Source organism: Adiantum capillus-veneris, chromosome 10 (genome assembly GCF_014529385.1).
Source record: "Adiantum capillus-veneris isolate H3 chromosome 10, ASM1452938v2, whole genome shotgun sequence".
NCBI classification, from domain to species: domain Eukaryota; kingdom Viridiplantae; phylum Streptophyta; class Polypodiopsida; order Polypodiales; family Pteridaceae; genus Adiantum; species Adiantum capillus-veneris.
In genome coordinates this window covers 151,236,220-151,308,308 of record NC_140940.1, presented here as the reverse complement: position 1 = coordinate 151,308,308, position 72,089 = coordinate 151,236,220, and positions in this window count along the sequence as shown.

The following is a 72,089-nucleotide window of genomic DNA, read 5'->3' as shown; positions in this document are numbered from 1 at the left end:
GCTTTACTATCAATGGATCAGTCTCGATACCTGAAAAAGAAAACAAAACAACTGGCAAGTCTTGATCAATCTAAGAACTAATGCATGAGTCTTGAAAATTTGAAAATTTCGTGGGGAAACAATCAAAAGAGATATTACAGTCACAGTCCTAGGTCAACCTTGAGCAAGCATGCCACGCACAATCATAGCCATTAAACTCTGCACAATAACACAACATACAAAGGCGTGGAGCTAGCAGTAACGAAATTGACACATGCCACAATGGCATGGCCAAGTGTAGTTGTCAATTTTGACATCAACAAAGTTGTCATTAATCGCAATCGATGAGCGACCGATACACTAGAAACCCCTGTTGTACGTTAGCACCCAAAGATGATGTAGTGCTTGACTATTGTGTAGTTTCACAGTCGTAGCAACAACTGCTATTTACTCTCGTCCAATGAGTAGCAGAGCCTAACATCGGATTGCAAATTGGGAAACATGTTTGCAACCAACATGCATGACAACATGTGCCCCCATTTTGAGTGGCCATCATTCCTACAATCCACCAGATCCCACAAACCTCCCATCCCCATGCAATGGTGCGCATAGCTTTATCTGCACGTAGCCAACCCCATGCAGCAAGCACAACCACAACTTTAGGATTGCCTTTATCTTTTTTTAGCATTGAAAAACAACCGCCTTGTTTTAGGCCTCGTTCTCTCTCTCTCTCTCTCTCTCTCTCTCTCTCTCTCTCTCTCTCTCTCTCTCTCTCTCTCTCTCTCTGCGTACATGCAGCAGATAGGTCATCCAACCCATCAACCGCCTGCATCCAAACTCACTCTCTTCTCTCTCCCTCTCTCTCTCTCTCTCTCTCTCTCTCTCTCTCTCCTCTCTCTCTCTCTCTCTCTCTCTCTCTCTCTCTCTCTCTCTCTCTCTCTGCCCCTCGTTTGCTACACAAGTGCACACCCCTCAGGACTAAGTGACACGAGCATGGAGGCGTGGGATCTACGGTGAGACCATCGAGCACCATAGATCTTGTCGGCGCCGCCAAAAGTAATCTCAGGGTACCGAGATTACTTTTGGTCACATTTGGTATAAGAGTAATCTCAGTCCCATACCATCACAAAAAACACAAGGGTACTCGTGGATAGGACATGGGAGTCACAAAGGTGAGATCAAGGGTTTGAGGCTTGGGTGCAAAGTAATCTCGGGTACCTGAGATTACTTTTTGTAATCTACAGTACCTGAGATTAATTTTCCACGCCCGAGATTACTTTGCCACGATCTACGACTCTCCTTCATCCCATCTAGATCCCACCCCCTCAATGCTCGTGTCACTTAGTCCCCAGGGTGCACACTTACCCACCTACATTCTTCTACCCACAACATACATGCGTAGCGTCGAGAAGAGCCCTTTATTCCCATCGCTTTGTCATTGCCTTTTTCAGATCCACTTGCGCTTCTATGCTTCTCGACCATGCAGTTTGATGCAAAGAAAGTTGTTGCAGGCGCTCTGATAGCGGGCATGTTTGTCATGCTTGTTGATGTGGTAGGAAATTGACCACTGAAATAATCCTCGTTGAGGTGACTGCATTGATGGCAACGGGCAACACAAAACTCATGGGTGATTCAATGGAGATACTTGTAGAAAGTTCTCATCGCAATGACACACCCAAAGAGCTGTGGGGCAAACATACCTTCCTTTAACCATCCTGGAACAAGCACATAACTTGTGAGCAAGGTAGGACATGGGGATATGTCATGATGAAATTATCAGACGGTCCTCAATACCAAGCTTTGCAGAAGACTTGTATTGTCCTGGTAATTCGCTTCCAAGAAGTCTTGGTTAAGCTACATAGATAGCCTTGCTTAGCCTTGTACCTATTTTCATTTTCAGCTCTTTTGATGGCCTTCAAGTGTTGGTAGTGAGCCCCTTGTCATCATCCTCATCAACACCTTTGCCTCTAAATTAGGGTTTTATAGATTTGTTGCATGCATACAAATAGTGGTATGCACGATTAGGTTGTGAGGAATATCAACAGAAGTGGCAGAAGGAGAGCCCAATTACTAGCTTGCAGAATCCTAGCATTGTGTCATGCTCTTCTTTGAAGCTACTATTTTGTTTTGTTTTTTTGACTGAGTGGACCTATATCCACTCAGTTGCCACTTGCTATGTGGCTACTGGTAACCACTGGCACTTGAGTATTTGATAGGTAATAGTGGAATGCTTGCAGCTTATGGCTTTTGGATCACCCTACCTCAGAATTCCTTAGTAATTTCTTGGGGTCATTCCCACTCAGTGGTGAGCTCGTGGGCATATAACTCAGTGACCCTCAGGTTTTAGAGCTCCAGGCGTGTCAATTCAATCCTTGAGGTCTCTTTGGACTGTTATGGGGCATCTGTCTCCATCAAAAGTTGTTAATTGTACTGCAATACCCATTTGACATCGACCCCCACACAAGCAAAAGTGGTACGTTTATTTATTTCCAGCTTCGCTTGAGTGATTGTGATGATTAACAAAGTTTGTCATCGACCGTGACAAATACGTTGGCAAAGTCCCTTGTGCATGAAGCTATCATAATAGCAAAAGAACACGCAATAATGTCACGATGGAAGAAATCGCACAACAGATGGTGGTGGAGATCATAGTAGACATATCAACATGAGAGAAGCTACCAAAGACAAAGACACCATGACCGAGGCAATGAATTGTTGCATAGAGTTATTGAGCAACTGTATTCCATTGTAATCAACCTTGAAACTCTTGTTCTAGGAGTGTTTACATTTTATTTCAATGATCATGCTCGTTGTTGTTAAGGAGCCAAGCCATCATTGTTGACATTTTAGAGCATAAACTCTTCATTCTCTCTCTCTCTCTCTCTCTCTCTCTCTCTCTCTCTCCAAATGTGAAAAGGTTGCAATGATTTGCAATAGTTGGCAACATGATTTTTATGGTCCTTTTTCAGCAAATATGCAACATGACATTCCCAAATCCTTCACTCATTTTACCAATCTTGTCAATAATATATTTTGCATTATATTTGAAGTTGGTTAATGATTGTATCTGATCATATTCGCAAACACTTCTACTTTAAGCTTGGTTTATGATCACTTTTTTTGCAATTCGTATAATTACTACTACGCTATAGTACATGGTCTTTATGTGATTCCTTTCATCAACTAAGGTAGTAAAATGTCATGAACTCATCTATAGGGCCTAAAATTTATTGCACTTGAAAATCTATAAATATTTCCTTGATTTTGTTGTGTTTAAATGACTCATTCTTAGATTTTCTAGTTGTTGATTACATTAAAAGTGGTTTAGCATTCGGACTTTTGTTCAGCCTACAAACTATTTTATGATAATACACGTCTATCATGAATGACATTACCCAAATGGTTGTACTATTGACCTTTATTTTTAATAACCGGTTTAATTTCTAGTGAGTCAAAAAGAGCTATGTAGAACATAACGTGGCCTACCTACATTTCTAAGTTTAACGCGTACATACCATCAAGAACAAGCACAATTGGAGAGAAATGGACTGTTTGACTACTAGCCATTTCTTCGAAGCATCTCTAGGTACGTAATCTCTCAATGTTTTCTAAAGCATTTTTCTTTTAAAAAGCCATTCAAAGCTTTGATTTGACTAGTTTTACGAGATTGCACCCACTCACCCACACCTGCATGTCTCAGGGGTTGAACCATAGTGGGTGCGCTTAGTGGTAAAGGTGAGGGGCTCGAAATGTTTTCTAAGTCATTTTAATTTCCTTTGATGAGTCAATTCCTAAATGTATTTATTGCTATCATTTGCCTTAAGATCACTTCATTATGAACCATCTTTCATAGGCATATACTGCAATTTACTCGCTTAATATGCTACTATGATAATACTCATCTTCTCAACTTCCTTGTAAGTTGTTTTTTTGGTACATATATTTAAGGAGACAAACTCAAAAGGTTTGCGACAAGGATAATACAATTGGACAATTTGAAAGGAAAGAGACCCTTTAACACTAAGTAAAATTTCTGTTGAGATGATTTGTCATAAAAGTATGCATCTACTCATGTAAGCTCAGGTGCTTTGGGTTAGTGAACAACAGTTTGTAAGTACTCTGCTACTCGACCATACTTCAATGTGGTGTCAAACAGGTAGTAAAAGTTTTTTTATTTTTTATGCCTTGTTCACTTGGTCACTTGCACACAAATTCGTCAATTTAGGAAGTGTGTATACGTGTTAGGTGCAGTGTAGGCTAGGGAGGATGATGCCTTGGAGAAGAAGCCATGGTGTGGAGAAGTGTAGAGAACAAGAGTGAGCAGAGAGGGAGAGAGCAGAACGACACACTTTTCTATTTGCTTGTATTAACTAAAACAAAAGGCCTTACACATATAAATGAAATAGAATTTCCATGCACACTCCACATAGACTGGACTTTCCTCTGCATGCTATAAGGGGAGTTTCCCACAGGCTTAGACCACAAGGCTTGAACCCAACAATCCCCCCCTCAAGCCCGAACTAGACAGACCACTCTCATGATACCTCGAGTTTTTGGTGTACTCATCAAGCGTGAGTTTTAGGTTCTCTCACAACCAAGGATTTTTGGTGTATCCATAACCTGGTGCTATGATAGTAAACCCCCCTTGAACAGATAGGGTGTAGGTAAAAAATTAGCTACCAATAAATGGAGTTTTTGGTTCACTACCAAATCTTGGGTTTAAGGTGTACGCAATAACCTCATGAGAAGTGGGGAAAAAAAGGACTTGAACAAAAAAATGATATTTAGGGAGGTCTTACCACTCATGTGTGGTAGTGTCTATAGCCCGTACAATTTATTTTGACTAGGAAAAAACATGAAAAGAGTTGATCTAAAAAGATTCATTGTCAACAGAAAATGTTGGAGATTCGGTGTCTCCCTCAATCACATGAATTGGATTTTTACCCTTTTGAAAGCATCTATTTGAAGGATGATTTGTTTTACCACAATGAACACAAGGATTCTTCTTGAAATAGTCCTTTGTCCAATGATTGTTGCACCCACAAATGGCACAGGATCTGGTACGAATGGATGATCGAGATGAAGTTGAGGTAGAAGCACAATTAGTGACTGCATAGGCACTGGAAGTATTAGAAAAACTGATGGGAGATATTGCATGGGAGACAATATATGCACTAGGAATAATGGGAGAATTGGTACACGATACCTTTCTTTCTTCTTCCTACAATGAATTTATGATACCATCCAAGGAGGGCAACAGATCTTTCTCCTTTAAAATGATAACAATCTGATGGAATTTGTCAGGCAAACTTTTTAACAAAACAACTATGAGATCTTCTTCTGGCATTGGGGCTTCGACATAAACAAGTTGAGTTTTAATACTCTTCAGTCGGTTAACTAAAGATGTAAATATTTTCATTAGCATGCATAGCAAGAGAGTACAGCTCCATCTTTAGACTCATCATTGAATACTTAGCTTTAGCACCAAAAACCTTCTCTAGCTGTATCCAGGCAACATTGGCAGATTGCATGTCATCCAGATAATGAATAAATTCATCTTCAAGAGATGTCAAAATAATAGCTAATGCTTGCTCGTCCTTGTGTTGTTGCTTGGTAGATGGTGCTCTGGTAACTCTAGCGGATGTGCCTGTTTCGTCGGTTGATAAAGGCTTGATGACGCTCCACATATTCTTTCGCATCAGATATCTCTTCACTTTGATTTGCCAGGTGTGGAAACCGAATCGTTGAATTTATCGACTTTGGATGCCATGCTTTTTTTTTTTTTTTGGCTATAATCAATGTTGTTGAAGTCGAAAAATGATGTCAAATTCTTGTTGCTCGCGCTACTATTGTTGATATGTTGCAAACTTGATGTGTCCTTGAAGAGCCACTAATACTTAAAAACAATCAACAAATGTAGTTGAATATCCCTTTTGCAGTAGGTTAATCTCTGCACTAGCCGCCTTCAACTCTTTGCAACTACAGCGTTTTAAAACGCTTAACAAAATTGCACCAGCGCTCCTAGCCGACAGTGCCTAGAAAACCAATAACTTGCACGACGTTTTGATATGCCTCTGTAGGGGCACCGCTTAGGAAGGTGGCGACGACTACAAGCATTCCAAGGACACTTTGCCTGGGCTCTACGAGGATCACCAACGATGAGCGTCTTGAGAAGCTGACTGAGCGTCTTGAGATGCCTGCCTGTAGTGCCTACTCCCCACGTGCAATGTCAATTGTGGCCTTGACGAGCTCTTCGACCTCCTGCAACGTGTTGAACGACAGTGTTTTGAGAGGGGAGTTCTTCCCTTGCGAGCACCAAGCTCTAATACGAGATGTTAGGTGTAGTGTAGGCTAGGGAGGATGATGCCTTGGAGAAGAAGCCATGGCATGTAGAAGTGTAGAGAAGGAGAGCAGAGAGGGACATAGCAGAACGACACGATTTCTACTTTCTTGTATTAACTAGAAAAGGCCTTACATATATAAATAAAAGAGACTTTCCATGCACATTCCACATAGACTAGACTCTGCATGCTATAAGGGGAGTTTCCTACGGGCTTAGACCACAAGGCTTGAACCCAACAATAGGATCATATCGGTGTAGACTTGTCGATTTAGGCAACACCATTAACTGTGCAAATTCGTCAAGTTAGGCAACACAAGTGCAGATTTGCCGATTTAGGCAACACACAAACAAATATCAGATTCACTAGTTTAAACAATAGTAAGTGCAAGTGCAGGTTTGATTTAGGTAGCACGTCTTATTAGTGTCAATTTGCTGATTTAGGCAACACCGATCACAAACTCATGCTGCGGTGGTGGCTGGCCACCATTGTCTCACTAGTATGATTTTGTTACTCGAGTATATAATGGAAGAAATCTGGGCTTGCATTTGGATTTGGTATATCTAACACTGCCTTGTCGGATGAAAACTAACATCCTACACATCTACCAATACTCACAAGGCAGGGCATAATAATGAACAAAACACATTTTGCAATACAAGGCTACATCACCTTATGGATATAATACAAGACACAACCACGCATGAATTTTTGAACAAGTATGTGCCTATGATTTAAATAAAAATAGAAGTTCAATATATCTATGAAGATACGGTGCTTTAATGTGAATTTAGCCTCGTCTCTCTCTCTCTCTCTCTCTCTCTCTCTCTCTCTCTCTCTCTCTCCCTTCAAACATGTGATAGTGTTCCCTCCAGACATCTTTTTCTCTCTATGTGGAAAGGCCATCTAGCCGCTCACATGCATGCTTCTCTCTCTCTCTCTCTCTCTCTCTCTCTCTCTCTCTCTTTATCTCTCTCTCTCTCTCTCTCTCTCTCTCTCTCTCTCTCTCTCTCTCTCTTCCCCCCCTCCCAGGGCAAACGCTATGCCACCCGATCATTTTAGAGAGGCTGAGTAGGATTGGGGCAGGGCTCAAGAACCTATGAAGGCCAGGGTTTCAAATAGACTGTCGTGCACAAGAAGCCATGGAGTTTAGATAGAGGTTGCTTAGGTCTTAGTAAGGAGAGCAGGCAAGGTGCAAAGAGAAGGAGGCATGCACATACGGAGACGAGGCATGCATGCATTGGGGGGGATTGAGGGAATATGAAGGGAATCTTACGGGTAATGAATTTTATTTTATAAGAGCGAGTATGGTATGTAAAGCGTGAAAAATTAATCTGATTGTAATTCACATAGAAAAAACTAATTTTTATTACCTCTATTACATGCTCCATGCCCATTACACATCCATGTCTTCCCACCCCTCTTCATGAAAATCATTTTCTTGCAATTCCCCCACCCCCCCCCCCCCTCAAAAAGACTATATTTCCCCATGTATAATGGAATCTTAAGAATGCGATCCTAAGAGTGGTCGTCTCTCTCGCATCTTCCTGGAGAGGAAAATTGATGGCCGGTTTGTGGTGCTTCTCCCCTCAAGGGCTTACTGCAAGCAGATGTGTGCTCGTGGTCGTGAGTAGAGCCAATTGAAGCGACATGGCTCCCCTTGATAGGCTGTAGTTGGTGCTCATGCTTAACCCAATGGTTGCTTGTGTCGGGTGGTTGGTTGGTCTTGGGTGGTAGGGTCAGCTTTGTGACAGGTGATGGAGACTCAAGGTTCCCCCTTGATGTAGCAATATGGTTTCGTTCTCTTCTATCTGGTCCTTTTTGTTCTTATTCTTGATAGGGTGGCCCCCTTGTTAGCTTGACTTGATGCCAAACCTTGTAATTCTTTTTGTGGTATGACAAGTGCTCCTCCAATGGTTATGGTGAGCCTCTAATGCCTCTTTTGTTTAAAATAATATACGTTCCCCACTCACAATTGCGAGTATGGCAAAAAAGAAAACGAGGGCTCTGCCTTTGATTACAATAAGTAAGCGAAAATGTATTGAGACGAAAAAAGTTACAATTGTTGCCTAACAAATTGGGTCTGGTTAGCAGAGCTAGCAGGAACTTAAGGTTACAAAATTGGCTATGATAGGTATTGCATGATGAGCTATGGCAAGCTAGCCAAAATAGAGCTTCAAACAGAACTTCCCTCAACTCTCTCTCTCTCTCTCTCTCTCTCTCTCTCTCTCTCTTTCACAGACACACAGGCACACACACACACACACACCCACCCACCTACACTCCCCCTATTCATGGCCTCGTGGGGTGCCTCTAGTTTGCATGGCCCCGTTTTGAAGCAGTCCGACACCTGACTTCATGCTAGCGATCCCTTTGATTATTCTCTAAGAGGTGGCTCACCCGCGGGTCATGACCCCTCACTCTTGGCATTGAATGTGTGTGCCCAAGTATAGGACACTTCACATTCCTTCCCCCTTAAGAATAAATCTTGTCCTCAAAAAATTCATTGACAAGAGCAATCCTAAAGTTGGGAAACCTTTTGTGAAGAGTGCTCACTCACTCCCTCATAGAAATCTCTACAGAAGACTCTTTCCATTTGATTAAACACTCTTTATATATTGTACGTCTAGTTCTCTTTCCTTGAGTGTCTCGTATTTTTTGAGGCTCACTAGGAAGAGACCGAGTACCTATGAGTTCCACAATTTGATCATATGGTATAAAATTATGGGGATTCTTAGCCTACTAACATGAAAAATTGGGTGGATTCCACTTATCTTTGGTAATTAGAGCTTGTAAGCTCTCTCCCCTATCTTTTCAAAAATTATGCATGGTCTAGAATATGTAGGAGATATGTAACATTTAATGGCCTAGTAACTTGTGTGTAGCGGAAAATAGCATGAACATAGTGAGCATTTCGTTAGAATAGATTCCTAATGAGAATAACAAGAGTGCTTGGGTGGAGAGAGCAACAAAAAGCATAACACCTAGTTAGATAGCATGAACAATACTTCAAAAGAGAGAGAAATTAAGCAATTGACAACAATTGAGGACCGGATTTGTATGGAGCCAGTCTTCCCTCCAAAAGGCTTTGTATTATGGTTTCTGCCATCAAGAGAGACATTTTACAATACAATTCTTTGTGTTCCTTCAATACTAGCTAGTGCAATGAAGATGGAATCTTCAAGCACTAAGCACAACACTTATCAAACACAACATCAATTCCCTCATGGTCTCAGACCCAAGACCTCACACACCTTCGAAGATGGTGAGAGCAAGCCTTTTGACATGTGTCCCCCTTTCCCTTTTGTGAGAGCTTTTGCTAATTAATTAATGCAACTAAACTCTCATTGGACCTCTTTGTCTCCTAGCCAATAGGAATCAGACAAGCCATTGGGCTGCTGAATGCTTATTGGACCCCTTGGGAGACTGTCCAATAGTCTTATAGAGATCTTAATTCCTATTGGTTCTTTTATTAAGTGTTTTTAAATTAATTAAACTAGACTTACTCTAGCCTAATTCTCATTGGTCCACCTCCAAGGTCCCCCCAATAGGATTTGAGTACACCTTGTGGGCATATGGGCTAGGGAGCTGACATGTGTCCCTCTTTCCCCTTGTGTACAAAGGAAGCTTGTGTGTGTGTGTGTGTGTGTGTGTGAGTTTCTCTCTCATCCCCTACTTCCTGGGCTCGCCCCCTCCTTTGTAGGGCTTGAGAAAGACTTTTGGGACACACACAAAGCATCCAATTTCCCTAGGCTTTTGACCTTTGGACACAGCCTTTGAATTTTGGAACCTTAGCATTTTGAAAGTCTTAATGGGCTGAACCTTAGGGTCTTTTAAGCCCATTTTGTACATTGCTCTTTTGCAGATGTCCCCCCCCCTTTAGTTCCCTATATTCCCTCCTTTGGATCCCTACTGTGGCCGGTCTGCTAGCTTAACCAATATTCTAGCTTTTTCTCCCCTGGCACATCCCCATATTAAATGACCAGTTTAACATGAGAAAATCATTTAGGAGAATTAGATATTGATTATTATGACATTATCTCTCTCTTGAAATCATAGTCGTCCTCGACTATGGGGTAGAGAAGATAAAGCATATCCATTAGTCCTTTTCATAGCGGGTAGAGGATCCCTATGTTACCCTAAGACATCATTCCAAAATGGATGACTAGTCCATTTGGCGCTTGAGAGCCTAAGCTGCCGCAAGCATGTCTGCACATTAGTCCTATCAATCTTCCATAGTAGAGTGACAAGCTCTACTTGGTGTTTGGGAGACGTCGTCTCCGCAAACTTGATCTAAGCATGCATACTACTTCATTTTTGTGCACAATAAAGAAAAAGAGAGTCTTATAAGACAAAAATTTTGTTCATTTTTAACATTTGTACATTTGCTTACTCTTGGGAAGCATTGTAACCATTGACACGGTTTAGGTTATCCTTTAGTTGTATGCCTTGCATCCATCTAGCATCTTCAAAAGGATAATTCTTAAACTTAATAAGATATCATCAGATAGTCTTACCGCCTCTTAGTACCATGTCTTCATGTTGGAGAATGGACTCGGGCTACAGCACCTCTTCTTGGTCCTCGATCTCTGGTGGGTCTTCAATAGTCGGTTCTTGAGGTGGCTCTCCTTTGTAAGGCTTTAATAGGCTCACATGAAAAGAATTGTGTATGAGCCAATGGCTGGGACACTTGAGTTGATAGGCCATCTCATTGATTGGCCTAAGAATCTGGAAGGGACCATAGTACCTTTTTGTTAACTTAGCATAGTACTTTTGGTGTCCCGTAGGATTCTTGCCCGTCGTGTGCCTTAATCGAGCCTTGGGAAATTTTAATAAGACCCAATCATTTTCTTTAAAGGCTTGGGCTCTTCTGTGCTTGTCAGCAGAGCAGCCTTTTGCCTTTGCTGTGAGATAGAGATGACATCCTTAATCTTTTGGAAAGATTCTTGTAGGTTTCTGCTATACTCATCTACAACGAAGATCTTCCCGTGTACCTTAAGTAGCAACGGACTTTTTGATCTTCCCTCAATTACCTCGAAAGGTGCTTTTCCCGTGGAAGTATGTATAGTGTTATTGTAGGCATACTCCACTGAGGGTAAGTACTTCTCCCATTGGGATCTTTGATTTACTTCCGTTACATAGGCTTTTAGTAGATCGAGAATTGTTAGGTTAGCTATTTCACTTTGGCCATCCGTTTGCGGGTGATAGACAAAAGAGAAGTTTAGCCTTGTTCCTAAATTCTCAAAGAGACCCTTCCAGAAATTAGTGGGGATTGAAACATATTTCTATTGGCCTACCATGAAAGCAAACATACAAGAGTATGTTTCTAAATGTGTGGTATGCCAAAAGACGAAGTTTGATAGAGGGAAGCAACCTAGATTGATTCAACCTTTGTCAATCCCTAATTCACCATGGGAGAGCATATCCATGGATTTTATCTTTGGATTGCCTAAGTCTATCCATGGGAATATGGGAATATGGACAACTGTAGACAGGTTCAGTAAACAAGCTCATTTTATACCTGTCAAAAAGACTATCAAAGCCCATCAAATGGCAACCCTCTTCATTTCACAAATCTTCAAGTACCATGGCTTGCCAATGTCCATAGTGTCGGATAGATTAGGGTAGACTGAATCCCTCTATGCCCTACATAAGGAGGAGCATGAGATTCATATATTACTTTCTCACGTAGTGAGCTAGTAACGCATAGTCTATTGCCATAGAGAAGATAAGCATCTTGTAGAGTAAATGGTTCCTCTTTCTTCCCTAGTGCAAGGGTTAGGGTAGACCGAATCCCTCTATGCTTTGCATAAGGAGGAGCATGAGATTCATACATTACTTTCTCACGTAGTGAGCTAGTAACGCATAGTCTATTGCCATAGAGAAGATAAGCATCTTGTAAAGTAAATGGTTCCTCTTTCTTCCCTAGTGCAAGGGATAAAATCACATCTCTAAAATCGGGATCAATAGCATACTCATCTATCATAGAAGATAGATCATTGTGAGTTGCTATGGAAACTGCATTCACTCTCGGCCGTCTTGAGAGTGCATTGGCTACTTGATTATGTTTGCCAGCAATGTGAGCAATTATGAAAATGAAATTGCGAAAGAAAGTTTGCCCACCTCATTGTTTGTCGGAGAGCTTGGTCTGCGTGATGAAGTACTTAAGACTTTGGTGATCCGTTCACAAAATGAAAGGAGTCCCCAACAAATAGTGCTTCCATGAGTCTAAGGCATGTAGAACTGCGAGGAGTTCCTTTTCTCATATATGCCTAAAGATTGCTCAATAGGGTCGAGCCTTCGACTTTCATGGCCTATGGCGTGCCCTTCTTGGAGCAAAACAACTCCAAGGCAATCACCACAAGCATCACATTGGACCTCAAATGGCTTTGAGAGATCCGGTAGTGTAAGCACATGTTGAGAGATAAGCTTTTCGAAAACATTGTTCTCCTTGGTAGACCATGTGTACCTAACTTTTTTCTTGGAGCAAAACAACTCCAAGGCAATCACCACAAGCATCACATTGGACCTCAAATGGCTTTGAGAGATCCGGTAGTGTAAGCACATGTTGAGAGATAAGCTTTTCGAAAACATTGTTCTCCTTGGTAGACCATGTGTACCTAACTTTTTTCTTTGTTAGGTCATGTAATGGTCCTGTTATTAGTGAGAACTTTTCTATGAAGCGTCTATAGTATGCACACATACCTATAAAGCTTCTTAGCTCATGAAGATTCCTTGGTTTAGGCCATCCTTTTATTACCTCTAACTTTGATGGATCCATTTGGATGCCATCTTGAGAGATAATGTGACCTAAATATTGAATCTCTTGTAAGAAAAATTCACTTTTCTTTGGATTAACATAAAGTTTATTCTCTCTCAAAACTTGAAATATTACTTGGAGGTGTTGCTTGTGTTAATCTAATGAATTAGAGTAGATGAGGATATCATCAAAGAACACTCCAGTAAAGGTTCGGTGAGGCCTGAATAGCTTCTCCATCAAGAGGTTGAATGTGGCCGGTGCATTGGTCAAGCCAAAAGGCATGACAATGTATTTGTAAAGACCAAACATAGTGCGAAATGTGATCTTTACAATGTCTTGATCAACTATCCTTATTTGATGATAGCCACTTTTTAGGTCAATTCTATTGAAGTAGGTGGACCCTTGTAGCTTATCAAATAGGTCTTCTACCCGTGGAACGGGATACCTATTCTTGATAGTGATCCTATTTAGTGCTTTATAGTCAACACACATACGATATGTGCCATCTTTCTTTTGCACTAGTAGCACAGGAGAACAAAATGGAGATGAGGTAGGCCTAACCATGCGCTTCTCAATTAGCTCATGCACTTGCCACATAATCTCCTCTTGTTGAGCTTGAGAAACTCTATAAGAAGGTTTTTTAGGCGGTGAACTTCCTAGAAGAAGTTCAATTGCATGGTCATCATTGCTTCGTTTAGGAGGTAGCTCACAAGGGATGTCGCCAGTAAAGACATCTTGAAACCCCTTGAGAGAATTGGATAACTCTAATTCCTTTTGATTGTGTATATTTTCTTTTGCTAAAACATTAGGTTCATTTTGAGAGTCTTTAACAAAAATCTTGTACACGGAAATAGAGCTCGTTATTGACTTATTGAAAGCTTGCATATGTACAATGGGTATGGTGTTACCCATTTCCTTAGCTTCTATGTACATATCTTTTTCCCTGAAGCTAAAGGAGATTCTCCTTTCAGGAAATTTAACATTGGCAGCCATGCGATCAAACCATGGTGCCCCTAGGATTACATCCTCATGCTTGAGAGGAGAGATATAGAAGTCCTCTTTGTCCACATAGCTTTGGACATGGAGCCTCAAGTTCTCGATTAAGGGAGTGGCTGAAGCTTCTTGCCCCTTGAAAGCACCGTCTGTGGGTAGGACATCTCCCATCTTGTAAGCTTGTATGCCTAGCTTGGTGGCCAACTATGTGGATATGAAATTGTGAGTAGAACCAGGGTCAAAGAGAATATAAGCATCATGTTCTCTTACCTTTCCCGACGCATGGCATAGAGGAGATCCTTTGTCGTGAGTTTCCTCGTCTTGGATTTCAACCAAGGTAGTTCTAGGAGGCTCATGGCGGGTGTTCTTTTCGGGACAAGCGCGGTACGCATGCCCTTGCTTGCTGCACTTGAAACAATGGTTATCCTTGCGATAACGCTCAAGCTCTTCAGGAGAGAGTTTATTTTTGCCTTTGTAAACTCCCTTCTCTTTAGCTTTTTTGGAATTGCCCTTAGGAGACTTTTGAACATTGTCCTTCCCCTTAGGCTCATTGGAACCCTTGTTTTTTGTGGGCTTTGAATTTCTTTTAGCCCCCGTTGGAAATTGATTCAAGAAGCCACCATAGTATGGTGTATAAGCGCCGATATGGTGCGTGGCCTTTGGGAGTTGACATACTCCACCATTTCTTCAGCTAAGCCCGCACAAAATTGTTGCTTTTGCTCTCCAAAATCCAACTTCTTAAAAACAGTGGCTTTGAGTTGTAAGTCCCAAAACTTTTCTACATATTTGTGAATGGATCCATAGGGAGAGAGCTTCAAGCTTCACTATTCAGTGAGTGCTTTGTCTTTGGCATCTGCGGCCAAAAACTGCTTCATAATGGAAGCTCTTAAAGCTTTCCATGTTCGTGGAGCTTTACCGTTGGTCCGTAGGCTAGACCACCATTGTCTGGTGGACTTTTCAAAGTGCATAGCTATATGGCGTAGCTTAGAGGAATCCGTGAAGCCCTCATTCTCCAAACGCCGCATCGAATTGTTGGATAAAGGCCAAGATTTTCTTCGTAGCACTAAAGGTGCCATCGTAGGTAAGGAAAGAGATTCTCTTCCCTCCCTCTTTGAACTTCTTGAGCTTGGATGACCTCTTCCACGTGGCATAGGATTTCTTATGGCCTCTTCTTTTTGATGGTTCAAAGGTTGCACCATCACTTTTTTCAGAAGGTGAATATTTTGAGGAAGATGGAGAAGAGAGTGACCTCTTTTTGCCTTTTTCTTGCCTTGATCTTCTTTGTCTTCACCATCACTTTCATAAGAGGAAGAGGATGAAGAAGATGGAGAAGAGGGTGTCCTCTTTCTCGGCTTTTTCTTCTCTTGCTTTTTGTCATCCCTCTTTGAAGTAGGGTGTGGAGAAGTATGTGATGGTCTTCTCCATTTTGGATGTGATGGAGAGTGTTTAGCTCGCCGTCTTCGTGGAGCCATCTCCATCGAGGTGGCAAGAGACTCACTTCTTTCTCGTTCCGTCGGTGGGGGCTCTTGAATTCTCCTTTGAGAAGGAGATGTGTCATCAAGGAGCAAATTTCTGAGCCCTTCATATGGATCCTCTTCTTCTTCCCTAATCGGAGAGAGGCCTCTTTTGGAAGCCTCGCAAGGAGGCTTTTTAGGTGCTCTCTCATCATGATGGGGAGCTTGAAGAATCCCATGAGCAAGAAGCTGCCGTTGCACATCACTTTGGAGGGATGGATTTGTTGAAGCCTAGAAACTAGATAGTTAACAAGCATCGGGGCATCATTAGTAGCCTGCTCATTAGCAAAATCAAAGTTATCAACATAATTTCACTCTCTTTACTATTGTCAGCCATTCTAACAACTTTTAGGTGTACTTTGGCACTTCAAGCCCTAGTTGCTACTCCTCTTTACCCCTTTAGAAAAAGCACTCAAGCTATTGTACCCATGGCTCGAATAAAAAATTATTGCAAGGAATAGAAGAGAGGGTCGTTCAACACCAAAATTGCACCGGCTCCTATCAAGCTTCTAATAGCTCAATAGTGGTTAAAGCCGTAGGCAAGCCCTGTAGGAGTCCACTATTAAGACCATAGCTCTCGACGGTGATGCCCCATTAACTACACAAAGGCAGGCGCACTGTAAGGCTGAAAAATCCCTATTCTACTTATTCACATGCAATTAATAATACGAACCATTTATAGCTAGCTTGAGGACCTCCCTTCTTGAGCAAGAAAAGGGAAACCTTGTGCTTTGATACCAATGTAACATTTAATGGCCTAGTAACTTGTGTGTAGCGGAAAATAGCATGAACATAGTAGCATTTCATTAGAATAGATTCCTAATGAGAATAACAAGAGTGCTTGGGTGGAAAGAGCAACAAAAAGCATAACACCTAGTTAGATAGCATGAACAATACTTCAAAAGAGAGAGAAATTAAGCAATTGACAACAGTTGAGGACCGAATTTGTATGGAGCCGGTCTTCCCTCCAAAAGGCTTTGTATTATGGTTTCTCCCATCAAGAGAGACATTTTACAATACAACTCTTTGTGTTCCTTCAATACTAGCTAGTGCAATGAGGATGGAAACTTCAAGCACTAAGCACAACACTTATCAAACACAACATCAATTCCCTCACAGTCTCAGACCCAAGACCTCACACACCTTCGAAGATGGTGAGAGCTAGTGGGGTATGAGAGTAGATTGAGAGGAAGAAGGAGCAGTCTTACGAGAAAGATGTACATCTCCTCACATAATCACTCATATTAGCATAGCTTAGCTTAGTAATTAGCATGGTAGAGGAGATGAGCATGCATTGAAGCTGGGCTTTTGGTTGGATTTGCATCACAAAGCCAAGAGTTGTTGGTGTAGGCCTCCCTTCTCACAAGCTTGGAGTAGGTGGTAAGCTTTTCCTTAAAGCTTGAGAAGGAGAGAGAGAGTCTTCTTGCTTCAACATTGATTGTGTGAGTGTGTAAGTGAATAATGCCTTGAGAAAATCAGCCCTCTCTCTCTCTCTTGGTCGACCCCCCTTGCTAATTGCTCATGCTACAGCCCTATTGGACCTTCCCAGCCCTATTGGACCTTCCCAGGCCTAGCCAATGGAAATTAAGCAGCATAAGTGATAGCCTTTTGACATGTTTTCCCCTTTCCCTTTTGTGAGAGATTTTTCTAATTAATTAATGCAACTAAACTCTCATTGGACCCCTTTGTCTCCTGGCCAATAGGAATCAGGCAAGCCATTGGGTTGTTGAATGCTTATTGGACCCCTTGGGAGACTGTCCAATAGTCTTCTAGAGAGCTTAATTCCTATTGATTCTTTTATTAAGTGTTTTTAAATTAATTAAACTAGACTTACTCTAGCCTAATTCTCATTGGTCCACCTCCAAGGCCCTCCAATAGGATTTGAGTACACCTTGTGGGCATATGGGCTAGGGAGCTGACATGTGTCCCTCTTTCCCCTTGTGTACAAAGGAAGCTTGTGTGTGTGTGTGTGTGTGTGTGAGTTTCTCTCTCATCCCCTACTTCTTGGGCTCGTCCCCTGCTTTGTAGGGCTTGAGAAAGACTTTTGGGACACACACAAAGCATCCAATTTCCCTAGGCTTTTGACCTTTGGACACAACCTTTTAATTTTGGAACCTTAGCATTTTGGAAGTCTTAATGGGATGAACCTTAGGGTCTTTTAAGCCCATTGTTGCACATTGCTCTTTTGCAGATAGCCCCCCCTTTGGATCCCTATTTTCCCTCCTTTGGATCCCTACTGTGGCCGGGTCTGCTAGCTTAACCAATATTCTAGCTTTTTTTCCACTAGCACTTCCCCATATCAAATGATCAATTTAACATGAGAAAATCATTTAGGAGAATTAGATATTGACTATTATGACAAGATAACATTGGACATAGTCCACTTTTCATAGTTTCTAATTTTTTAGGCCCCTAAGGTAAACTTGTTTTCCTTCCTCGAAGGTGAGAGGTCTCCTATGAGGGTCAACATAGGCTCTAGCTCTATCTTGAGCTCTCCTAATGCTATTGTGAGCAAGTTTAATCATTTCGGTCATATCTTCTAGGTAATCTTTAGCTACTTGAATCGTATCCTTTTGCATTCCTACTACATAGGGAGCTCTAGTTGAAAGGTACGTTAACATGAATGGACTATACCTTGGGGAAGAGTGTTTGGCACTCTTTTATGCAAACTCTAATATAGGTAAGTACTCTTCCTAATTACTTTTCCTTTTACTTACATATGCTCTTAGCATATCTTCTAGGATTTGGCTAACCCTTTCAGTCCGACCATCTGTTTGTGGATGATCAGTTGTACTCATGTGAAGATTGGTCTCAAGTGTAGCAAAAATAGCTCTTTAGAAGTGGCTTTAATTTTCTTTCCCGATCAAAAACAATGTTTGCATGTAGGTTATAGAGTCGGTAAATATGCTCATCAAATTATTTAGCCAATTCATGAGCTTTAACATATGAGGTGGTAGGTATAACCCTAGCCATCTTGGTTAACCTATCAACGACTAGTCACACAGATTTGTGTCCCCTTTGTGTTCTAGGTAATCCAATGATGAAGTCCATCTAGATACTTTCCCATTTCCTTGAAGGAATGTCTAATGGTTGGAGAAGACCTTCAATCTTTAACCTTTCGGCTTTATTGATCTGGCATTTGTCACACTTTGTAACATAGTCAAGGACATCCTTAAGTATTCATGACCAATAAAACTGTTTTTTAATAAGACTATAAGTCTTATTAACACCTGGGTGTCCCACATTAGGGCTATCATGACACTCATAGAGTATCTGGCACATTAATTCTTAATCCCTTGGAACACATATTCTACCCTTGTAGAGTAGATAACCATTATCTATGGTAGGATTCTTCCACTTGAATCTATCTTGAGCATCCATTGATGTTTCAATCTCATTGGAAACCTCTTCATTTGGATCCCGTTTAACAATGGTTTTCGATATCTTGAATTATGCAAGGTCATCTAGACATTTTTTCCTTGATTGATTCAAGAAAATCACTTGCAAAATGAGTAAAACTTAACTCATTTATCATAGGCATCCTATGAAGGGAATCTGCCATTGTATTATATTTCCCCTTTCAATACCTTAACTCAAATTAATTTCTTGAAGGATTTCAATCCATCTAGCCTTATGGCCTTTGAGCTCTATTTGATTAGAGAGCCACTTAATATTCTCTTGGTCAAACACTATCATGACTTTGGCACCATATAAATAGTGCTTCCGTTTCTTTAAAGCATGTACAATAGCACACAACTCCCTTTCATAAACTTAATAGTTTTGTTGTGTACGTCTAGTTTTTTGCTTTCAAAATCAATGGGTCGACCCTCTTGAGAAAGAACCACACCTATAGCAAAATTGCTAGCATTTGTCTTAACCATAAATGGTTTATTGGGAGCCACAATAATTAAATTGGAGTTGTAGCTATAGGTACCTTCAATTTTGCATGTTTCTTTCTTGTCCCCCCCTCCCCCCCCGCCCTGTTAAGTATGGAGCCTGATTTACCCTTGTAATTTTTTGTGGTAAAAGTGCACATTTGTAAGGCCCCCATTATGAGGAGAAGCCATCGTGCGTGAAGGAAAATCACTCACCGGAAACCAAAATTTTCACGGACAAGAATCAGGGGCAACTTTAGAGGCCTGAGACTTTTTTTTTTGCCGGAATATTCCTTTTCACTAGAATATTATGGCCGGACGGCGGTCGGAAAGTGGTCGGGAAACAACCGGTCGGTTGGCCGGTGGCCGGTAGTCAATGGCCGATGGCCGGTGGTCGGAAGTCAATGGCTAGTGGCCGGTGGCTGAATTCAATGGCCGGTGGCCGAATTCAAAAGCGGACTTGTCTTCTCAAGGGCGGCCACACATGGGCGGATTGGAGGGTCCGATTTGGACTTATTCGCACAAGGGCGGCTACACATGGCTGTCTCTCATAAGAGAGGGAAGCCCTTTTGGCCTATAAAAGGAGGCCATTTCTACACACATTTCATAGTGTGAAGTTGATGCAACAAGGTGAGTGTGAGGTGGTGAGAGTGAAGCAAGGCGGGAGCTCTATCAAGGGTTTAATCCCTTTGTAAACTACTTCTTCTTTTGAACTGCTAAAGCCATTGAGTGGCTGCTTTCCCGTGGACGTAGCCCACATTGAGTGAACCACATATATCGTGTGTACTCTCTCTCTCTCTCTCTCTCTCTCTCTACTCTATAATCTCTTGTGTGTGAAATCTATCTCTCTCCATTAAGTAATCTACTCAAAAATCTATTTAGCTACGTCTTATTTTCTAACACCCCCCCCCCGCCCCCCAACTCAAAGGTTTTTCTTTTCCCTTTAAGGTTGTTAGTCGTGCGAACTGCTAGCTTGGCATTATCTCTAATGAAACGTTAATAGAAACCAAACATTTCTAGGAAGACCTATAGCTCTTCCAAGTTCTTTGGATCTGGCCAGTCTATAATAGCCTTCACCTTGTCTTGATCCATTGAAATCCTACCACAAGTCTCGATCCATTTGGATCCTACCACAAAAAATAAAATTCCAAGATACTTTACTTTTTGTGTAAATAATACACATTTTGATTCTTTACCCTAGAGAGAATTATCTCTCAAAAATTGAAATTTTTTCCTAAAATGTTCCAAATGCTCTAACTCAGTCTTATATAGATGAAGTCGAAAAAAACCACTACAAATTTACCTAGATATGGTCTTAAAACATCATTTATTGATTTTATAAACATGGTTGGAGCATTTGTAAGAGCACTACCAAAAATTCATAATGACCATATCTAGTACTAAATATTGTTTTAAAAACATCTTGAGCTTTGATTCTAACCTAATGATATCCTGAACTTAGATCAATTTTAGAGAAGTATTTAGCTTCTATTAATTGATTAAAAGGATCTTCCATACGTGCACGGCATTCGAAATTTATTCTTGATTGTGAGATTATTTAATGCTCTATAGTCAACACATAGCTGCATAGAGCCATCCTTTTTCTTTACTAATTCAAATGGGGATGCCCATGATGGTGAGATGCTTAGCTTAATGAAGCTGTTATCAATGTATTACTTTTAACTATTGTTCTATCTCTAAGTATTGAGCTTGTCCTAATCTATAAGGTGGTTTACAAATAGGTTTAGCATCACTTATAAAATCAATGGCATGATCAATTTCATCTCTTGTTGGGGGTGAAATACAAGGTAGATCAACAAGAAAAACATCTTTAAACTCATCTAGCAACTCATTCAACTTTTTCTTATACTCACAATTATCAAGCACAAATGAGTAGGAAATTCATTCACACACCCTAGAAGACTATACAAAAACTTTGGAAGACTATTCATACGGCTAACACCAAATCATATACAGCTGACACGGCTCTATTTTTACAAGATTTTGAAAATCCAAAGAACATATAAAATGAGGTCTAGGCACACCATGTTCACCTTGAATAACATAGGTCTTATTCCATCGAGTTTTGTTGATAACTTCTTTTCAAAGAAGGTCCCATCCCCCATAACCACTCTCCATCTTAAACCAAATCTGCATGTCCATATTCATCATTTGGTAGTCAAGGGTATCCTTATAGCCTTGAATTTCTACTCCAAATTGGACACCAAGGTAGCCTGTAAATTCTTGTCTTCTCCCTACATGAGAGTGTCTACATGCTTATGCGTGCTAGATTGTTGGAACTTTTTAAGTTTTTTGACAAGAGCATAATTTTTAAAGTTATGAGTGGCACAATTGTTAATCATCACTCTCACCCTTTTACCATTAGCAAAGACATGCATTCTGACTAGATCACGTGGTCCACATAATAACTAGATCATGTGATCCACATATTAACTGACAGATTACAAGTGTGAGTACCATCAACATAGAAAACCTCTATTGATTTATAGTTTTCATACAAAGTAGAGAGATGGTTTGAATGACATGGATTTGTATCCTTTTTGCCCCTGTCAAGGTTTGTCTCTATCCTCATCCCCTTTCTTTTTGTTCTTAGGGTAGTTCCATGCAGGGTGGTTAAGAGACGAACAATTGAAACACGAGTTCTCTTTCTTTGCTTTCTCAAAGTCTTCTTGGCTAAGCCTAGGTCCCTTGATCATTTTCTTAGAAGGTGGTCTCTTGTCCTTTAAAAAAAGAAATTTTCTTTTCCCCTTCAAAATTGACCGTGTAGTGCTAGTTTCCTTACCCTTAGGCTCACCATCAATGGGGATTGAAGAGCCTCCTGAGCGTGTATGGTCTCCATAGATTTGAGCCAATTTAATAGCATCTTCTAGGGTCTTAGGATCCCTCCTTTTTTACCTCTCTTTAAAAGAAATTATCCAACCCCCTGATGAAGTTTGTGGTCTTATGAAAGTTATCAATACCCTAAAGTTTAAGGACGATTTCACAGTACTCCACTATGTAAGCGAGCAATGGCCTGCCCCTTTGAAAAGCCTTATCCCAATCTTCCCAATTTCTCTCTAGTTCATTTTTGGGTAGAAACTCTTTCAAAAAGACCTTTTCAAAATGAGCCCAGTCTTATGGAAGTTTACCCATTTCTTTTACCCATTTATTGAAGGCTCATTCACCATTTATAGGCTTTCGGGCCTAGGGTGAGACTCACCTCGAGTACTTAGTACTTTGGAGGGGTGTTTTTTTAGTCAATGCAAGTCTTCTCATTTTTGGAGGTAAGTGTAGATAGAATCTTTTGTAGACGATGGGAATAGCCTCCAAACAAGAATTTAGATTGGTGGCTAAACTGGTAATTATCAAGCCAAGTACAACGGTAACTACATAGTGAATAGTCAGTCAAAGGCCCAATCTGGCAGTAATAAATAGGGACCATTACTTCATTTGATGGGCTATTATCATTGTATGCCATTATTGTGCTCTTGCATCTAGTAATTGGAGTTCATTGTGCTCTTGTAATCTTTGGTCATTAAGCCCAGAGCAATCCTTTGGTTCATGATGTTGTAATTTATTCATGTTATATTGATCTAAATACACAATCCAATTCTAGTTCCAATTCCAATCTATGTGTCATTTCCTTTTCAGTTTATCATTTTCATTTTAGAATCAATGTCTCTATCTAATTTGTTGTTTGAAGTCTGCCTGCCTAAACTAATTTAGCTAACTAAAAGACAAGAAAACGAGTGTTTGTGGACACTTTCCACAACCCCATTGCATGAGAACCTAGGAGTAGGGTAAGTAGGATCCGAGGTGGATTTCAGAACATTGCTCTCTCTGAAAGAATCATTGTGAGTTGTTATTGAAAGTTGCAGAATTTCAGGTCTACGGCTAGAAATAGCACGAAAAGACTCCGAACCACTCAATCCGACTGGAGAGTAAGCTTAAAAGTTGTCTAAACTAGTGGGTAAGCTCAAGGACACTTTGAGGTGAAAATTTTAAGAGTTGGCCAAAACTCAGATTATTTACTTTTTCTTGACATTTTAGGCCAAATTAAGTTTTAACTTGATTCATAGGCTTGAAATAACTCATAAAAGGGCTGTCCTTGAAAAAAGTGCAAAAATTGGTTCATTTCAAGTCTGAAGTTAATAATCATGATTATTAACTTTTAGCTCAGATTTGACCAAGGTTCATATCATTGACTCATTGCACGTGTACAAAAAACTTTTGTAAAGGCACAAAAGATTTGGATCACCAAACTGGCAAAAAACTGGGTAAAAACTAATGTTTGTATTGACTTTTTGAATCTTGAGTGTAAATTGGGGAGAAATTTGTCCAAACTTGTTGAAATTTGATTCATAGGCTTATATTGATGTGATAAACATGTGTACATGCTCAGTTGACCAAAAAGATGCAAAAAGTTGCCAATTGTAAATAATTGCGATTATTTACATCTACCCCATTTTCAACTTTTTTGACCAAGTTGGCATACCACTAGCTTTACCATGTTGTAATAAACCCACAAACCAAATTTGGTAAGATTTGGATCATTGGATTGAAAATGGTGACCAAATTTGCAAAGTTAGTCTGCAGATAGAAAACTGATGACCATTTGACCAAAAATTGTCCAAACTTGATGAAGCTTGGCTAGAAACCTTAACTTGAGGTGCTCAACAGATCTGTGTCAAAGTTGGGACAAAAATTTACAAAAATATAGCTAGAGTAAATAATCGCGATTATTTACATCTGCTTAAAAAATTGACAAATTTGCAATTTGAGTATACCACAAGGTCAAGCATATCAAGTAGACCCCACAAATCAATTTTGGTGAAATTTGGATCTTAAAAGTGAGACTTAAGCCAGATTCTTTAAATCAGAGTCTGCAGACACAAAACAATTGATAAACTTGAACAGAATTTGTCCAAACTTGTTGAAACTTGTCCAAGGACTTTAACAGGTTGTATACTTGGCAAACCAAGCCAAAAATTACAAAAAACTGACAAAAGTAAATAATCACGATTATTTACTACTGCTACACAGGGACACCAGTTTTGACTTTTGAACTTGAAAGTGTTAGACTAATATAATACAAAGCCACCGGGCAATTTTGGGTTCAATTGGATCCAAATTGATACATGTTCACTGAGTTTCGAAGTTGCAGATTAATGTTTTGATTTTTTACCAAAGTCGAATCTGAAAGTCATTTGCTAACTCCCATAGCTTGATTTGAAGTGATACACACATACCAATCACAACAGTTAGCAAAAATTATACAGTCTTTGTGAAAAAATAGCTAAATTTACCAAATTTATAAAGGAATCAGGTTGTAGAAAAGGAATCGGTAGCTTGACATAAAATTGCAATTGAATCAAGTAGAAATTGACAACAAGTCAATCCAAAGGTAAGTACTCTATCCAGGGCTTCGTAAGTCTTTATGAACCTTAGATCTGGTCGTGTACTTGGAGATCAGGGCATACTCGGAGAAACCTCCAGTAGAGTATCCACCGAAGAAAGCGTGAATCAAGGCAATTCCTTGCACACTATTCTTGAAGAAGTCTCAGACACTTTTTCAGATTCAACATCAGAAATGTCTTCTCACTCGACTCACTCGGAAACCGGAACAACAATGTGCTATAAGCATATACTCTCTTTTTATAAAACTAATCGCCATGGAGCTCAGGTTTACCTGGATCCTAACGAAGAGTATGCTATTCGCATTGATGACCATGGTATTGAGTTTGAAGAAGAGATTAGGGCAAACAAACAAGGAAAAAATGTGCATGGACAAAACTGGAACTTAGTATTTACAAGTTGAAAACCCTAACGTGATAGACAAATGGGGGTTAGAAGTAAACACCATGATCCCAGAGATGTCAGCAAAAGAAGGACCACCAACTTTAGAATTTGAGGGATACGATCAAGTAGATTTGAAGCCTTTGAAACGGTTTAGTATGGATAATCCTAGGATCGGAGTCTATTGTTGGGAGGATAGAAATGTAAAAGATCTTCTATGGACTTCGCATGCCGAATTAGAACAACTAACGGCCATGAAGATCATCTATATCTTCAAGATCAAAGATAAGGGATCAGCAGACCTACCAACCTACCTGTTTAGGGATTGTTATAACAACAACTTTGTTATGATGACTCCTGAGGAGGTAGAACAAACCAAATATCAAGGGTATTCCATAAGGGATTGGATATTGGGACAAGGACCATATACAATTCCAAGAGATGAACACCGTGAGAGATCATCTAAGAGTAATGTTAAGAAACCAGAAACCACCTCATCACAAAGAAAACCGGGTGACACTAAGGTCAGTTAGGGCTACATGAGTCACTATTTCCAACAGACTGATTTGAAGGACTCAGAACAGGACCAACTGCCAGAAGACCGGGAGTTGAACCAAATAGACGCGTTAGACCAGCTGATTTTCAGAAATGGGTCAGAAAATACAGTGGATCAGGGGATCCATACGACCACTTAGCAATATTTTAGCAAGTGCTAAGAGCAAAGCATATATTCGATTTCCATACTCAATTCGAGGGGTTTGGGATGACATTAAAAGGAAAAGCATTGACATGGTTGTAAAACATTCCACCAAGGTCAATCATGGACTTAAACACATTAGCTCAAGGATTTGTAGCTGCTTGTTTTAAAACGGGGATCAAACATAATACGGTAGCTCAAATCTACAGCTTTAAACAGAAACATGGTGAGTCTGTTAGGGATTGTGCAGCTCAAATGAAACAATACATTGCCAGATGCCCAGGGCTAGAGATACCTGCAGAAGAACGACTCGTATCTTAGTTTCTAGAGGGACTGCTAGACAAAGGACTTCATGCTATACTCTATAGCAAGAAGCATACAACCCTAGAAGAGTGTGTGTCAGATGCTATTGACTTAGGAGACAATTGTGATATTTTCAATGAAGAAGATGTCCCTAAGGATAACCAAAGTGAGACAATAGCATCCACTAAACCAGCACAAGTAGGAGCAGCTGCTGTAGCACCGCTTTCAGCCATAGAAGATATGCTCAAAAGGATGAAAGACATGATGAACAACATGCAAAAAGCATCTACTACGAGGGGATCAGGACAAGGGATACCTCAACATGGACAACCAATTAAGCCACAAAAATGGTGTGCAATCGAGGGTAAATGGACCAACCATGAGACCCACGAGTGCTACTTCCGACCAAAGTATGATGGGAATGTTTAGTACGTGCCTATGTGGCCACAAGGACAACCCATGTACAGATATCAGCTTAATATGGCCCAAGCTCAAAGACCACCGATGGGTATGGAAAGACCTCAACCTGTGTTGGGTCAACAACCTCCGTATCCAGGACATAATGCAGTGCCTGCAAAATACATGCATCTAGAGGGAGTCATAGAGGAATAAACACTTGTGCTTGTTACACCCTATGCTGAGCCTAGTCCATCTACAATAACGGCAGAGAGAGATTGGTATAATTAACATCCACCACCAATGGAGGAACCTGTGACATTTGCTCCACCAGAGCTCGCACCAATGTATTATGTAGCTAATCAAGGTGTCAGACCTCCCATGGTAAGACCCATGATTAAGCCAAGAATAGGAAACTGTCATAACTGTGGTGTAGATGATCATTGGGAGAATGAATGCCCAAAGCCCGACAAAAACCTCAAGCCAGCTGAGGCTTATTGCATACAATGTTGCAAAAAGGGAGGACACTTTTCGAAAGATTTTCCTAAAAATCCTTTAAACAAGGGTAAAACAGTAGTAAACCTAGTCCAAGTGATACCTAGTTGTTCCAATGAAGGTAATCACTAGAACCCAGGCTAAGAGAAAGAAACACAAATTCTCTGAGGATTCGGAAAATACAAAAAATTTCTCTCAAAGGAGCAAAAGCAAAAGATATGTTTTGAGAAAACAAAAACAACGAGCTGAAATCGAGGAGAAATCAAAAAAGCTATTCCAGGATAAGGTGAAAGAAACTGGAAGCGAAATCAAAGAAACAACCGTGAAATCTGGAGGATCAATTTTGGTTGATAAAATTTTTTAGCCTATCAATGCAGCCTTGGAAGCCTACCAAGCAGGACTTGGGAGCAGGCCAAAACATGGAAAACAAATGGAAAAACTATCCTTCTCCAGACATGGAAGCAGCTAAGCTTGAAGCTTATCAAAATTTGGTAAGAATCACGCAAAAGATGCTGGAATAACAAAAACCCAAGCTTGAAAGTATCACAAAACCTAAAGAGCTTGTGGTAAGAGACACTAAAGAAAAATCCGAAGGGATGGTAGAACCCCACCTTGAAACAAAAGAACCAGAACTTATGGTGCCGGACAGCCAAGATGCCTTAGACGGAATTCCATTCGTAGAGGAAGACTGGCCAGGACACTTATGAAAAAAAGTTAGAGGGATCAATGATGGAAGCCTAACTCTAAATTCAGCTCCTATAGAGAAAGTTTGGTTATACAACCTACCTCCTGATATGGACGTGGATGTACAATCCTTGTATGGGGATTGCGGATCTAAAGCTTCACGAATGTCTAAACCATTGACCTTGAAAATATTACCCTCTTACTTGGGAGATAACGAAGATGAATTCGTAGTGTGTAAGACAACTCAAGTAAAAAGAGCTGAACAAACCCTAGAAGTAGACAACATTCATTCAATCATGTCTACATCCATCCAATATACTCTTACTTTGGGAGAACTGTTAAAACTCAGACCATATTTATGGAATGATCTACATGAAACCCTAGAGAAGGTGGGGATAATAGGGCTAATCTCAAAAAATTTGGAAAAAATGAAAAATGAAATGGACAACAAAGAGATTCGATCTGTTCCAATGAACAAAGCCGGAGAATATTGCGAAGGGGAAGAAGGAAACACCACCCTTCCAGTGAAATATAATGACATTAAAACCATGGCAATACTGGATAGTGAGGCATGCATAGCCATAGCCACGAAAGCAGTATGGGAATCCTGGGGACAACCAGCCATTAGACAAACTCGAATGAAATTGCAATTGGCTGACGGACACATTGAAAGACCATTAGGGCTGCTTGAAAAAGTGATAGTCAATTCCTGTGGGATTCAATATACACACACTTTTGCCATAGTAGACTTTGGGGAAAAACTCAATTAAATCATATTGGGAAGACCATTCATGCGACAAGTACAACTTATCCAACATTGGGGAAACAATTATCTGTACTTGAAGCAAGTGGGATCTATAACAAGGGTAAATCTAAAAGATCACACTTATAGAGATGTCATGAAAACGCCCATACAAGAGTTCCATTCAATGTCTTCGGCTGAAACTAAGCTTCCATCTTGGTTAAACAAAGACACTCCTATTTGGATGTGTGGAGCTTCAAAAAATGGGAGCTTAAAAGGAGAAGAATGTATCTTAGAAAGGGATTGCACAGATAAGGCCTATGTACGTGAACCCTTTCCGGAACATTTGTTTGAGCCATTTGAGTGGACTCAAATTTTAGCGACAATGGATGTATGTGTGAATACGTTTATGCCTACTCAATTTTGCAATGAGGACGGCTATGATATAATTCCCATCCAAATGATTTCAACCCTCAACATTGAAGATGAAAGTGAGGAACCCAAGGACTTGATGAAAGCTCAACAAGTCTTTTCAGACCTCTACTACGATGCAACAGATGAGTTAGATGAACACTCAACTACCTAAAAAGATTCGGGGTCAGAAAAAGAACATGTGAGAGCGAAGCTACTCCCGAAAGGAGGGGAGGAAAAGTTTTTTGACTTTCCTAACCAGAAATCGAGAAGACAAAAATGGTATAGACGAAAAAGAGACACCAAAAACGTGAAAACAAGACCTATGCCATTAGTCTCCATTAGGCCTAAGAACGCGAAAAAGATAGACTTGGTTGAACCAGGGGAAGAACCCAGGCCTGCCTACATTGCAAATGACCTAACAGAGGAAGAAGAAGAGCTTTTGCTAAGCTTGCTAAAAGAATACCGAGATATCTTTGCTTGGTCTTACAAGGATCTCAAGGGTGTTGATGCATAAATTTGTCAACATACCATACCCATGAGAGATGATAGGAAACCAAAATTCTTGCAGAATGAGCTACAGGAATCCAATCGGGGAAATTCTAACATAGATTTCACGGCCTAGTAGGACTAACGGGGGAATCTGGGGAAAAATGGTTCGGGAAGTCCGGGTATAGATATCTCAGGTAGGCTAAAACAACCTCATTTCCACTTGTTACCTTTGCAGAGAGAGCTTTTCCACCTCTTTCGTGCGTACTTTCTGGAGTCTACAGTTGCCCGTTTTCAGCACCGTTTCACGTGAGACATGAGGGGTAAGTTCTTTACTCATCAATTATCCATTTTATACGGCCGGTAGCTAGTCTAAACCCCTACAAAAAACCCTAGGATCCGAGCAATGCACAAAAATCTACGACCAAAAACTGACCATAGCGGCCTGTCAGCTCGACCAAATCGCATGAGATTTGAAATGTAGCATGCCCTAACATAATAGAACTTTTCTATATCATCAGTTGACCATTCGGCAGGGGTCAAGGGGGTCCCCAGTAGAAAAGCTAGGTTGTTGGCAAATGCCAGAATTTGGTTTTGACTCCATAGACAGCTTGCCTATGAGATTTATATACAATGTATACGATTGGTTGCGTGAAATCGATCAAGCAAAGCCCTCGAAAAGCAGAAAACGGCTTGAAGGCTGCAAAGCATCAAATTCGACATACGACGTCAAACTGACTCCAAATGAGCCAAAATTGGATGAGTTGCTTCACAATTATGTTGCAGACAAGTCCAAAGAGTCACAATTGACAAACCAACTCAATAGGCAGTGTAGTCACAGAAATCAGAGATTTCAGAGTCGACAAAGCAAAAAGTGATGCCGACAAGACTAAACTTTACCAAATTCAATTTAGGACTTGTTTTAGGTGTATAGAATGTGTTTAGGTCAAAAATTTTAAGTTTTGCAAGAAAAAAGTGATTGTTGTAAATAATCGTGATTATTTACTTTTGCACTATTTTTGCTTGGCAATTGTATCATCACCTCACCTATCATTTGTACACACCTATTACATGCCAAAAATCAAGTATGAGACAAAATGATCACATATAACTTGGAAAATTGCCAAAAAACACAAGGAAGTTTGTGCAAGCCAAATTCTGAGTTATGGACCACTTTTTTGATCCAAATCACCTCCTATCACATACACAGGGTCTATACAATGCTTATAACCAAGTTGTACCAAAAAATGTTCATTTTGGTAGCAAATTTAGTAATCACGATTATTTACTTACATGCCAAAATGGGAGAATTTCGCTATTTTGCTATCATACATCCAAAGTACATAATGTGCTAAGCCCACTAGCCAAGTTTGAACCAATTTGGAGCTCAAAATCTCAAATTTTCTTTATATCTACTGTTTCAGAAGCCTAAAGTCAAAATCTAGTACCATTTTTATCATATGCATCCAAATGAGCCCATATTTCACTCAGAGTATGTATTTGGTACATACTTCAAGCCTGCAATGCCAAATTTGCAAAAAGTTGAAAAAATTACTCACCTGTAATCGCGATTATTTACTTTTGTTTCAATTTTTTGTTTTGACTTTACAAATTTTTTCCTTACATGTTTTTATGCATCTACGTAGGCTTGTTCAAAGATTGACTTGAAGAAAATTGGACCAAAATTGTCAGCATTTCAGACTGAAGGACACTTCAAAGAAAAATCTGTCAAATTTGCTAACTTTGACACTCTATTCAGTGCACAGGAGCCATGCAAGCAGCAGAGAGGGCCAAGAAGAAGCTCAACCAGAAAGAAAAGTTGCAAGAGCTACCCGCATACCAACTGGACCCTGATTCAATCAAAACCGCCAAGGCAACTTATCTTTCAAAGGAACAGCTTGAAGAGCACAACACCACAGTGTTCACTAGCCGATTCAAGAGCAAGGAGGGACATCAGGTAGAGCTACAGCTTCTACCAAAAGAAGTGTATGATGTCGCTGCAACGCCCAAGACCAAAGAAGCCAACCAAAGGCTAGGGCTCAGAGATTTCTATGAACGAGAGCTGTGCGGAGTGGACTTCCAGAACGCTTACGAGCTTTTGTCCATGATCAAAGAAGATGGAACCGCTCAGATTTCTAACCCCCAAGTTAATAAAGTTGAAGTGGTAATTACCAAGGAGATAGTGGCAGAAGCACTCAGACTGCCCACAGAAGGAATGACAATGAGGGCAAGAGACAGGAAAACGGCTAGAACTTTCACTAAAGAAACCGCTGCAGCCACCTTTGCAGACCTTATTCACAAACAGGTGAAGGAGCCCGCAAGGCTATACCATTAGCATTTCCATTTCCTTGCTAAGAGGCTGCCAAGGTATACCACGCCCAATCATGCATTTGCCACCACCTTTACGCAAGTCCTCAAGTCAGCAACCAGGCAGCTGATTGACCACGCACAATATGTTTTGTCCACATTGAAAGGGACAAAGAAGGAAGGAAAGATCACATACCTAGGTACACCAGAAGTTTTGACCAGGATTGCATACCATGGAATCAGCATGGCCGACAACCTGCCGCCTGTCCCAGATCAAAACACTTGGATAGTGTCATCTCAACCATCTCCTTGAGCTACAAGATCTGCCAAGAGATCCTACAAGTCTGATGGAGAATCAGCTGAGAGCTCGCCAGAACGACAAAGAAGTGATGGCTCAGATAATGAAGAAAAAAGAGCACGACGGGAGGAAATGAAGAGAAAAGCCGTGGCAGCACACCAGGAAGAGCCTGTTCAAAAGCAAGCCCGGTTTGAAAGAGAGAAACACTCATACCAATGCAGCCGCCAAGCACAAGAAAAGGACCCGAAAAAGTGGGTGCCTATTGGGCTTAAAGGGCCTAGAACCAAGCATCACACCAGGAAGCAGTTTGAAGATCCCACGGAATCCTTGGAAAAGATGTACCAAGAAGCAAAAGCTTTGAAGCTAAAGGAAGCCCAAGAAGCGGTGAGAAAAGCGAAAGAGGCGGCAGAACATCAAGAGCAAGCAGAGGAAGCCACTGCGCAAGGAGAAGAACAACATGCTCAAGGTGATGTGTCTCCCCGCATCTCTTCTCCTGTCTCTGAACACCAAGATCACCCAATGCCGAGTCCACCACCATCACCAGCAGTTAGAACCACAACAATTGAGCCAACAAAAGAAGCAGAACCTGAACAGGAAAAAGCAGTTGAATCTACACAAGAACCTAAACAGGAAAAAGTAGCTGAATTTACACAAGAACCTGAACAGGAAAAAGCAGTTGAATCTACACAACAAGCACTTGTATCTACTCAAGAGCAGCAAATAGAGAAAGAGCCATTGACAGAAAAGGTAGACAGTCCTGCACCAAAAGAGAACACAACATAGTTTGAGCACACAAGAGAACAAGAGGCCGAGGAAACACCCTCTACCTCAACACAACAAGAGAAGGCCAAGGCACCACCCTCTACCTCAACGAAAAAAGATCAGCAGCCACAAGGGCAACAACAACAACCAGCCGTCATGACGCAGCCAAAGGACACCCAAGAATCTCTAGAAACATCAATTCAGTTATAGCACAAACTGAAGACTGGCAGTCAAATGACGAAGTCATCCTGCAAGTAATGAATATGCTAAGCAAATGCAGGAGATGACAGAACGACTTCGCTCAGCAGCACTTGGCCGTAGCACAAGGGCCAAAGAGTTAGAGATGGTGATTGACGCACTCCAAGGGGAGCTGGACGACAGACTCAATGTCATCACCGATCTACAGAGGCAAGTGAGGAGTTGAGAGCGGAAGCTGAACAACATCAGCTCGCAAGAGATAAGCAACGAAAAGAAACGGAGGAACTGGGAGAGTTGCTCACAAAACTGTCAGATGCATGCAAAGCAAAGGATGATCAGCTGATGAAAGTTACAAATGAACTTCTAACTACAACCTTATCAGCTCAAAAGATGCAGGTACAGATAGATGTAGCCAATGCTTCCCTACAGTACTCAGAACAAAGAATTAATGATCAAGAGATATTCTTGTGGCAAATACGAGAAAATCCAGCCGTCACCTTGATCAAGGGAACAGACGAGGTCTACAAGGTGTTAGAAAAGAAAAATAAAGACCTCGAGTTGGAGCTGAAATTGGAGCAGTCTCAGCGCAGAGACCTGGCCTTGATGCAGGTCAAAGAGAAGACGAGCTGCTGAAGGAGATAGCTAAACTCAAAAGAGTCAACCAACTACTGAGAGAGGGACACCCGGAAATGCAAGAAGAGGCAGGCACTTTAGAGCAACCTCAAATAGAAATCCCCTCAGTCTCATTCGCTGACATGGAGACACAGCCAACAGTAGAGCTAAGTGGCAAGGAGGAGTTTCAAATACCTATTACGGAAGCAGACACAATGCCCATGGTCCAGCTCTCAAAGGCTGAAGAAGATGCACTGAAAGAAAAAATTACACAAGAGGTAGATGAGCAGTGGAAGGTAGCAATGGATTAGGAGCTGAGAGTACTTCATTCCGTCAATGTCACACAACTCACTCCCAATCAAATAAATGTGCAATGGCACCAACAATCCTTATCCTATCCTTTGATTAAAGTGGAGTTTTTGCAAGTAAAAGAAAGACTTTACACCAACATGAATTTCGAGGGTGCAGATCAAGACCACCCGAAGTGGAGGTTGGGCTGGCTGAACAAGAATCCAAGGTACTTGATTTTGTTCACAAGAGCACCTGCGGCCCTTTATGTCCTGTACCAAGAGTAAGGACTTGGATAGCACATGAGGCACTAATAAAGAAGCGGCCAACTTGTCTGAATTACCCCTGATTGCCTGCTCCAAAAAAGGGACAGCCGACTAAACAATACATGGCGAAAACCCTAAAGGATGCCATGTCATTCTTTAAAAGTCTACCAGATTTGTCATGTGTTATGTTATACAAAATCTGTCGAATGCTGCTCACCAGCATCAAAGTGTTCAATGAGCTAGAGCAAGCAGGCGGCCCTTGGATGTCATTCCTCGAGGGTAACAAAGGGTTGTGCTATGATCTCAATGGCCAACCTTCCGAAGAAGTCCTCTATGGCTTCTATGTTAGGTGTATGTTTCTACCTTCTCACAATATGCTGGGATTTGAGGAAGCGTTTACACAAATTTCTTCACTTGGCGAACGAAAATATTTGGGCCAGTGGATCAACAACCTGACATCAAGGTTTGTAGGCTACTCAACAGTGGAGCTGAAGAACAAAGTAACCATGCAGTTTTTGCAAGTGCCTGATAAAGAGAAAAAAATCAGATACCAAAAGGCACTCAATGCGCTTAAAGACCGCCTTGCCAGCCGTCAACCCGAAGACTACTTCAGTCCATAAAGCAGTGTCAAGGGACGACACATGCGAGGAGGGGGGAATGTTAGCAGAGCAAGCTAACACAAATACCACGGATACCATTTTTCGGAGTTCTCATTGTAAAAACACTTATTATTTTGATAAATTTTGAGAATATTGTAACTCCTAATTTTTGGAACCTTGTAATTGATGAGCCGGGGCTACAAGCTTCCAGATTGTTTCAACCTGTCATTACTCATCTTTGGTAGAACTCCTAGATTGTTACTTTTGATCACCAAAAAACCTTGGCTAAGGTATAAAAGCCAATTTTTGTAAGTTATTTTTAAGTTTTGGATAATGAAATACACAGCGTGAGCTAATGGCATTCACTTCTCTCCTTCTCGCGCTTCCTACTCCCTCCTCGGTTGTCACATGACAGTCGTGTTTGTTGCATTGCAACCGCAGGTAAGAGCTCTACGCATTGACGTAAGCACATCCCAGTAATTCGTAGCTTTTGGCGTCGCCGACCCACGGCCTAATTTCATCATAACTAGGAATTTACACTTCAAAATAAAAAACTAAGCATAGGTGGGGTATTGGGGCATCATTGCTAAGCATTTAGATGCATTCTAGGTTGAAAACGACTAGGTCAAAAATCCACTGCTGTTAATAATCGCAATTTTGGCACTTGACCTAAAGTGGGGTTTGAGACCATAAGTATGTGTGCTTAGGTCTTATAAACATGTCCTAGAAGTTTCATTACGTTTGGATGTCATTTGATGCTACAACGAATGTGATTTGTTTGTCGATGAGCATTTGGCTTTTAGTGATTTCAGTCAATTGAGTGTAGCTTGAGTTAGATGCGAGTTGTTAGTTCTTTTCCGAGAGATTGACACCCTCTTGTAGCCTCTATGCACTAGTCGAGTCAGCTTCATCCCATGGATTGACAATTTAATTGTGGTTCTCGCTAATACTGCAATAAGATAGGATAGTGAAGTTAGACACGCATCCCACACCGTGTGTCTATTTGGTGATATCTTTGTACGGATGTGTTCACGATGAGTAGAGCTACATGTTAGGGACCATACACAATAAGAAACGGTGACTTGTAATACACTATCTGTCTTCATACGCATTTGCTGTACGGAGTGATTATAGGTAGGATATTGGGTTGATATCGGGTTAGAGTCCATAGGGTAGTGACCTCTTGGTAAGTAGAGTGTACCCTATGAGTTTTGTGGCAATTCGAGCACATTTGGTATTGATTCGAAGAGTGTGAGTGTTGTAAGTGGAGTTGCATTCATGAGCACATAGTATGTCCAGGTTTGATTTCCTCGATAGTGATTGTCTTAGAAGGTCAAGTAGGTGATAGACAACCATCCATTTATTTCCATTCGTCTACGGGTCGAGCTTCGTCCTTTGCTGACATTTGGTTTGTTGGTCTTGTTCTCACTGTGATAACATCTGCTCGTGGCATATCCGCCAACATTGGGACCACTGTTGGGGACGACAGCCCTAGGTAGGTGACCTTTAGACTAGTCCTACGAGGCAAAAGTCCCTCTGGTTTGCCAGAGTCTTGTTATTTGATTTTAGGTAGGATATGGGAGTTGTACTCTTGAGATCTAGAAAAGGTGCTAGGGAGCGTGTGACTCACCTGGATTTTCAGCCATAGGTAGTATTAGTCATGTTTTAGTGTTTTAATGTAGATGGTGCATGAGTGATTTGTGAGGTGATAAAAGTGATAGCTAGTCCGTGTGAGGCAATGAAGAGTTTTTCTAATTATAAGTACAACACCATATGATGTGTAGGAGTAGTTGTAGATATAATATGTTGATTATGATCTAGAGCTATCCATCACATACTTATTTGCTTGTATGCTTGTTTGCATTTGCAATCTCTAAAAAGTTGATTTTTAGGGTAGAAATGCAATAAACAAGTTACAATGGATAATTGTGCATGACTGAATGATGCTGAGTGTATAAGAAAGCATATGCAAGAGATCTATTGAGAAAATTTGCAATTTTGCAACTTCAGACATCATACATGTATCATGTCTTAATGGCTAGCAGAATAGCAAATTTGACAAAACAGACTACACTAGAGTGTTCAAAAGGGTTGTTTTACCCTAAATTCACCCTGAGACTAGGATTTTGACCAATAGAGCATATCAAGGAGAGTCTAAACTTGAAGTTTGGGCCAATTCTAAGCTTAGAGACATCATATGCGTATGAAGTCTCCATACATACATAGGAGCCAAGCATAGATTTTAACGAGCCAAGAGCCTTCCTTGTGACCCTAGGACCCCATCTGTCCTTTTAGACCAGTTCATAGAGGGAATCAAGTCCTTATATATAGTTTTCTGGTTGAGATTAACCCTCTAGTTATACCAACCAACACCGTAGAGCACTTAAGTGAGAATCACTAGTTTGAAAAAGGATTGCAGAGCTAAATTTTTGTACACATAGAAAGAACCAAGGATCTTGCAAGTTGATGATCGTTCTAGAGTGCAAAGTAAGTACTTTACAAGTTGGGAAAGTGGGTTGAAACCAAATCAAAGCAAAGAGCACTTGCAAGATGACGTCTATGATAAAAGGTTTGGGTTAATAGTTGTGTGTGAAAGATTTGATGAATTTGAGATCTGGTAGGTGTCTTCAAAGAGACCGAAGAGTGGTAGGAGATATGTTAGCTTAATGTTGACAGAAGAGAGTGTAAACCAAGCAAAGATAAATCTTCCAGGACCAATAATAGAAGAGGGCAATGACAGTGACACCTCTTTCGAAGGATCATATAAGTGGATGGCTAACCAAAAACTTGGAGGTTTCCAACAGCAAAGGACTATTTGGGGTAGCAAAATACATGTCAATCTTCCTAAAGGGAACAAATTCCCATGGAGCCCTAATGTATGCTAACCTTCAAGGATGTCAGTGCATCTATATTGAGGAACGGCCAGTGAGACGATTGGCATTAATCATGGTAACCGAGGACGATGGTTATAGGTTCCGGCATGAGGAGGGAAACCACTATCTCATTGTCAAAGACCCATAAAATTACAATTGATATGGAGGGAAGATGGTTATGGAGACCCAATAATTACCTCCTAAACTCACTCTTTCTAGAGCCTTCTACATTCATGACAAGAGAGTAGTGAGAATGGCTACAATTCATGAAAATATTGGGATTTACAAGCGCGAGGAGGGAAGAGTCACATCTTACTATCGGTGCATGGAACCCCATGTGAATGAATTAAGCATAGAAAAAGTCATGTACTTGTTTTCATATGATTCTGTAATTGGAACCCATATTATTTTTGTCGATAAGTACGGACAAGAATACAAGCCAATTCACCCAGAAGATGTAGGGAAAGTGATAATGCCAGAACTGTTGGCGTAGGCTTCGAAAGAGAAGCAAAATCCCATAGCAACCCTAGCAACTCTAAAAATCCCCTCTCATATGATTACAACACCACATCACAATCAAATAAACAGCCATCACCCAACCCTAAGGAACTCACAAAAATCACCGCTATCATTTCAAGCATGGCTCAAGCAATTTGCAACAGCATACCTATACATGAAAGGGGGTCGATATCAGGCCATGTCAGAGCTAGAAGCACCACTAAAACCACCACTCCATCAGCAATACCAAGATGAGAGTAGAACAAGAATGCCAAATCCAGCAAGGAATGAAGCACCACAGTGAGAACGAGAACAAGAAGAAAGGGTCCAAGCAGAGAAATGACTACTTGCTAGACCAATCAAGAATTATGGATTAGGAGCACCCCTAGGGGAGAAACATGTACTCTATCCTAGGCCAAAAAGGGCTCATAGAGGAGGAATGGGGGATCCTATGTTTAGAATGATGGATCATGGGAGGCTCATACCTTCTCAAGTCCAAAAATGGGTTATCAAGACATATTCTAAAAATAGGGATCCAAGGGATCACATGGCAACATTTGTGCACGTCATTAGAGCTGAGGAAGTCCTAGACTTTCCCATGCAGTTCGCACAATTTGAATTAACTCTAGAGGAGGATGTTGCCACCTGATTTTATTTCGTTGAATGTAGAGATTTTAAGTTAATGAAGGAGGTATTTGACGAGTTTATCAAGGAATTCTCTCAAAGAGGGATAACTCATAATACGGTATCGCAAATCCATCAATTCAAGCAAAAAGAAGGAGAATTGGTTAGAAAAGAAGCATTACGATTAAAATGCTATGTAAAATTCTGCTTTGTAGAAGAGTTACCAACGCAGTCCAGACTCATGTTGATATTTATCCAAGGGCTGAGGAATTCAGACCTTCAGAAGGATGTGCATATAAAGAGGAGCACAACGCCAAACGAGTTGACTAAAGAAGCTCTATACCTAGTAGCAATTGTGATGTCTACAAGGAAGGTGACTATAAGGATTTAGATGATGATTCATCATCACAACAAAGTGGATCTAAGTCCACAAAATCAACACAAAAGAACGAGATAGTTGTAAGTCAGGAGCAAATTATTGAAGAAGTGTTCAAAAGGATCAGCCCATTTGCTAAGCCCCATGCTAACCAAGTGGTAAACGAGCTTTGGAGATAACTATGAAAAGCAAACAAGGAAAATGAGTTGAGCTAGAGAGTTAACCAAACCAGTAAGGGAAGGGATGTCTTTCTTCCACCTATTGAGGAATTCTAGGTGGATCTTGAGCAAACCTAGAAATTTGCTCATATTGGGGGGATAGAGGATCTGTAAGATCTTTAGAGAGCCAACCTCAGTCTCTGAAAACCCTACCCTCTTACATGGGAGAATATGAAGCAGAGTTTAATGTGAAGATGATGCCATCACAAAGACTCTCTTTGGGAAAGGTAATGGACTCTAAAGGATTGATAGACATATTGTCTACATCAGTGACTTGGACCATTACACTAGCTGAGCTTCTCCAAATACGGCCAAACAAGTGGGCAAGAATTGGAAAATGCTTAAAGAAGTTTGGGGTAAAAGATCCAACATCACAGATACACGAAGGGATTAGAGACTTGGAAAAGCCTCAGATAAACACGTGACCAATACCCTTAAATAAGGTAGGAGAGTATTGTGAAGGCAAGGATGGAAATACTACGCTTCCTGTTGCATTCCAAGGTATTACAACCATGGAAAATCTTGACAATGGGGTTGGTGTGTCCATTGCAACCAAAGAGATATGTAAGAAATGGGGAAAACCTTCCTTGAGAGCCACAAGGATGAAATTGCAATTAGCAGACGCGTATATGGAGAGACCCTTAGGGCTTCTGGAGAAGGTAGTTGTTATTTCTTGCTGCATAGAGTATTAGCATATCTTCATTATAGTGGATTTTTGCAAGAAGAACAACTACGACATAATACTTGGATGACCATTCATGCCACAACTAAAGATGGTCCAAGACTGGGCTTATGATCACATGTACCTCAGGCACATGGAAACCATAACGCACATAAACCTTAAAGACAATAGTTACAAAGCTGTGAACCGAACCCCAATTGAAGAGTTTGATTTAGTTACATTAGCAAGATTTGAGCTTCGAGCTTGGTTAGGTAAGCCAAAGGAGCTATGGATGTGTGGAGCATCTCAATGCGGAAGCTTAAAACGAGAAGAGTGTATTCTGGAAAGGGCTATTGAAGACAAAGAATACATTCTTGAACCCTTCCCTGAAGAAATTCTAAAACCTTTAGAATGGATGCATATTCTAGCTACCCTAGATGTGTGTGCTATTTCGGATGGTCCCATGACAAATATGTGCGACAAAGATGGCTATGACGTGGTTCCATACTATATGATGAGCGTGGTAAATGGGAAAGAGGTGAATTCAATCTCTGAACATCTTAGAAAAGATGGAATGGTGGAAGTAGACAAAATGGAGTTGTTCTACAACTCACCCAAAACATCTTGAGTGAGATGAGGACGCAGATAATGAATGCTCTAACAGCCAAGTGAACTAGAGGAAACGATAGTAGATGTTAGGTTCTATGACTTTTCAAATCAAAAACCTAGATGTCAACAACGCTATAAGAGCAAGAGAGCTAAACACAAGGTTAGAGAAAATTTGATGCCTAGAATAAGGGGCACAACACAATTTCTGATGTTTACAAAAGTTGAAGATTGTGTTTAGGACCAAGTTTCAGGGAGATTCTCTAGAGCTCAAGAACCAAAAACACGGACAACAAAAAACCCCTGAGAAAACAAACTCAAAAGTCTGAGAGTAAAACAAAACCAAGCATGACAAAAGAACCAGGACTAGACAAGCTCGAAGAAACTAAATGGACTAAAGTTGAGAGAAAGAAGAAATATATAGAGCTCAAGAAAACTTTGAGTGAAGTGTGGACAATAAAAATAGAGAGTGGTGAAGAAGAGGGTGAGAAAAATGAGTGTGCCTTTCCACTACAGGAAATTCACAATCCAAGACAAAAAAGTAGTGATGACACAACCCATACAAGAGCGAAAGGACAAGGAGCCTTATGACAGGCCAGAAGATGTGAAGAAGATAGACTTGACAGAGCTAGGAGAAGAGCCAAGACCGGTCTACATAGCAACTGATCTGAGTCCGTATGAAGAGGAGAAGCTCATAAGCCTTCTTAAGGAGTACAAGGACGTGTTTGCATGGTCATATAAAGACTTAAAGGGAGTAGATCCGACAATATGCCAAAACACGATCCCATTGAAACCCAATCAATAGAGACCGTACACGTAGAATGATATATTTACTAAGTCCATCAAGGAAGAGATTGATAAACTAAAGGAAGTTGAGTTAATTTACGAGATAGAACACACCGATTGGGTATCTTCAATTGTGGTATTTTCCAAGAAGAATGGTAAACTTCAAGTGTGTGCCAATCTAAAGAAGGTTAATGCATCCACAATAAGGGATAAATTTCCCTTACCTATCACCGACCATGTCCTAGAACGAGTGGCATGCAAGCGAGCATATTCCTTCTTAGATGAATTCTTTGGCTACAGCCAGCTTGCAATCGCTCTTGAAGATCAATATTAGATGGCATTTGCAACCAAGTGGGTATATATGCATATAGGGTAATGCTGTTTGGATTGACCAATGTCCCAACAACATTTTTGAGAGTAATGGCACATGCTTTTAAAGAATACTTGAGAATATTCTTGGAGATTTATATGGATGATCTATGTGTACACTCTCTCTTGAGAGATGAACATACAAAACACCTCAGAAAAGTTTTTAAGAAGTGCACGATGTATATGATCTACCTTAACCCAAAAAAGTATGTATTCTTGGTTAGACAAGGTAGAATCGTGAGACATATTGTCTCAAAAAACGACATATCTATGGATTTGGATAAGATAAAAGTGATTGTAGAGATGCCTAGACCAAACAACACAAAGTAGGTACAATGCTTTATGGGACATTGTGGCTATTACAAGAGGTTTATACACATGTATGTGGTCATTACTCAACCCCTATATAGACTTATAGTAGTCTTTGTGTGGACAGATGAATGTGAGGAGTCATTAAAAGATTTGAAGAAAGAACTCATATCCGCTCCAGTTTTAAAAGCACCAGGTTGGGAAAAGATCTTTCATGTCCATATTGATGCTTTGGCATTTGCTATAGGAAGGGATAGGGATGATCTCGGGATGATATATACTATTAAGAAATTTTGGCATTATCTGTTTGCAAACCAGTTTGTGTTTTTCAATGATCATCAAGACCTCTTATACCTTGTAAGCAAACCATGCAATACCGGACACATTGTACGATGGTTTATCATATTGTTGGACTTTGACTTTACAGAAGTGGTTAAAAAGGGAAAGACACATCTTTGAGCAGATCATCTGTCCAGATTGCGAAATGGAGAAGCTCCACAAGGCATCGAAGATGACATCCCGGATGCATATTTTTTTAATGTTGAAATGGTACCCAAGTGGTCTTAGGAGATAGTCAGTATACTGTGACGGAGGAGAATTCGATAGGAATGAACAAGAGCTTAAACGATAGACAATTTGGCAATCCAAGAATTTTTAGTTAATTAGTAAATGTTTGTATCATTTAGGCTCAAATAACATTTTACGATTATGCATAAGTCCCAAAAAATACGATTGCTATCTTTTAGAAGCACATTTTTAGGACTTAGCATTTTACGATTATGCATAAGTCCCAAAAAATACAATCGCTATCTTTTAGAAGCACATTTTCAGGACTTAGCATTTCATTGCTTGTAAACAAAAACATATCAGCACTTGAAACAATTATGAGTTTATTGGCCAAATATGTGCGCTGATGTTCATGAGTATGTTACTAGCTGTGCAACATGCATATCTACACCACCAATAGAAAATGAAATGATGTTTAAGGTGACAATTGCACTAGAATGGGGTCAACATATAATTGACTACCTGACAACAAGAATGTTGTTTGAAAATAGCTCTAGAGCATGTCAAAGAGCTATAGAGATAGAGGCTCAAGACTTCACAATGATTGAAAATCGGCTCTAATAATCAACTCAGAATATGTGCAACGGAAAGCATGTATTTGCCGATCCTAGAGCAGGCACATGGAGGAATAAGCGGATTCCATTTCTCAAGGGATAAGACAACAAAAATTGTCTTAAATACGAGAATATGGTGGCCTACATTACATATGAATGCCGACAAATAAGTTAAAAGATGTGAGGCTTGCCAGCGTACCAAAGTGCCAATAAAGAGGGATGAGATGCAGTTAAGGCCAATGATGGGAGCTAGATCTTTTGTTGGGGGTATTTTCACCGTCTGCTTTACAGGACTCACACCTAGTATATCATTATTGTCACAAAATATCTCACTAAATGGCCTAAAGCTAAAGCCACACAGAAAGCCAATGTAAGGACCACTGCACAGTTTCTATATAAAAATGTCTTTATTAGATATGGTCTACCGGTAGAACTTGTTAGTGATCGTGGCACACATTTCATTAATGAATTTATTGCAAGTCTTCTAGACAAATTCAAGGTAATTCATAAGAAGTCAGCTCCATACCATCCACAAGCTAATGGACAGGCTGAAGCTATAAACAAGATTCTATGCACGATATTCACAAAAATAGTATCTACTTTGAGGACAAATTGGGATCAACAGTTGCACTCTACATTGTGGGCTTACACGGTAGTCTATAAGGCATCTATTGGTACAACACCGTATAATATGATGTTTGGTCCTAATGCGATCTTGCCCCTAGAATTTTTAATCCCAATGCTAAGAGTAGTTAGACAACTAGAATGGACAGACCATGAATTATCTTCAAGAGTAGGTAACTTTGAAAAGTTAGATGAGCTTCACTTGAAAGTTATAGCTTCTATCTACGCTCTAAAAAGAAGGCAAAAGTAGTTTTTTGATAAGCATGTGCGCTTGAAAGAATTTAAAACAAGAGATTATGTCTTGGTTTATACATTAAAACAACATGCCAAAAAACTTAAAAAGTGAGGGATGGGACCCTTTGTGATCAAAGATCTATCACCCAATGGGGTTCTCAAGCTTTCTACATTGGCTGGTGAAGAAATTCCAAATTGGATTAGTGGATGTAGGTTTAAAAAGTATCTCCTTCCACTAACCTAGGACATGCTCTAAAAAATCCTTGAGGAGAAGAAAATGACAAGAGAAATAGCAAATAGTCAAAGAAGCTCAAATGGAAGCAAAGGAACAAATGGCAAAGAGAAAGCTTCTACAAGAAAGGTAGCAACAAGGACCACCATATTAATACACTTAAAGTTACAAAATTTGATGAAAAGGATACGGTGGATCCCACAATCAAAGTCAAGGTTGGAAGTAATCAAGTAGAAGTAAATGCGCTTCTACATTTAGGAGCTCAAGGAAATCTTGTTTCCCATAGCTTATACAAGCATCTTGCACTTGCGGTACAACTCTAGCCCACACAACAGGGCATTCAAAGCTATTCGGAGCATATAATCAAGGCAATGTGATGGAAAATTATATTTGTTGAAATTAACCAATATGTTTATCCACATAAAATTTTATGTGGTAAACGATAAGCCAATGCAACACCCTTTATTGCTCAATCAGCCATGGCAGAGAAAGTACAATGTAAAAATTAATTGGAGCTCCAATTTCAACATACTAAGGACATTCAAGTGGTTCCATTTTTTGCACACATAGGTGACAAACCATCGGTAGTAGAGTCAAGAGATAAGGGAAACCAACCCTTCCTTACAGCAGTTCAACAATGGATACCAAAGAGAACCTCAACAGAAAGCACTTCAATATTGATTCCACCCATAGGAGTTAAGGCCAATGGAAAAAATTGAGTATGTCGGGGAAAGCCACAAAGAAAAGACGGTTATCACAACCTGCAATAGAACCTAAGCAGGTATGGATAAAGAAGGATGAAGTAGCAAAATTTTGACGGACCATGCTCATGGATACCTCTCAACCGACATATGGTAAACACACGAAAACACCTCTACAAAATATCACAAAAGTGTGGGTACCAAAGAAGTTACTTGCGGCCCAAGGTAATCAGGAACAACTCCGGGTTTTGAAGAGACCATGCAGGGAACTCCCTTCACTACAAACACCAAAGATCCAACCAAAACCAAAGCCTTGACAGCCACAACAAGTTGTTAACAGATTTGGGTATCCAAGAGCTTATGGCAAACTCAATAGAGTCAACATCAAATTTGGATCCCAACAAACAACAGACCAAGCCTATGACAGATTCGGTCTTTGGAGTCAAACAAATGTGCAAACACACGACACAATATGAACCAGTAAGTCAAGAGAATCCACTATCAATTAAACAAAGAGCGGCACATTTAAAATGCTTATTATTTCACCGCTCTAAAATAGGTTATGCCAAAACAAGAAACCTCAACATCGAATGCCAATAAGTATAGTGCTTATACCCTCCTCTTGCACAACATTAACTTTTTCCATGCATTGATTGAGTATGCACATAGCTCTACATTACATGGCCTGCATTAGCACAATGTTGATACCCATGAACCACACATACCCTAGGGTGATACACAGTCGTCCCTGAGAGGACTCCAACTAGGAGGGGGGAGCATTCTCAATGCGAACCCGACAGACTTAAGAAGTACTGAAAGGGCACTGTTTTTTATGATTTTGGGCCTTTTTGCATTTGATTGCAGAATTTTTTAGTAAACCCAAGTATTTATGCCCTTATCTAATGTGATTCTACAAAAATATGAGGACAAACGCCAAAGATGAGCCTCTAAGTGTGTGTGTATATATGCAAAATTAGCAATTTTTACGCAAAAATGATAAAATAGAGCAATCTGGCAAAAAATATTACAAATGAGTGTATATGGTAGCTTATTGTGTTCTTTAGAATTATTTTGATTTATTGATAATTTTGGGGTTAATTTAGTTAATTTTCCTTTTATTTTTGTTAATTTTTTTGGAGAAAAACAAAGAAAAATAGAAAAAGCAGGTTAGACAATGACATAATGACAAAAGAAAAGTATGAGAGTAATCAGCAAGTCAAGGGAAGCATATGGTGAAGTCGGGGTGCAATTATGAATATGTTGCGAAAAGTTCGATCCGACCAGTTGGACAAAATGACAAAATTTTCAAAAATGGGGCAAACGAAGTCCAAATGGAGAAATTTTGAGTCTAAAGTGAATTTCGCAACAAGATAGGAGGACATGTCAAATTTTGTGTGGCAATTGGTCTTGGGACCCCCAATATAAGATATTTTGGGTCCACTTACTACCTCATGTCCACTATTCACAATTAAAGGAGAGCTTGAGAGACCTAGAGCGTGCGAATCTTCTACGACTTTGTACAATGCACACAAGACACCGATTGGTGCCAGACGTGAGAGGTAGGCTCATTTCCATGTTGTTGGCCAGATACACTGCTCGCAGTTGCTAGCAAAATGAGAACTGGGCCAATAAACAAGATGTCAACCAAGGATGGAGCTTGACCTGTAGGTGCATGGAAACAAATAGATGAGTGTCAATCATCTACTTGACCTTCTAGGGACAATCACTACCAAGAGAAATCAACTCAAATCACACTATGTATGCACAATCGCTACCTTACCTACGATGGCTACGCTTTCTAAAACATGACCTAATGTTGTCGAATTGTCACGAAACTAAGGAGTAGCCTCTACACACCTAGAGGACACTACCCTAAAGTCTCCAACCCAACTTACTTTTTTGCAAACACTTGGTGCAAAAAACGCGAACCAAGACAAGCCAAAAAATACAGGTAACCGATTCTGAACGTGTTTAGGCCTAAAGTGTAGTTCAACTCGTTGTGAATGCAAGGACAAATAGCAATCACAAAATGGATACACGGTTAGAGAGAAAACTCACTTCAAAGCTCGTGGAAGAGCTCTTTGCATGATGAGACTGGAATCATGCATGCTTGGCATTGAAGCATAGCTCTCGTTGTTGCTAATGTGATGGTGTAGTCGCCTTCGCAATGTAGCTTCCCAAGTGCATGCAAAGAGTAGTCACTTTCACAATGTATCTTCCGAAGTGCACGCAGAGTGTAGAAGAAAACCTCACTCACTCTCTCACACAAAAGACACAGTCACGACACGCTTAGTTGAGCTCAAAAGATGATTAATTCAAAAAAGTTTCCTTAGGGTTATAGAAATTGGCTTTTATACCTCAGCCTTGGAGGTTCTAACTTATCAAAATTACCTCCTACTTTCTACCATGGGTTCGGCTAATCTGCATGTTTAGTATATTACAATGTGCAAACTCGATCGAGTGGCTTTTATACCTCAGCCTTGGAGGTTCTAATTTATCAAAATTACCTCCTACTTTCTACCATGGGTCCTGCTAATCTGCATGTTTAGTATATTACAATCTGCAAACTCGATTGAGTCTTGAAAAATAATTACAATGGAGTCAGTCAAATTAAATTATACAAAAATGGGCTTTCTAGTGTTTAGTCATCAACACTCCCCCCCTCTGCGTCCATGTTGTCCCTGACATGATGGGTCTTCGTCTTTGTTGGGTCTTTAGGCGGACCCCTTGCTCAATGGAAGCCTGGTGGCTTCAACAACTTCAAATATGACTCATATCGGCGAAAAATCTTGTTGTCGTAAGTCAAGAATCCTGTGTAGAATGCTTCTTCAAAAGCATGCATGTGGTAGCTTGGCAAAAAATATTAGTCTTTGATAGAACAAATGTAACACCTTTGGGGATGGCTGCTTTGACAGATCATAGATCATTTTGGTGATGGTGTCACCCATTGTTAGTAGACTTGAGTCTATGGCTTTGGACGACGTGAACACTTTGAGATAATCCAGGAGGGTCTTGTAGATTTTTTTTACCATCACACATGTCAAGTTAGGGGCGCTAGTGAAAATCTTAATGGTGCCCTTTAGGGTTTTCACCATATAAGAGATACTTATTCTCTCTCCCTTCTTGGGTGGTGGCATGGGTAATTTAGCCAGGTAGGATGTTGCTTCAAAATCCTGGCGTGGTTTGCCCAGGAGCGTACCCGAGAGGTAATGGAAAACACAAAGTGTCATCCTTTATGTTTTTGGGGGCTTCCACCAGGTACTTCACAAATATGGGAAATTTGAGGAGCCACCCTTTTCTCCATTTTGGCTGGGAGTCCACGATCTTCTTTGTAGCTTCTGGCTCTTTGACATCCCCGTCGTACATTGGGTCCATTCCTTTAGCTTCAATTCTTTTCTTTATTGTGAGGAATTTGTACTTTAAGAGAGGGTAGGGTAGTGATGGTTGCATACTCTTCCCTAAGAACATCTGTGGCTAGCCCTTGGACTCCAACTGAGTGGATCATCCGCTTTTCCCACTCCAAGGCTGCCTTATGGTCTTTTGCTATGGCCACTTCAATCAGAGTTTGGAGGCGTGCCTCCTCTTCCGCCATTAAGGTGTGTTCCTTCCCTTCTTGCGTGTGTACATGCTCCTCTAGGTGTAGTGGATCTTTTGCACCTTAAGGGATTTCCATGGACTCATTTTGTGCATTGACACCCAGGTCACTAGGCCCTAGCTCCGTCTCTTGTGACTTTGCTTCCTCTATGTCTTGCCAGAGCTTCAATAGTTGTTGCTGTGCAAACTCATCTCTTCTTGTAGCCTCTTTTGATTGATTGACCAGTAGCTCCTGCATTATCTCTAGTTGCCTTTTTAGCTCGATTTTCTCATTTTGGAACTCTTGATGTTGTATTCTTAATCTTTCTTCTGCTGCCAAAGATCCTTCTGCCATGTGCACTCTTTGTCGTTGTTCTAACTTCAACTCTTTTTGGAGTGCTATGATTTGGGCTTCCAAGGCATGCACAGCCTGGCTATCCGCTCCAACACTTGCTCTTTTAGCCCTTGGGGTTGCTCTGAGCCTCTGTATGGTCAGATCTTGGAGCTTTAATTTGTCCTTTAGCTAAAAATATCTCGCTCTTGGGTGCTTCCAACTCATCTTCTATATTGTCTTTCTCATCATGCGGGCTCTTTATCTCACCTGAGACCTCTGCCATCTGCAGTGTAAAGGAGTCTCTTTTGCTCTCTCAGCATCCCTTAGTGTTTTTGTGAGAGCCTCAAGCCCTTGCTCCTCCACCTCAGCTCTTTGACTTGTTACCTTGAGAGTTCTTGCGAGGTTGTCATATTCTTCCATATTCCCCTCCCTTGTTTGGAACATGCTGCTTTCCTCTGCTAGTGTGAGAGATCGTCAGTTTTTCCTCTTTGGCCATCATGGTCTTTTCTTTCTTTTTTGGTGGCTCTTCTATCTTTTCTTCTTGAATTGGCTCTAACTTCCTTTTGAACCTTATCGACACAGGTGGTGCCATTAATGGTTCATCCTCTACATCCTCTTTTAGTCAAAGCCACTCGTTCTGTGTCGGTGGGTCTGGCCATTGTCCTCTTACTCCAATAGCTTCATATGCAATCTTTGTAACAATTTATGCCCCACCAATGTATTTCGGCTTGTTCATCCCCGAGCCCACTACCTGCTCATGTATGTAATGGGCGTAGTTCATGTCTTTTGATATACTGCTGCCCAATGCCCAAGTAATTGTGGTGGCAACGGCATGCGGTGGGGTTGTGTACTTCTGCAGCTGCTTGTTGTAGACATGAAAGAATTGATTGTACAACTTGCAGATGCTAGCTGCTCTTGGATCCAACAAGGTCTTCAAAGGTCGGATTGCTCTTCTTTTGCGAATACACCTTCACTTTGTCTCTTCTTTCACGGACATAGCTACCACCATTGTGCAGCCCCAAGGCATCAACAAGAATTTGAGGTGTGATGGCAACTTCTATGCTTTCCCCTTTTAGTGTGGTGAGAGTTGTCGTGTCATCTTTCTTGATCGTTGTTGTCAGCTCATAGACTCTTTGGAGGTCAACACCAATCGACTTTGATGTGAAGAAGCCATGCATGTCCACCCTCTCTAGCTGGTTGAGGATGTCCTCTTTGCTGGCATACTCACTTAGCTCTCTTGGAATCATTAGAACATCCATTGTATTGCCATGTTGGTCTCTGAATGTGCCTTGATACAACCTTATACCTTTTGCGTCTAATGTGGCTTCATCCATCCAAGCTTTAGTCAGCTTTAGTGTTTCATTTGGGATGGTAAATGGATCTATTGCTGCAATTATATCTTTTAAGGAAAGTCTTTTCTTCTTTGCTGGCGACTTGCTGGCATCCATTGATCTTATGTGCACTCCAAGTGCAAAAGTTAGCGTCTTCTACAAAATTTTGCCAATTGATGAGCTTCTAGCTATCCAAAATGACTTCAAAATAGAAACATAAGCTAATTAGGGCCTAAGGGTGCAATGCATGTGGCCAAAAGTGCATTTTTGGTGCAGATTCATTTTGTGAGACATCATACACATATGATGTCCAAGTGCTCAGAATGAGGTGATTTTTCATATGTGCATAGCTCATATCATGTACATCATGGATAGATGCCTGGATTTCAATTTGGATGTCATTTGGGCAAGCTGTGACCATTAGAACTCCTTGAAGGCTTTGAAATTGGATGCTGGCTTAGTTTTGAGCAAGTGAGGTTCAAATGGGATGAAACTTGGTAGATGCTATTTAAGCCAGGGAGACATTGTACGCGTATGATGTCTACTTTGTCAAAAGGGGCTCAAAATTGCATCAGAGCTGGGTTTTAGCTTGGCAGAGACTCATGTGGTATGAGACTTTGAATTTGAATTTTTTTCATGTGCTTTTGGCCAAAAAATAGGTATAGAGCTTCAAAGTTTAGAAACTTGGGTTTGGATGGGTATAAAGAGTTGAAACTTGATGGAACTTGAGTTGTGAGCTAAGAATGATGGGATAATGGAATTGAACGTGAGAAAATCCCACCAATTGGTCATTTTGGCCTCTGGAGAGACATCATATGCGTACGATGTCTCTTTTGAGATTTTTGGCCCAAACTTGACTCTGTAGGATCCCTAGGTGATGGGTAATTCTTTGATCATCTCAGATTTTGAATTGGAGATGAATTCATGTGGTTGGGGCCATGGATTGTGTCTTATGCCAAGATTTTCCATCTTTGGGCTCCAAGTGGTCAGAACCTTGCTCAAACTTGTCCAAATTGAATGCATGGCCTTTATACTATGCGGTGAACATGCTCATGATGAAAAATATTGAGTCTGGCATCTGTATGAGTGAATAGACATAATACGTGTATGATGTCTTGCTGATGCAAAACTACTTGAAACTCATGGGATAAGATGTGTATATCATGTGCATGGTGTGTATACCCTCAAATATAAAATTGAGCTTGAAAATGGATGTCAAAAGCCGTGAATGGAGCTCACCATCAATTTTTCATCACATTTGGATATCATTTGACCTCTATTCACCCAGAAGGAAAAACCTAGACACACAATGATGTGGTAAAAGTGTTAGAGTACCCAAAAACACAACAACATGTCAATTCAAGGGGTCTAGACATCATACATGTATAATGTTTAGGTTGGCATTTTTTTCTCAAACTTGATGTACAGCTAGCTCATGATGTATGCATTGCTCTAATGTGTACAAACATGAATCTGGACTAGTGCTCATGTGTCCAAGGCCATAGAAGGTGTTTAGGAAACTTCAATTTGAAAAATAGGGTGTATAATGACCAACTCATGTCCAAACATGCCCAAACTTGATGTAGAGGTTATATTTGCCATGATAATGAAATTTGGATACTCAAAATGCTGACAGAACCTCTCCATGATAGATTAAGACATGATACATGTTGGAGATGGGGAAAGGGAACACACCCAACACACAACACAATGCCTCACTACAGCCCAGGGTATACACAACACCCCAATCCACTAGAGTTCACCTTCAAAACTCGACACTACCCACAAGCAAACCACTGCTTGCACATGACCATACTCACACACGCTTTACAATGCACCAAACAAACCCAATCACTCCACTGTGCTCAATCCTCAGTCTTCCACACGCACAGCCTCTCTCTATCTCCCTTTTTGCATGACAAACCTTGAGGGGGCACACATGCCAACACACGCCCGGAGACACACGCACACAAGCAGAGAAGAGAAGGGGGAACGGGGATGATGCCAAGAGACAACAATGAATGGTCCTCTTGCATATACAACCATGTACAATCAACACCTTGCCAGCACAACCCTTGGCAAAAACTTTAATAGGCCAAAAATCCGAGTGACAAAAGGCTCCAAGAGCTAGAAGCAATATTGGCAAAAAAAAGCCTACATAGGCAAAAATCCCCAATGGCTCCCCAAAAAAACCTAAAGGAAAAAGCCCCAAAAAATTCACGTTTACATTCTTTTATAGGGGTGGCTAGGAGACCCAAGAAAAGAAAAAAAAAGAGAGCTCTCCAGCTCATGCACTTCAAACTTGAGACTTTTTTAGAATTTTTGTTGCATTGCTAGCACTTGGCATACTTCATTTTTGGCAACTATTGCATGGTGGGCTCTTCCCTTTGTCCGCCCAACTCGGCCGCCCAGCTTGCCTTTTGAATTGGCCTTTGGGAATGCCCTCTAGGTCTTTGAGCTCGCCTTCTCTCTCCCTCTTTCAATGCCCTTTGTGGCCCTTGTGACTCTCTCTCTAGGAGTGCCTCTTACTGCTCCTTGACCAGCTCAAGGCCCTTCCTCTCTCTCTCTCTCTCTCTCTCTCTCTCTCTCTCTCTCTCTCTCTCTCTCTCTCTACTTTTTGATGCTTTCCACCACAGGACACACCCCTCCCCTTTGCACTAGCGATATCGCTAGTGGGGGGTAACTCCTCTCTTCAAAAAACCTTGCCCATGAGAGGCGTGGGAACCGCCGACCCCAGTCGGGCGCACCAAGCTGCACAGTCATCACCACACGTGTTGACCACCGACCACTGCCACTCGGGCGCGCACCACCACGTCGCTCATCTTTTTTCCAAAAACGCCACCTGCACCGGCCTGCACACCTCCCACACAGCTCCACAAAATGCCCACCATCACCAAGAGGAAAGAGCTCTCACTCTCTAGCTTGCTACATACAACGCATGCCATGCCATAGCCTATATAGTATGCGTGTCCCCTCCAATTTTTTGCATATGGGTTTATACCCCTTGACATGTGGGGGAATTTGGTGAACATGGCCTGCAAGCATTCAGAAAGTCCCAAAATACCTTTTATAAAACTACCCATAGAATCCAACTTTTGCCCTGCTTACCTTGTCTGCCGACTGTCACTTGGCGAACCAATTGCCGAGCCGCAAAACCTGCCTGAGACCCTTATCTCCACCTTCAAGCCGCATAACTCCCACCTCATCCAGAATCTGGGAAGACCTCGAATCGAGGCCGCAAAAAACGAGAAAATCATATGTAGCCAATTTCAAGCAAATGCACCCGATCTTTCCGACTGCTTAACTTTTTGCTCCGGGCTTTGTTTGACAAGCAACCAACTCCTGTTAGCTCCATACACTTCATAGCACCTTCTCAAACCCTATCAATGCCCCAAAAACACCAGATGGCATGACTCCCCATGCGGTCAGGTGGACAAAACCTAGCCCCCGGCAAAACTTCAACTGGCCATATCCAACAATCCGTAGCTCTGATCTGAATCTGAAAAGACGAGTATGCTCCACAAATCAAGCACTACACCTCCATACACTGACATCCACTTGGGCCACCTGTCCCTAGCTACCTTGTCTAGCCGTCTGGACCTGTTCCTTCAACACTTCAAGCTCTACATTTCTAGACCCAAATACTTCACCTTGCACCTCCTTCATCTGTTACCCAAATTAGACCCTTCTAGAGCCTTTCTTAGCCTATAAACCGTATTAGCCATACATATCCACTGCTACATGTCTATCCATGATCTTTATAGCTGCTCCAGCCCTTTGCCATGCTTCTACTAGCCTGCACATACCTGCCCATGCCATCTTCTATGGTCGACCAACTTTGGCTGCACCATCATTACCCACCTCTTAGTTGAGCATTTATGCTCAACCCTAAAAGAGCTTTATTCCATTTCTATCTACAAAACTTGGCACACACTATGAGAAAACTAAAACCATATTTACATAGTTTATTCTACCTACTGCCAAACCTACTTGATTGTTGAAAACAGACACCGTTTGTGCTACTTACAAGCAAAACAATCTCGTGGGAAGATTGCTCGCGAGCAGCTCAAAGATGCGAATGCATGGCGTGGGCGCGTAGCTCTTGGAGAGGCTACCGCAATGGTGTGGTCGCTTCGTGAATCCGGTGAGGGAGACGCGCGTCTCGAAGAGGATAAGATCACACTCTCTCTCTCTCTCTCTCAGACTCGTACGGCACAGAATTAGTTATTCAAATGTTATTCAAAAATGGTTCTAAGGTGACCTTTATACTTTAGTCACCTTAGCTCAAAATGTACATGGGGATTTTAATTGAGTTCTACTCATCATAATTACAAAGTGGAAACGCATTGCGTCCTGGCCAACTAATAAATCTATACATAATCCAGACAATTAGATAAAGACGGTAGACATCATTGGCATTACAAAGGGAATTTGATAGTCATCACAAAGGGGCTTTATACAACTGTTGGGATCCAACACTCCCCCTCTCCTAGTTCATGTCTACCATGACATGACTGGCTTCGTCTTCAATGTCTTTGTCTTCTTTCTTGGTTTATTTGATGTAGAAAGGCATCGTATCTCATAGATTCGCTCGCCATTAATGGGCCAAAAATTTGTGATTTGTACATGAAGAAGCCGGTGTAAAATGCTTCTTCGAATGTCTGGAGATGCTAGCTGGGCAAAAACATGAGCCTTCTGAAGTATGCGTACAAAACTGGCTCTATAGGTGGCACACTAAGATCATATGAAAGCTCCGATATGTTTCTTTTTGTATCCATGAACTCTGAACTCCAGCTCTCTGAAAACGCTGTGAGACAGTCCAAAAATATCCTAGCTATTTTACAAAGCATTTTGCAGGACAGGTCGGGAGAGCCTCCGAATTCCTTAATGGCACCCTCAAGGGTTTTCACCATGTACGCACCGGATATTCTCTCTCCTTCGGCCGGTCTTGACAAAACTGGATAGTTCAATCATGTGGGATTTCTGCTTTGTAAGGCTTTATGTTGGCTGTAAGTATAAGTTCTTGGTGTTGGGCAAACAGTTCTATCATCTATGAGCTCAGGTGATGCATTCACTAAGTGGATCAGGTTGTCAGGATGATCCAATAGCCACTGACGCCTCCACTTTGGATGGCTATCTATGATTCTGCTTTTCTGTTCCTGAACCTGTAAATCTCCTTCAAATAGTGGCACTTGCTCTTCATTTGCTAGCTGCCATTGATGTGTCATTGTTTCATATTTCAGCAAAGCATAGGGTAACATCGGGGCATTCCACTCTTCCCGTAGCTCTGCTGGTGTCTTGCCTGATCTAGAGAGTCCTTGTAGCATTTCCCTCTCTAGTTTCATGGCCTTGTACCACATCATATCTGACTGCTTTTCCATTTCTTTGGCTAGCTTCTGCTCTTCAAGTTTTGTGATGGAATCTTCGTCTTCTTCTTGGTTGCTGGGGCCAGCTTGATCATCCTGAGTATCTGGGGGCCCATGGTCCTTTGATCCTTCCTCAGCCTCATCATCACCACCATATAGCTCTGCCAGGTCAGTCAAATCCGTGGCCTCTTGCACCGTGTGTACCCTCACCTTCCCGTGGGGTTGGCTTGCAGTTTGGAGATTTGCAATTTGTGCAGCCATTGTTTGATTATCAATTCGGAGTGTTTGGAATTGCATCTCCTTTTGGACTACAGCATCTTCCAATTCCTTGACTCTGTTGTGCAGATTCTCATTTTCTTCCTTGATGGAATTGAAAGCAAGGCTTTCTCTTTCAATGTCTTGAGCTGGTCCTTGCTGTTGTCTACTTTGTAAGTCTGCTATTTGCTTTTGCAACTGATCCTCAGCTCTAAGTGCACTTTCAGCTATCATCAACCTCTGTTTTCTTTCCAATTCTAGCTCTCTCTTCTCTTTCTATCTCCCTTGCCTGTATATCCGTCACTGCTCTCAAATCCTTCACTTCAATTTGTAAGTCATCAATTATGACTTGTAAATTTTTGACTACCTCCAGAGCATCTTGCTTTTCTGCCATCAACCTCTGGATTTTTTCATCTCTATCATTGACATCTTCAAGAAATCTGGAAATTTTCCTTGAGGAGGTCTATTTTGCTTTTGAGACCCGAGATCTCAGCATCTTTAATGCTAATCAGTGTAAGGTTGTCGTCTCTTTGCTTCTGCAACTTCAAAACCTCTTGCTGGGTTGTCTCCATTCTCTTTTTGTTAGCCCTGTTCTGATCGGCTAACAACCAACTGTGCAGTTTTACTTGGTTTAGTAGAGTCTCCATTGCTCCCAAATCCAGGCTGATACTAGCTCCCAACTCAATTACTTGAGAAGAGGACGCTGCTTGTTCTCTTGTCAGATCCACCACTATCTGCTTGCCTTTATCAAGGTGAGATACTGTTCCAGTGGGTGGATGGTCATCTGTCCTTTCTTCTTCTTCTCTATGGGGTGGTGTAGGGACTCTCTCATCATGAGGTGAGCTCTCTGGATGTGGAGGAGAGTTGGCAGGTGGAGTTGGTTTCCTTTCACTTGCCATTGGCCTTGGAGAGGGAGGTGGTGCTTCCTCATCTATTGTAGTTGGCCTCAATTGATCTCTTAATGTTTGGAGATCCTCCTCTTCAAGTGGCAGCTCTGGCTCATCCATAGCATTCCTCTCTTGGATGTATCTTTCAAACCAGTCCAACTCAAAGGCTGCATTGTTGGCATTCTTCGTTCTTAGTGTGTAAGAGCTACTAGAGGGTTTCCAGGTGGCGCCTACATTTCCTTGTAAAGATCTTTCTAGGACAAACCATTTTAGCATTCTGTCCAGCTTGGCAATTTTCTACAGCCTGGTGTTGTGCTCAGCCTCAACTCTTCTCTTCTTCTGTCTCAATCTTTCTTCCTCATCCTTTCTCTCCTCTTCTCTTTTCTCTTGGGTACTCCTGGTAACCCTTTCTAGTGTGCGTCCTCCAATGGTGTTGATGGAAGGAGGCACTCTCCTTTTTGGACTTTCATCAAGCTGTTGCCTTAGAATAAGCCAGTCATTTTGATGAGGGGCAGGCGGCATCTGATCTCTTGCTCCTATTGCATGATAGATCAACCTCGTAAGCACTTCTCCTCCTGCAATGTAACTGGGCTTGTCTTCCCGTATTCTTGTCACCTCTTCAAAAAAATACGAAGCATGATCTATGTAACATTCATATTCTGCTTTTATAACCCAAGTCATTGTCGTCGATAGAACTCCATGTGGTGTAGTATATCTGTTTGGTCTTTTGCTATAACTCAGCATGCACTGACTGTAGATCTGAGTGATTACCACCACCTTTTGGTTTGCTATGTCCTTGAAGGAAGGAAATTTTGATTTTCTCAGGTAGACCACCAAATTCTTCCTCCTTTCCCTCATGTTTAGCCGATTATCTGACACCTTCAGGGCTTCCTTGATAATCTCCTTGGTGATTTGAATCTCCATCATCTCATTGTCAAGCCATGACACTCTGCAGGTTCCGTCTTCTTGGATTGTTTGAATTAATTGGTGCACCCTTTTGAAATCTATTCCCATCGGTGGTAGGGACACAAATTCCCATAACCCTACTTTCTTCAGCCATGATCTTTGTGGGGACCTCTTCAAGTAGTTCTCTGCTTCTTTTGGGATCATGACTGTGTCCACTACATTGCCCTTGTCATCCACATAGGATCCCTGATAGATTTGGAAAGCTACTGCTTGTTGTTCATCTGTTGGGATCCATGTGGCTGCTGGCTTCAGAGAGTCTGGCAACAGTGTGAAGGGTTGTGCATCATCCATTGCCAGCTTCTTGCCTTTCTTCTTGCTTGGGGAGGCTTCCATGGATCTTGAATTCATAAGCAAGGGTTAATGTATAATTATGGTACATCTTTTCTAAATTGATTATCACTTAAGCATGCATCTAGTTGAGCTCTCTTAATCCCCAAGATGAGTTAGTGACAAATGTTAGCAGATAGACAAGTTATTATTATTTTCCGATCCTGATAGCTTCAAATTAGATCCATAGGTCAAGGAGAACATGTTCAAATGCCTTGAAAATTTGTGTGGTACATGTGCATAGGGTACGTGAGGTCTCCATCTAGTCACAATTTGAAAATCAACCCCTGTAAACATTCTGCCCAGTCTATCATGATAGACTGGGGTTTTTCTCTTAGATTATGTATTTTCTATATGTGACTGTACACACTTGTTCCCCATGGCTTGTACATGGTTTGATTTTGTTTCCACCTCATTTGGATGTCATGTGACCTACATTTGGATCAACTTCACTTTTCCCAAAATTCTTGTGAGGAGATGTTGGTCTATCTCCCTCATTTTTTGTTGTTTTGGGTCCAAAATTTTTGGGTATCCTCTTGATAGCATGTAGAAGACAGTTGTGGAAGCCAGATTTTAGGTTGAAGCCCCCTAATCATTCTGCCAAGTCTATCACGATTGGCATCAAATTACCCTATTTTTGTCTTGTAACTCATTGGCTGCCTTCTCTTAGTGGTTGTAAGGTCACCTAGCTCATCACATATACATTTGGCTTTGTGTGGGCTTGATACTGCTCTGTTAGACTTTGAACGGTCCATCAAGTCTATCTCCTCCTGCATTATGTGTCCACCTTGCCCCAAACTTGGTGTACTTTGTCCACATGCTGTGTTAAGTCTGTCCCGGTGACAATTCTTGGAAAGAGACTTCCCTAGATAGTAATCATGAGTCTATTGCGATAGACTTGTAAGATGGTAAAGATAGATTGATTTTTGCAATTTTAGATGGTATCTGTTGTTATTATAACTTGTCAATATAATTTGTGATGTCAAACTCCATTTTTCATGCTTCCGTGTGTCAGGGTGAGTCTATCATGATAGACTCCCTAAGTTGTCATCTGTCTACCTTTTTTGAAGTTAGTTGATTCCCCTGGTGTTAGTGGGCTCTTCTAGACACACACATTAAGTTTTAACCAATTCAAAAAAGTGTACTTCCTGTTTGCAGCACTTAGCTATTCTCGGAGTCGGGGTGACTCTTTAGGTGGTTGCCGCCGTACTTTTTGGTCATTGTATGACTCAGGCTGGCTTCCCATTTCTTTAGACCTTCCGTCAGAGCCATCGGTTGTTCTCTTGGTGCTTACGTCACCGAGAACTATCATTTGGACGCTTTTCTGGCCTGTTGCTGGCGTTTGCCCTCGTGGAAATGCTTTTTCTTGAGTCGCATCATTCCATCTTGTAGTCGACATCCTTAGGATGTACCCTCTCATATCTAGTGTAGATCAGAAGTCCGTGCGTGATGGATGAGCTCCTGGAAGTCTCGGATGCTGTAGGAAGCTCTCTCTCTCGGAAGGTGAAATGACACAAATGAGAGTTTTCTAGCCTATCTTCCCTATATGTGATCGGGGCTCCGACATGAAATTTTCCCATCTTTTACCTGTGGCCATAACTTTTCGCGAGATGTGGTTTAGGCTCACAATTTTTTTGATTTGGACCTCGTTTGCTCCAGTTCCACCAATTTTTGCAGATTTCTCCTTTTGGAGGTCCCGTCATGACGGTGGCCAGTTTTGCCCTGTCACCTTCGCACTCCATATTTTTTCTGTGTCTTCTTTACCTTGTTCTGATCAGGCGTCTCTTCTGTTGCATTTCCATCTAGATTATGGATTTTTTTTCTTTATTTTTTTGCTAGAAAAATAGCTCAAATTGAGCAAATAAATCCCAAATCAACCCAAAAATAGCAAATTTAACCTAGAAAAATACCAATAAATATACTATGTAGCTCACTCTTCTCTTGTCTATGTACATTCTCGCTCTCAATCGTCAACCTTGGCCTATTTTTTGCTGTTTTTCGACGGTTTTTGGCCAGTTTTGACTTGCTTTACAGTATATACACATCCTTAGGGGCTCATATATGATCATTTGGTCCCCAATTCTGATTAATTACGAGGGCATATTCTTTTTCCAAAAATCACACAATAAAACGCAAAATTGGTCAAAAAATCAATCACAAACATTGCCCTCTAATATATGACATGAGTCCGCATTTGGAATGCCTCCCCCCCTCCTGGTCAGAGTCCTCCCGGACGACAGATACCTCGTCAAGGGTATGTGTTGTGCATGGGTTAAAAATTGTGCTAATGCGCGGCCTTGTAGTGTGGCCCTATTTTATGCATACTCAGTCAATGCATGGAAAAATTAATGTTGTGCGAGGAGAGGGAATAAGCAAGATGCTTATTGGCATTGGACGTCGAGGTTTCCTGTTTGTTGTTGATTTGGTTGTCGGATTTTCTTTGCAAGTAAAATTTGTAACTCTACAGCTCTTTGTTTGATCGTCTTCTTTGCAAAAGTTGCTTGGGTTGCCGCTACTGTCGATATGATCGTGGACTCCGTGGACAGAATTGTCGTTGCTGAATTGGCCATCATCTTTTTCGCTTTTGCTTGCCATTTGTAGCTTTGTTTTGGATGCGTTTGTAGGTTTATTGCTTCATCCTTGGTCGTCATTGCTGTTCTGCTGATCGGCACCCACATAGATCGGTTTGCCGGTTTCCTATGTAGTGAGTGTCTGCCTTCTGGTGTTGCTTGTATTGAAGGGAGTTCCTGTTGCTTTGGTTTGGGGATCCAAATGCAAGTCGCATTTAAGTGGTTACTGAGCATACTCTTCGGGATCCATATATTTTTTATTCCCTTGGTTGTTGGTTTAACTGTGTTCTTCTATTGACTTCTGTTGTTGCATTGTGGTTTGTATGCTAGGTTGCCTCTATCCTTCCATACCCATATTTTTTTTTCGCGTGTTGCTAACCTTGATCTATTCACTGTTGTCTGTGTTGTCTTATTTTTGTAGTGAACATGGTTGACAGTTCCTTGGTTGTTCTCCATGGGTATCGTGTTGTGCTTTATTGGCACCCATCCTTTTTGTTCTTTATCCAGTGATCGTGGTGCTATTATCTGGTTCTTCCAGGTTGGCTACCACCTATTGTTCTTGTGCATGCTGAATTTTGACTGTATCCGAATTCCAATGGATCTGCACATTATACTCTTTCTGCCAAGGTTGTCCCAACAACATGGGGTGTAGTGTGCTCGCATCCTCAACCACATAGACCTTGTGGGGGTAAACATATTGATGTATTTGTACATTCAATATTGTCCAGCCTAATGTTCCTAGTGAATGTGATGTACTACTTTCCAGGGCTTGTTGAGTAGGATGTAGTTGATCTTCGAGCTTGAGCTGTTTATATAATTTGTAAGAGATCATATTTGCCCGAGCTCCGGAATCAAGCAATGCCATCAATTCAACTTGATTGCTACCCACTTTGATTTCAATTATTGGTTCCACTGTGTCTTCACCAAAATTCGTTAATCAAATAGCATTTATTCGCAACGGTGATCCACTTTGTTGTTGTTGTTGTAGAAGCCTTCTTTTTGCAATGCGTTCTTTTGCCTCTGCTTGTGCTTCTTCTCGTACCCTCTGTTTCTCCTTCATCCGTTGTTTTTCTTGATGGATTTGTTGAAGCAGATCCTGTGTTAGTGGTAAATGATACTTTTTTAACAGACACCCACTAATCCAATTTGACATTTCTTCTCCTGCCCACGTAGCAAGTTTGACAGCTCCACTTTGTGATAAGTCACTAATCACAAAGGGTCCCATCCCTCGCTTTTTAAGTTTTTTGGCATGTTGCTTCAAAGTGTAAACAAGTACGTAATCACCTGTTTTGAACTCTTTCGTATGCACATGCTTGTCAAAAAACTCTTTTTGTCTTCTCTTTTTAGCATAGATCGAAGCTACAGCTCTCAGTCGAAGTTCATCTAGCTTTCCAAGATCATCTATTCTTGAAGAGAGCTCATGCCCTGTCCATTCTAAGCATTTTGCTACTCGTAGAGTTGGAATTAAAAACTCTATGGGTAATATAGCGTTTAGACCAAACACCATGTTGTATGGTGTTGTTTCGATTGATGTTTTGTAAGCTACCCTGTATGCCCATAGTGTTGAGTGTAATTGCTGATCCCAGTCTGTCCTTGACTCTGATACAATTTTAATCAAAACAGTGCATAGTGTTTTATTTGTGGCCTCGGCTTGTCCATTTGCCTGTGGATGATATGGAGCAGATTTTCTATGTATGACCATGAATTCCTCTAGCAGATATTCAATGACTTCATTAAGAAAATGTGTTCCTCGATCACTGACAATTTCTATTGGTAATCCGTATCGTACAAAGACATTCTCATACAAAAATTGTGCAGTGGTTCTTGCGTCTGCTTTACCATTGTCAATCAAACAATGAGCGGCACACTTAGAATGATTACTATTTCACCGCTCTCCTCTTGGTACTGACTTAACAAGAAACCTCAACATTGCTTGCCAATAATCAAATTGCTTATACCCTCTCTTGCACAACATTAATTTTTACATACATTGATCGATTATGCATATAGGGCTACATTACATGGCCTGCATTAGCATAGCTTGATAACCTATGCACAACACATACCCTAGGGAGATACACCATCATCCGTAGGACTCCGACTAGGAGGGGGGGAGGAATACTCAATGCAAACCTGACAGACTCAGAAAGCATTAAAAGGGCACTGTTTTCTATGTTTTTGGGTTTTGTTGCGTTTGATTCCATTTTTTTAAAAATGAACCCAGGTATATATGCCCTTTTCTAATGTGATTCTATAGAAATATGAGGACAAACGTCAGAAATGAGTCTCTAGGTGTGTGTGTGTATATATATATTTAAAAATAGCAGTTTTTATGGAATTTTTTTAAAAAAGAGAATTCCGGCCAAAAATACCATGAATGACTGTACATAGCAGTTTATTATGTTTTCTTATTTATTTTAATTTTTTGGTACTTTTGGGTTAATTTAGCATTCCTTTTATTTTTGTTAATTTTCTAAAAAACAAAGAAAAATAAAAAAAGCAGGTGGGATGGAGTCCAAACAAAAAAAAAAAATACAGGGGTGACCAACAAGTCAAGGACAACTTATGGTGAAGTCGGGGTGCAATTATGAAAATGTTGCGAAGAGCTCGATCCAGCCAGTTTTTGGACAAAAGGACAAATTTTCCAAAAACGGAGCAAACGGAGTCCAAATGAATAAATTTTTGAGCCTAAAGTGCATCTCGTGACATGATAGGAGCACATGTCAAATTTCATGGCAAGTGGCTTGGGGACCCCCCATATAAGATATTTTGGGTCCACTTACTACCGCATTTCTACGATTCACATTGAGAGAGTGAGAGAGAGAGAGAGAGAGAGAGAGAGAGAGAGAGAGAGAGAGAGAGAGAGAGAGCTAGAGAGACCTAGAGCGCGTGGACTTCAACGGCCTTGTACGACGCACATGGGACACTGACCGATGCTAGACATGAGAGGTAGGCTCCTCACCATGTTCCCTCCTTGTTGAAAAACCTACGGAAACGGTAATGCAGCATAGTAGGGAAGAGACCAAAACGGGACCGTAACACAACAACTACAAACCCGATAGCTACAAAACTTGATAGTGGGTTAACCCTAGGCTAGATGAACACGTCTATGACCTCCTATGCTGATTTAGGACAGTCTGAAAACCCCTAACTTCTTGGAGCTTGCAAACACCAATGTAGGGTGCTCCTTGAGGTCATCTACAGGCCCATGTAATTTTCTTCGAGATCACACTACCAGGAGCGGATCAAAACATCAAACTAGGCTTCAGACACGCAAAGCATCATTTGACTCTCACGGCCAAACGGTGCGTTTGTTTGCCACCAAACTTCACAGGCATCATTGACATACCATTGACAACTAAAATATATGGTCAAACCTCGAGGGGAATCATCGCCCACCATCTCCTCTCAAAAAGATGCAATTTGAATGACAAATCTCCAAAAATGGTATCCATTAGGAAAAATGCTACACCGATGCCATGGGAAGGTGCCCTACTGCATCTACAAGCTTGGGTGATCGAGCTCAAGAAGATTCATCACAGAAAGTCGTCTCCAAATGAGGAAATCCATTTTAGAGACTGAAAGGCCAAATAGGGAGTCTCTATGCTAAACATGAAATTAGGGCTTAGGACATTGGCGCGCATCCTCCCCAATCATCAACACTCAAATTTTGCATCTTGTACATCATACGCGTGTGATGTTTGGCTGGCACTTTTACACATGCAAAGGTCATTTTTTCCACACTAGCCCTTAACCATGCATTGTATAGCTCACCCACCAAGTCTCATGCAATTTGGACCACATCAAGCCAACCAAAAACCGCCAAGTTAGAGTTTTTGGGAAAAATATGGACTTATCCATAGGAAAAGTGCTCCAACCTCAAAGAAACTTGACCCACGGCATGCACATAGCATATGCATCCCATCCCCATGCTCAAATATCCATTTTGCGAGATTAGACATCATTCGTTGGTGTAGCCAAAGTTGGTCAACCATAGAAGATGGCATGGGCAGGTATGTGCAAGCTAGGAGAAGCATGGCAAAGGGCTAGAGAAACTATAAAGATCATGGGCAAACATGTAGCAACGGATATGTATGGCTAATGCGGTTTATAGGCCAAGAAAGGCTCCAAAAGGGGCTAATTTGGGTAGCATATGAAGGAGGTGCAAGATGCAATCTTTTGGTCTAGAAATGTAGAGCTTGAATTGCTGAAGGAGTAGGTCCAGATGGCTCATCAAAAAGAGCTACGGAGCCTAAGATATTGAAGTTTGAATGTGTAGTGCGTTGCAGATTCTTGCCGGATAGGGCAGCTGGGGACAGGCGGCCCAAGTGGATGTCAGTGTATGGATGCGTAGTGCTCGAGTTGTGGAGCATACTCGTATTTTCAAATTGCAGATCAGAGCTACGGATTGCTAGATATGGCCAGTTGATGTTTTTCCGGGGCTAGGTTGGTGCCCACCTGACCGCATGGGAATTGTGCCATTTGGTATTTTTTGGGCCTTGACAAAGTTTGAGAAGGTGCTATGAAGTGTATGGAGCTAATAGGAGTTGATTGCTCATCAAACGGAGCCCAAAGCAGTTGGAAAGATCGGGTGCATTTGCTCGAAATTGGCTACAGATGATTTTCTTGTTTTTTGCGGCCTTGGTTCGAGGTCTTCCTAGATTCTTGATGATTCGGGAATTATGCGGCTTGAAGCCAGAGATAAAGGGTCTCAGCTGGGTTTTGAATGCTTGGAGGCCATGTTCACCAAATTTTGCCACGTGTCAAGGGTATAACCCCATATGCAAAAAATGGGAGGCTGCACTCAGCCTATATAGGCTATAGCATGGCATACGTTGTGTGTAGCAAGCTGAAGAGTGAGAGCTCTTTCCTCTTGGCGATGGCGGGCATTCTCTGGTGCTGTGTGGGAGGTGTGCAAGCCGGTGAAGGTGGAATTTTTGGAAGAGGGATGAGTGGCATGGTGGTGCGTGCCCGAGTGGCAGTGGTCGGTGGTCAACACATGCGGTGGTGCATGCCAGAGTGGCAGTGGTCGGTGGTTAACGCACGCGATAATGACGTGGTAGCTTGGTGCACCCGGGTTCCCGCGCCCTCATGGGCAAGGTTTTTTGAAGAGAGGAGTCACCCCCCACTAGCGATATCGCTAGTGCATAGGGAGGGGTGTGTCCCGTGGCAAGCAGCAAAAAGCAGAGAGATAGGAAGGGCCTTGAGCCAGTCAAGGAGTAGTAAGAGGCACCCCTAGAGATAGAGTCACAAGGGCCACAAAGGGCAATCAAAGAGGGAGAGAGAAGGTGAGTTCAAAGGCCTAGAGGGCATTCCCAAAGGCCAATTCAAAAGGCAAGCTGGGCGGCCGAGTCGGGCGGACAAAGGGAAGAAGAGCCCACCATGCAATAGCTGCCAAAAATGAAGTATGCCAAGTGCTAGCAATGCAAGAAAAATTCAATAAAAGTCTCAAGTTTGAAGTGAACGAGCTGGAGAGCTCTCTTTTTTTTTTTGGGTCTCCTAGCCACCCCTATAAAAGTATGTAAACATGATTTTTTTGGGGCTTTTTGCGTGTGTAGGCTTTTTTTTGCCAATATTGCTTTTGGCTCTTGGAGCCTTTTGTCACTAGGCTTTTTTGCCTGTTAAAGTTTTTGCCGAGGGTTGTGCCGGCAAGGGGTTGATTGTACATGGTTGTATATGCAAGAAGGCCATTCATTGCTGTCTCTTGGCGTCATTCCCCCTTCCCCCCTTCTCTTCTCTGCTTGTGTGCATGTGTTTCCGGGCATGTGTCAACGTGTGTGGCCCCCCTGAGGTCATCGTGCAAAGGGAGATAGAGAGAGGCTGTGTGCATGTGGTAGGCTGTAAATTGAGTAGAGAAGAGTGATTGAGCTGTTTGGTGCATTGTAAAGTGTGTGTGCGTATGGTCATGTGCATGCAATGGTTTGCTTGGGGGTAGTGTCGAGTTTTGAAGGTGAACTCTAGTGGATTGGGGTACTGTGTATACCATGTGCTATAGTGAGGCATTGTGTTGTGTCTTGGGTGTGTTCCCCTTTCCCCCTCTCCATCTTCTGGTGCCCCCAATGAGGACCTGTCTAATGCTCCAATTTGAGGTTGGAAGTGGTGTTTTTTAGCCGACAAAGAGGTTGGCTGATGGTCGAGGTGTTGGATGGTCAAATTTGAAGCTCATAGAGATGGTGGAGCCAGGTTTTGTCATTATATTTACGAGCATTGAAGATCCCGAGAATTGGTTAGCAGATTTTGAGTTATGGCTGTTGACGATGCATATGTTGACGGATGCAGAAAAGCTGCAAACAGTGCCGCTGTTGATGCGAGGACGAGCCAAGATTTGGTTCAATGGTTTGAAGAGCAGTGATCGAGGATCATGGTAGAGGTTGCAAAGTCAATTTTGTGAGCGGTTTCGAGAGGTGATTACTGCGGAGGAAGCTGGTGCAAGGTTGAAGGCAGTACGCTAGGATGTAAGGATTTTTCCATTTTTCTTGAGCAATTTGAAGCCTGTTGGAAGCAGTTAGAGGTTACTACTGGGGTAAAAAGCAACCAATACTTGAAGTTGTTGAAGCTGCTAGAGTGCTTGCATCCGAGGATTAGATAAAAGGTTGAGGACGGTGCAGATACCTATGAAGACATGGTCTATCTGGATGAAGAGCACAAAGGTAAAGTAGAAACTGGAGCTGGGCGTGTTGAAGACGACAGATTATGTGCTTGTTGCGGAGGTAGCGAAGTGTTCTTTGGCCCGACCAAAGGCGGTTCCAATTGTTCGAAGTGCAGAGCCTTTTGAGGTAAGGCCTATGGTTGGCTATGTTCCTTGGAGATTCCCGGTTTGTGAAGTGCATGTGCCGAGGGTGGACGAGCTTGTAAACAAGGAGAAGCTCCACGTCGAGGTGAACCAAGGTGCAAAAGCGGTAGCAGATGTGGAGGTTCCAGTGCAACTTAAAGAGGTAAAGCCCATTTTTGTGGAAAGTTTGCATGAAAAGGTAGTAGAATGCAATCAGGTTGCAGCTACCAAGGGTTCAGAAGATGATGAAGAAAGTGATCAAAGTCATGGTGATGGTCAAGTATTTGTGGAGCAGCAAGCGGATGAAGATGCAGATATGAAGCTGGTATATGGTGCCGGTGGATGAGGATGATACAAGCTCAATTTGCTAGGAGACAAGTGAGGAGGATAGAGCGGATGAGTCCACATCCTATGGCGAGGGGATGGAGTCTGACGAACCTGAGATGGTAAAGGTAAAGCTGCCTTATTATGTGTTTGATGATATGGTAGTAGCCCATGTGCAAGAAGAGCAGGGAACAGAGCAAGCCAATGTGCATGATGAATGTTGGATCCCAATAGTTGTATAAAGCCCCTTTGTAATGCCAATGATGTCTACCGTCTTTATCCAATTGTTTGGATTATGTATAGATTTATTAGTTGGCCGGGACGCAATGTGTTTCCACTTTGTAATTATGATGAGTAGAACTCAATTAAAACCCCATGTACATTTTGAGCTAAGGTGACTAAAGTATAAAGGTCACCTTAGAACCATATTTGAATAACATTTGAATAACTAATTCTGTGTCGTACGAGTCTGAGAGAGAGAGAGAGTGTGTGTGATCTTATCCTCTTCGAGACACGCATCTCCCTCACCGGATTCATGAAGCAACCACATGGTAGCCTCTCCGAGAGCTATGCACCCACGCCACGCATTCGCATCTTTGAGCTGTTTGCGAGCGATCTTCCCACGAGCTTGTTTTGCTTTTAAGTAGCACAAACGGTGTCTGTTTTCAACAATCAAGTACTTCATGGAACGAGGTCGAGATTAGCTACGCATAGATGTTCATAGACTTAGGTTTTGCACACTTTTAGGTTATGACCTGTGAGTCTATTGTGACTGTATTTGAGGTAGCTAGGGTTATAATCTGGTGAGATTGGACTTATAGGTAAGTGTATCCTAGTGAGGGGATGGTGCCTAGCAAGTTTGAAGCGATTCCAAGTTCTTTGATGTGTAAATGATGTTATGAGTGTTTAGGGATAGAGTGGGTTGGAGTTAACAAGGATTAGTGATTGATGCATCATAGAAGTGCGTATGTGTAGGGTTGTCTCAGCCTGACAAGCTAACGAGATTTCCTCCGTGCACCTACGGGTTAGTCGTGTCACTGGATGACAATTATGTTGTTTGTGTCGTGCTTGTAAGCATGAACAGGGGAGTAGTTAGCCCTAAAACATTAGCGCCGTTGCTGGGGACACAAGACCTTAAGTAGGGAGATCTACGTCACTCGTGTGATGGTTAGCTTACTTTAGTTTTGACTAGAGAGAGCTTAAATTTTAAGAGAATATCCAGGAGAGGGTATCCTGAGATCTAGTGGATAGCCAGGAAGCATGTGACTTGCCGAGGGTCTACGACTAGTTAGAGTTAGTTAGGTAGGATAAGGTGGAGTTAGGATTTATGGTTTTGAGTTCTAAGTGATGTTTGTGTGCGAATAGTGTAGAAAAATGTTGTAAAAATGCAAAACAAACAAAGAGAAGAAACAACGAGGCCGTTTGCTTGCCGTGAAAGCAAAACCCACATCATCCACTCTTCAAGGGTGTGACTAGTGTAGGCATTTGGATTTGTGATCCAGAGCTTGAAAAAAACGCTAAAATTGCGACAAGACCAACCAAAAGAAACAAGGGAATGCCAAAAGAAAACACTAGGTAAAGCTAAAGAGGCCAAGAAGAGATATAACCACTAGCCTTGGGTAAGCTGATCATGTCATGTTGTACAATTTTTGTTCACAACTTTCAATTTGAATTGTCAAATCAAATTTGCATCATTTCAGTGCATTTGAGCTGTGAAATTGCCATAGAAGAGCAAAATTGACAAGTGCTTGGGTCTAAGGTCAAAAGGAGTCCAAATTGCACGAAACTTGAGGAATAGACTCAAGAGAGTAAGGGGAACCCAAGGGTGAAGTCACAATTTTGATTTGAGCCAAATTGCAAAATCTGCCAGTCTATCGCGATAGACTCATGATCTGTTGATTTTGGCATTTTTTGAAAATTGTGACTACACAGCAGAGATAAGCTCTTCACCTAGATCCCAACCATCATTTTAAAGCTGAAATTTGACTACCAAAAGACCCTGAGACATCCAGTGGGGAGAAAACACAAAATTACTCAGAGTGACCCGTGTCATAGAAAATTGATATTTGTTGTACATAATTGAAAAATTTATTCAAAGGTTCAAAGACAACCCTTGTGAACATACTAACCATACATGTGTAGATTCCAGAAGGAGATCATCACATAGCCGCACAGGCAGGAGACGTCCAGGTAAGCTTTAAGTTTGCAATACAGCTTTGAGTCTCTTATGTATTTAAGGTCAGGAGCCTTTTTTAAGTCAGGAGCTAAAAGTGTCAAAAGTCAAGTAAGCACCACGTCCACTGAGGAGAGTGTAACTCGGGCAAGGCTAGATCCATTAGCACCGATCATTGAGGAGGGTAGTGATACTGACACTTCATCAGATAAGTCCTTCTTCATGATGGAGACTCAACAGCCAGGAGGTTTCTCTGATGAAGGACCAATGCTAGGAGGAAGTACCTCCCAAAACCCTTTGAACGATGCCAAGTTCACTATAATCGTCTTATAAGGAACAAACTCTAGGGGAGCCCTAGTTTATTCTGACTATCGGGGACGCAAATGTATTTGTATAGAAGAAAGACCGTCTCAGAGACTAGAGATAATTCAAGTCTATGATGATGGAGATAGATTCCGAGATGAAGAGGGGAACCACTATTTGATAGTTAGCAACCCTGAGGATTACAACAGATATGGAGATAATGTGGCAAAAGGAAAAATGGTCTCAGAAACTCAAGAACCGCCTCCAAAAATTGATCGACCTGGAGCTCTTTTTATGTATGATAAAAAAACAACCAGGGTCTCTACCTATAATGAGAATGTGGGAATTTACAAGCATGAGAGCGAGGGAGTAGTTTCTTATTTTCGATGCAAAGAACCCTACCCAAATGAATTAAGCAAAGACAAGGTTCTTTACTTATTCTCTAATGAAATTGCTATGGGGAAGGATATCATTTTTGTTGATAGGTACGGGCGAGAATACAAATGAATCCTCCCAGAGGAGGTAGAAAAGGCAACAGGTCCAAAAACATCAACATATGCCCCCGAAGAAGTACCAAGGTCCACATATACCCCTAGCAAGTCAACAAATCCATTTTCAAAAGAGTACGAGACAACATCACATTCTAACCAACAACAGACGTTCAACTACCAGAACCAACGAGTAACCACACCATCATTGCAGGCATGGCTTCAACAAAATACGACATTAGAACAAAACCAAAACAGAGATGGTTATCCAGCTGCAAGAGAGCTAAGAGATTTACAAGAACCACCACTCTATTCACAATATCAAGGCAAGAGTAAGCCAAAAACTCAAGAGTCGGCACAGCCTAGAAGACAACCCATAGAACAAGTTCGAAGAGATGAACCACCTCTTGCAAAAACCATCAGAAATTATGGCTTAGGGGCACCTCTGGGAGAGGAACCCTCCCACTACCGAAGGCCAGAAGAGGTATATCGAGTAGGACGAGGAGAACCAATGATGATATTTGTAGACCATCATAGAATTAGACCTTCTCAGGTGCAAAAATGGGTAAACAAGAAATACACAGGAAACAGAGACCCTAGGGATCATGTAGCAGCCTTTGTGCATGTAATTAGAGCTGAAGAAGTGTTGGACCTCCCTACTCAATTTGTAGGGTTTGGGCTTACTCTAGAGGAGGATGCTGCTACTTGGTTTGACTCTATGGAGCATAGAGATTTCGAGTCTATGGAGGAGGTTTTTGACGAGTTTATTGAGGAATTCACAAAGGGGGATAGCTCATAATACAGTCTCACAAATCCATAAATTCAAACAGAAAGAAGGGGAATCTATGCGAAAAGCAGCCCTCCGACTAAAAAGATATGTGAAGTTCTGCCCTGTGGAAGAACTTCCAACTCAGTCCAGACTTATGCTTATATTTATTCAAGGACTAAGGAACGCAGATCTCCAGAAGGACTTACATATGAAGAGGAGCACAACGTTAAATGAGTTAACTAAGGAAGCTCTTTACGTTGTAGACAATTGTGCAGTCTGCAAGGAGGGTGAATTCAAGGATCTTGATGACGATTCATCCTCACAACAAAGTGGAAGCAAGTCCGCTAAGACAACACCGAAAGGAGAAGTAGCTGTAAGCCAGGAGCAGCTTGTAGAGGAAGTGCTAAACAAAATTAATATGTATGCCAAGCCTCAGGCTAAGCGGCCAAAGTGGTGTGCTATTGAACAAAAATGGATAAACCATGTGACGGAGGAATGTTATTATAACAAGGGATATGTGAGAGAGCGACCATATGCTCCCCAAGTTCAGGCAGCATCTCCTCAACTTCCACCGATGCCTAGGAATCAAGCAGGCAACCTACCTGGACCTGTAG